Source organism: Argentina silus (assembly GCF_951799395.1).
Source record: "Argentina silus genome assembly, chromosome: X".
In the NCBI taxonomy this organism is placed as follows: domain Eukaryota; kingdom Metazoa; phylum Chordata; class Actinopteri; order Argentiniformes; family Argentinidae; genus Argentina; species Argentina silus.
The window spans coordinates 20,973,704-21,034,651 of NC_139653.1; the positions used below are offsets into that span (position 1 = coordinate 20,973,704).

At 41.7% G+C, this 60,948-nt stretch overlaps 4 protein-coding genes across 7 annotated transcripts; 1 reads left to right on the top strand and 3 right to left on the bottom strand.

The window, feature by feature from the left end:
- Positions 1 to 11,335: 11,335 nt before the first annotated feature.
- Positions 11,336 to 20,467, bottom strand: pkz (protein kinase containing Z-DNA binding domains). Its single transcript, XM_083695484.1, has 11 exons — positions 20,405 to 20,467; positions 16,793 to 17,262; positions 16,635 to 16,676; positions 16,311 to 16,430; positions 14,034 to 14,150; positions 13,742 to 13,888; positions 13,242 to 13,422; positions 12,789 to 12,926; positions 12,324 to 12,425; positions 11,977 to 12,042; positions 11,336 to 11,826 (listed from the first exon to the last, which is right to left on the bottom strand). The coding sequence occupies exons 2-11, from the start codon at positions 17,257 to 17,259 to the stop codon at positions 11,710 to 11,712; spliced, it is 1,497 nt and encodes a 498-aa protein (XP_083551610.1). The 5' UTR covers positions 17,260 to 17,262; positions 20,405 to 20,467; the 3' UTR covers positions 11,336 to 11,709.
- A 248-nt stretch (positions 20,468 to 20,715) lies between these two features.
- eif2ak2 (eukaryotic translation initiation factor 2-alpha kinase 2) lies at positions 20,716 to 26,681 on the bottom strand. 2 transcript variants are annotated; one of them, XM_083695949.1, is made up of 20 exons: positions 26,579 to 26,681; positions 25,893 to 26,021; positions 25,617 to 25,713; positions 25,330 to 25,493; positions 25,120 to 25,243; positions 24,947 to 25,014; positions 24,662 to 24,817; positions 24,434 to 24,566; positions 24,066 to 24,124; positions 23,873 to 23,969; positions 23,646 to 23,683; positions 23,522 to 23,564; positions 23,349 to 23,431; positions 23,085 to 23,204; positions 22,714 to 22,842; positions 22,215 to 22,413; positions 21,947 to 22,090; positions 21,617 to 21,718; positions 21,327 to 21,389; positions 20,716 to 21,225 (listed from the first exon to the last, which is right to left on the bottom strand). In XM_083695949.1, the coding sequence occupies exons 2-20, from the start codon at positions 25,997 to 25,999 to the stop codon at positions 21,109 to 21,111; spliced, it is 2,043 nt and encodes a 680-aa protein (XP_083552075.1). In that variant the 5' UTR covers positions 26,000 to 26,021; positions 26,579 to 26,681; the 3' UTR covers positions 20,716 to 21,108. The 2 variants fall into 2 exon arrangements, 1 of the variants encoding a protein (XP_083552075.1); XR_014554922.1 differs by lacking the exon at positions 20,716 to 21,225 and having other exon boundaries at positions 21,617 to 21,716.
- A 1,811-nt stretch (positions 26,682 to 28,492) lies between these two features.
- gpatch11 (G patch domain containing 11) lies at positions 28,493 to 31,562 on the bottom strand. 2 transcript variants are annotated; one of them, XM_083695520.1, is made up of 8 exons: positions 31,423 to 31,562; positions 30,251 to 30,477; positions 30,120 to 30,161; positions 29,883 to 30,003; positions 29,661 to 29,751; positions 29,382 to 29,534; positions 29,080 to 29,161; positions 28,493 to 28,973 (listed from the first exon to the last, which is right to left on the bottom strand). In XM_083695520.1, the coding sequence occupies exons 1-8, from the start codon at positions 31,470 to 31,472 to the stop codon at positions 28,915 to 28,917; spliced, it is 825 nt and encodes a 274-aa protein (XP_083551646.1). In that variant the 5' UTR covers positions 31,473 to 31,562; the 3' UTR covers positions 28,493 to 28,914. The 2 variants fall into 2 exon arrangements, with proteins under 2 accessions (XP_083551646.1, XP_083551647.1); XM_083695521.1 differs by having other exon boundaries at positions 30,251 to 30,472; positions 31,423 to 31,549.
- A 2,305-nt stretch (positions 31,563 to 33,867) lies between these two features.
- On the top strand, positions 33,868 to 59,336 carry heatr5b (HEAT repeat containing 5B). 2 transcript variants are annotated; one of them, XM_083694445.1, is made up of 36 exons: positions 33,868 to 33,932; positions 34,515 to 34,711; positions 34,900 to 35,111; positions 35,660 to 35,768; positions 35,977 to 36,126; positions 36,376 to 36,547; positions 36,729 to 36,886; positions 36,991 to 37,288; positions 39,226 to 39,381; positions 39,531 to 39,781; positions 39,984 to 40,095; positions 40,203 to 40,355; positions 40,454 to 40,553; positions 40,984 to 41,093; positions 44,106 to 44,269; positions 44,421 to 44,596; positions 44,766 to 44,871; positions 45,004 to 45,194; positions 45,522 to 45,681; positions 45,895 to 46,084; positions 46,365 to 46,534; positions 46,649 to 46,796; positions 46,902 to 47,081; positions 47,244 to 47,501; positions 48,046 to 48,227; positions 48,424 to 48,492; positions 49,282 to 49,461; positions 49,584 to 49,824; positions 50,055 to 50,300; positions 50,474 to 50,601; positions 52,443 to 52,587; positions 52,776 to 53,048; positions 53,515 to 53,739; positions 56,489 to 56,640; positions 56,752 to 56,965; positions 57,852 to 59,336. In XM_083694445.1, the coding sequence occupies exons 2-36, from the start codon at positions 34,586 to 34,588 to the stop codon at positions 58,154 to 58,156; spliced, it is 6,210 nt and encodes a 2,069-aa protein (XP_083550571.1). In that variant the 5' UTR covers positions 33,868 to 33,932; positions 34,515 to 34,585; the 3' UTR covers positions 58,157 to 59,336. The 2 variants fall into 2 exon arrangements, with proteins under 2 accessions (XP_083550571.1, XP_083550572.1); XM_083694446.1 differs by lacking the exons at positions 56,489 to 56,640; positions 56,752 to 56,965; positions 57,852 to 59,336 and having other exon boundaries at positions 52,776 to 52,897; positions 53,515 to 53,652.
- The last annotated feature ends 1,612 nt before the right edge of the window (positions 59,337 to 60,948 follow it).

Genomic DNA, 60,948 nt, shown 5'->3' on the forward strand with positions numbered 1-60,948 from the left:
TTCCCCCATCTATCACGCAGGAGAGCATTCTCAAGCACAAAGACCTCCACTGAGTCCAGAGAAGGGCCTACAGAGGAGTGAGATCTGTGAGGAGCATTCTGACATGATGTCAACCTCCCTAGAAAGGTCAAGTGTTGTCATGGCAACACAGAACCCTACTAGCATGCTATTGGCTATTGCTAGGGCCAGTAGAAGGGACTACACTGAAACAGAAGCTGTACAATTCAGTGAAGGTTAGGTTGAATGTTGAATATGGAAATATTCTATAAATTATGTCCATGAAATCTCACCTTCATTCATTAGCCCCCCTCTGATGTTCTGTAACCATTAACATCTGTGAAAGCTTAACATGTCGCATGACACATTCAGCACTCTGGATAGGGAGGATATCTTTAAAAATGTACTAATTAAAGATAAGATATCATTTCTAATGAAGGACTGTAGTGACAGGAGAAGAGGGCAATGGCCCCTTGATGATGGGGTCATTGAGGGGGGGTGCAATGATATAAGGTAATAATATCTCCCGGACAGAGACAGTTGAAGGGACCAAACACAAAGCTTCATTCATTATCTTTATCATAGTCTTGCGTAGCCATACCTCCAAATCACGTTGTTCTCACACCTCTTTTGGAGGTCTGGAGAGTTTTAGATTAGCCGAACTGTCTTGGATTGAACTGGAGGAAGCGATGGGAGAATGTGCTCGCAATTTTACTGGATGTTACATTCCAAGTACCTTCCCCCCACATGCCCATAGAATGGTTGCCTGTTGTTGTATTATGTGCGTCATCTTTTACGAAAGGGTAGGACTATTTTGTACAGTTGTTGCCTATGCTAGCTTGCAACATTGAAGAAAACCTGAAGGAACATTTTTTTTTTAGCTCGACCCAAGCAAGGTATTTCATTGGTCTGATGTGTCGCGAGGCGTCACTTATTTCCAACGGGATTCTACCACTTTGTAGCTACTTTCTCCAAAGGATTTCCCCAGGCTTTCTGAACTAGGAAAGCCTGGTCTCAACAAGGTTATCTTTATCATTACCATATATAAACAAGACTGTGTAACAGCTTTTGAATGCCCATCCAACCCCTAATCTAATTTTAAAAACAAGTTGCCTACATCCAAAGAGCACAAGTAGTGGGGTCAATCTCTATGCATATTTTTCAAGCTGAGCTCAACATTTCTGCAGTACTTCACTCATATTTCAAATGAACCATTTATTTGTAGACTGGCAATAATTTCTGATCTGGCAAAATATCGATTGATGGAGTCTTCTTATTGAGAACCATCCAATTACTTTCCACAGATGATATATATCCTGGAGCTACCATGTCCTATAGTTCTGGTTTTGATCTTACAACGGCTGTACTGAATCATGTCGGTGTTATCTATTTTTCAATAATAGGATTTTTATTTAATTTTCCAGTGGGGCAAAGTGTTGTGCATTCTCTCTCATTCCCCAGGTAGAGGTGAGATTTGATAATACTTTAGTGCTATTGTTGTTGTTATGGACTGAGAAGACAGACAGCGATAGGGCAACAGACTAAACCCTTGCTGAACCTTCCCTCCATCAACTCCTCCAGCCTACAGCCAGGTGCAACAGTGCCCCCTGGAGTATACTGAGAGCTCTTGTTTGATCATGACTGACATACCTGAGTCAAATGACCTGGTACTAATGGTGTTGGATGGTGTTGGGTATCAACTGTTTTTTATTGCAGGATACACCATATCTGTCTGATGGTGTGACTGAGCACTTCTGGGCAAAGAAAAATGAAGCCTTTCAGGACAAATGCATGTTCTCTGCATGTTCCCTTATGGCTTTGACACAGGCACAAAGAGCGAAAAGACTGTGAAAAAGAGGAGATAAGCCTTATGGACTAAATATGTTTTATGTGTGTCCGCTATGTCCCACTTGGCAGGAGTTGTCCTCTTTAAAAAAGGGATGAGGGAGGGAGTGACTCATTCACCAGAGCTGCCATACAATTAGTGGTGGAACATTGGTACGCTAAACACCCTAGTGCCACTCCAAACAGGGGCCAAGTTGGCCTAGACTTCTCAATGGAGGCCAAGTTGGCTGGTCCCTCCCGTGGTGACTGAGGCCAGTGATTGTCTTTGCTGCAGACAGATGGAGAGAGCATGGGCCAGGTGCTGAAAAGGGCAGTGACAGAGAGATGATATCGACTCTTATAATGCCTGTTAACTAATGACAATCAATCCACTGTACATAAACGGTTACTACTGGTAATTACTCATATAACTATTTTGTTTCCTTGAACATGTGAGAATTGTAGCACAGCTATGGGGAAATAACGTTGCAGTCCACATTGTGCTGCTGCAGGAAGAAAAACATTTAGGCTGTTTGGATGAGGGAGAAGCTGAGGAGCAGGTGATGGATGTGTCTTGTTTTGGTTCACGTCTGTTTCATCCAGTTTTCTACCTATGCTTTGCTGTTCTGTAGGGTGTGTTGACATACTCTTGCCCATGCCTCAATTCAGAAGTCTACTATAGAGAACAACTGAATTCTTATTAGTGGTAAGACAGCTCCTAGAACCTGAGAAAGTGTTTTACAACCTTGTGCATAATTAAATAAGAGTATTTCCTCTGATGAGAGAGCACCTTGAACAGGCAAACACTCTATGACAATGTCATACATTCAGTAATCTGCTACATCAGACAGAGGAAGCAATGATATAATATTATAGGTTGTAAACCTTTCATACTGTACCTCACTAAGGCTGTTGAGAGTGCACATGTAGCTGACACATATTGATATGCACATCGTCTTCTTTGGAATTGTTGTTCTGGGAAAGAGTCCTGGGGCCGCAGCCTCAGTTGTTCTCTGTAGTGATGTAGTGACTGTATAAAGAGAGGTGTGTTGAGGACAAACAGAGAGAGAGGGAGAGAGAGAGGGGGGTTGTGAGTTAAGCTGCAGGGTGTTTATTTCTGGGAAAGCAGTTTAGGAGCAGAACATACAGATGGCCTCATGGTGAGCAGGTTCCCCTATGATGCTTCACAGACATCACATACATCTAGAAATCCATTTCTGAGATGGCTCTCTGTCTGTTATACCACTCATTTGAGTCTGATGTGGAACATTGCAGATGAGTGCCCAGCATGGAGACTCTTACAGTAATCCCTAAAAGGATCTATGAAAGGACAGATGTACTGTGAATGAGTTGAGGTACCATGAGAACAGGGAGGGTTGAAATATGAATTTCTGCCCAAAGGATTCAGGAGAGAGTGTAGAGAAACATCCTTTGGCATTGGCTCCATAAATCATCTTCAGTGATAAGGAGCTGGTTTGTGCAATTCCTTGGGGTGGAAGATCACAGGTGTGACCACTGGTAACTGTGGACAGTCATTCTGTAGAAATCAAACCTGTGGTGCTGCTGGTTAATAGTTAACTATGTAAAGCATACAAATGCATACACTCCACAAACAGACATTTCACAAACATTCACTGACTTAGATTTTTTGAGGTGCCAGACATAATAGGCAGCCCTCCTTCCTTTGTCTCTCCAAGGCAACAATAGGGATCAATACATCTGTCTGCGACTGCACTCTCTTTATGAAGACTGGGTTGTGACTGGGTTATTTAATTTGAAGAAAAAACACAAGCAGAAAATAGGTTTAACAGCTATCCAAAACAAGGCAGGCAGGGCAGAGCTTTGACTGTTGTATTCAAATCCTGTCTGGCGTGAGGCTGATTACAGAGGGAGAGAAACAGGCGGAGAGTGCTTGCTTTGAGTGGCTGTGTTACTTTGAGTGAAGCCAAACTGGACACGTATCATCTGGACCACCAACCAAAGGGGTGGGAGCGTGGGTGAGTGGGAGGTGGAGGGGCAGAACAGATAAAACGAATCCTAAAAAGCTTCTGGCAGCTGAATAAAACAGCCCAAAGGATGTCTGTCATGGCGTGGTGTTCAAGCGCTGGCCTCTCTACCGGTTCTGGCTTTGTTCGTGTCCTGGTTTCACAGCTCTTTTATCTCCCTCCCTGCCTCTCCCTAAGGAGGCTGGGTAATTACTACAGAGATGGAGAGGAAACACAACTAATTCAAACAATCATAAACACAAATCAAACCTGTCTATTCAATCTGAGTCTGTCAGTTTACCTCAGTGTCATAAAGAATTTGCATATTCTTTTTTTCAAACTACCTCATCTAAACTCTCCAGAAGCATTTCCAAAAAGTCTGAACCTATTTTATTCTAGAGTGAGTTGACATATTCAGAGAATCTGTCATCACAATAAACCACCATCAGAGGTTGGTGAGCTGAGACCAAGGGAGAGATAATGTACAACATAAATGTAATCCATTATAGTAATTATGTCCCATTTGCAGCATCAGCAATGCTGATGGAGTGATATGATAATAATGGCTGTACTTTGCATTGCTTACTCATCAGGCTTTTGTCCTCTCAGCAAGCTCCAAAAGCCAGACCAGAAACATGCAGTATACTTGAAACTACAGTACAGCTTGAATAACAGAAAAGTTACTTCTATGGTGCATGAATCCTTCCTCACAACCTCAACAACTGGTCTCTTGTTTGAGGGCATGGCGTAAATAAGGTGTAATCCCCTCCGGCTGCATTTCAGCACAAATAAACATAAAAATAAATAAAAAATAAAAGTACAGTCTCAGGGATTTGTCCAGATCATTAAGCATGCTAAGATCAGTATAAGGGCCTGTATGCTTCTGTATTTCACTCTACAGTCAGAATCAGAATCACAATCAGAATTCTTTTATTTGGACAAGTATATTTGCATATACAGGAAATTGACTTAGTGGGGTTGGTACATAGGACATAAAAACAACAATATATAAACAAAATAGCAAAAAACATACAAAATAGAACAATAAATTATGTAGGCTGTGTGAGGCTAGAGGCTGTGAAATAGGCATGGGGCATGTACACTATAAATTAGAATAAATGTAAATAAATATAAATTACACTGTCAGTGCATTGAGTGTGTGTGTGTGTGTGTGTGTGTGCGCGCGTGTGTGTGTGTGTGTGTGTGTGTGTGCGCGTGTGTGTGTGTGTACATGTGTGTGTGTGTGTGTGTGTGTGTGTGTGTGTGTGTGTGTGTGTGTTTTGACAGGATAGGGTGGGGGGGGAGTGGAGGTCCCAGAGTCAGTGAGAGGCAGGGGGCTTGTTTGTGAGCCCCACTGTCATGGGGAAGAAAATGTTCAGGTGGTGTGAGGCTTTGGTCTTGATAGACTGGAACCTTTTGCCGGATGGAAGTCTTTGCAAGAGGTGATGACCAGGATGGGAAGGATCAGCGATGATCTTTCCTGCTCTCTTACTGGAGTGGAACAGGTCCAGGAGAGACGGCAGGTTGCAGCCGATGACCTTCTCAGCTGACCGAATGGGCTGAGGATGGACTCAATCTAGATGGACTCAATCGTGTAGAACTCGACCATCACATGTTGAATTTCTTCAGCTGCCGCAGGAAGAATATCCTCTGCTGGGCCTTCTTGATGGTGGAGGTGATGTTCTCCGCCCACCTCCAAGTTGTTCTGGCTGCACCAGGAAGCCAGGCTGTCAATTTCCTTTCTGTAGGCGGACTCTTCCCCATTGGAGATTAATCCAATGAGGGTTGTGTTGTCCACGAACTTCAGGAGTCTGACAGAAGGGTGGCTAGAGATACAGCTGTTGGTGTAGAGGGAGATGATTAGAGGAGAGAGCACACAGCCTTGTGGGGCTCCTGTGCTGATGGTCCGGGGCTCCAAGACAAGCTTGCCCAGCCGCACCTGCTGCTTCCTGTTAGGAAGTCAGTGATCCACCTGCAGGTGGGCTCAGGCACGCTCAGCTGGGTTAGCTTGTCCTGGAAAAGAGCTGGGGCGATGGTGTTGAATGCGGAGCTGAAGTCCACAAACAGGATCCTGGCGTAGGTGCCAGGGTAGTCTAGGTGCTGGAGGATGAAATGGAGTCCCATGTTGACTGCGTCGTCTATAGACCTGTTGGCTCTGTAGGCGAACTGCAGTGGGTCGAGGAGGGGGTTGGTGATGGCCTTGAGGTGGGTCAGCACAAGGCACTCAAAGTTCTTCCTTACAGATACGTCTTGTAAAGGATCATAAAGAAGGAGGTGGATCAGATGGTCATGTCCTTGAGCATCAGCTCAGTGTCAGTGTGAAGGCTGAGGTAAACTAGGGTGGCATTGAAGTGTCAGTGGGGACTTACTCTTAATCTACAGTCCCAGCCCCTAGCTGTGTTTTAGATGGATGAGAACTTACACTGTTCTGAGACCTGAGGAATAACATGGTCTTATCTTATTACTTTTCCACAATGCATAACATCTCTTTGTGTGAAACTCATTATGAGTTGACAACATTTGTATAATCCCTGAGAAAGTCCTTTTGCTCCTACTTCTCTTGCAGACCTACTCCATGAGAGCATTGCATGATTGCATCACATTACACATGTCTCTCATTTGGGCATGAATTCAGCACAACAGACATTGGCTGTCAGACATTGTTATTTTCAAAACAAAACAGATATAATAAACCAAAAGCAGAGGTGACTAGAGCCTCCCCTGACACACACACCTCCCGAATTTCTGTTGGTATGAACTGTTGAACTCCAGATGGGGATAGTCTATTTTTACTTATTATGGTTTACCTGCTGAAAACGCCATCATGCTCCTGTCCTCTGGGTCTGTGAGACTGGCTTGAGGAGATTTGTGGAGACAGTGCAGAGGGTTTGTGGATTTGAGGGGGCAGGAAGCTGACGGTTGTGATGGGTTTGACGGTGGAGACAGCGTAGGCAAGCTGTCAGCCGAATGAAGGTAATATCATCTGTTGTAAATTGCCAGCCCACACAAAGTGACAAAAGGCAATGTTACTCAGGGAGTTCTGATGGGCCTGGCAGCTGCCACAAATAGCGCACACTCCCCAAGAAACACATACACACTAGCACACATATGCACATTTACAAACCAGGCACAAATACTACACATTGATGTTTCATATTAGTTTTGTGTAAGTTTATTATCACATCATCTGGTTGTATGGCAGTACAATGACATTCTTACACAATAATACAGTAATACAATGGAAGCAGTGACTCTAAACACAACTACCGAAACAGTGCATAAATACACCTGCAAACACATACTCACAAGATTTACATAATGAAGGTATAAAGGGTTTTTTAGATAGCTTGAAATAGTAATGGTTTTGCAGGTAAATAGATAAGGGGAAGTGGATTGAATTGTGATATTATGTGGCACATAACTAAGGCAATTACTACTGGGTCTTGGCCAGGTGGGTATTATACAGTCCTCTTGTTGAATTTTCCATGACTGGTTACCCGTTTCATCACCCGTTTCATAATTTCTTCAAGACTTGGACTTAGCTACTATGAAAAATAAGCTTTTATGAGCCTTAAATCTGAATCTAACTGCACAGAGTATGTGTGCCATGAGCATGAGTGTGTACAAGTCTATGTGAGGCACAGTAGCAGAGCATCCAATCAGATTGTGCCGAAATGTAAGATCTGCTTACCCAACCCAAAGTCCCAGACAGAAGCCAATGTACTAATTACAGGCCTCCACAAAGAGCTGGCTCTGGTCTCAGCCCTCGCATCTGCTCAATAGATCTCATTAAATAAGTTCATAAACAGACTTGGACGCTCTTGAGTGTCCCTTTTATTTGTGTGAGATGGATGGAAGGATGGATGCAATCTAAAAGATTGGGTAAGAGATCCTACAAGAGAAACCACAGCAGAAAAGGACTTCTAGAGTGCAGGAGCAGCGAGAGAGAGACAAAGGTATCTTGCCTAGCCAGCAACACTAAACAACAGCAGCCAATTTGCGCTCTGCAAAGTCTTTTCCCAGGAAAGCAAAGGTGAGAGTGAATCACTCCTGTTTGTTGTGAGTGAGTGTGTGTGTGTGTGTGTGTGTGTGTGTGTGTGTGTGTGTGTGTGTGTGTGTGTGTGTGTGTGTGTGTGTGTGTGTGTGTGTGTGTGTGTGTATGTGTGGAAGGGGGGTGGGGTGAGATAGAGAGGTTATATTCTGTTCTCCTTTTGTTAATCTGAATCAGGTAGCTTAAGGGTGACGGTGTGGTTTAAAATGAGGAGAGAGCCCAAGTGAATTATGTCAGCCTAATTTGAGCCATGAGGACTGCGCAGTGATGTGGAGTAATACTGAGTAGATTGAATTGACCCCTCATGCTTACTCAGTATAAAAACACCTCAGTCAGAAACAGTGGTGTGCCTATTGGATCCAGGCTTTTCCACTTTTCCAGGAATTTTCTATTTTCAGAGCTCATTACAAATACGATCATTTTTGTCAGATCCCTCCCTGTGCTTCAATAAACATAATCTACTTTTCATCAAAGAGGGCATATTTATATGTTTTTTAGTAGCTTGTTCAAGTTATAACACTAGATGTGCAGCAAGTGTCAACAGGACCATACATAATGTACAGTATGTGTTGAGTTTGCGCATGGGTAAGCCATGTTCCTTGGATCTGTTTGGACCTGTGTGGAGCGTAATGTGAGACGGGTGGAGGGTGAAGAGTGGAATGACTGGGCAGTGGCAGGATGTTGTGGTGGACAGTTCAGAGGAGAAACAGAGGGAGGCCCCAGGGAGCCACAACAGAGAGGCATGTTTCAGTTTAGAAGAGCTTATTGCAAGGGGCATTCTGGTGGTTAAGATGGAGAAGGCATTTTCAGAAATATTAAAATCGGTGCCTGACTACTGTTTAAGAGCCTCATCTAAAGGCTAGAATTAATGATTATGGATATGGATACCTTCTTGCATAAAGAGAGAGAGGAGAGAGAGAGGAGAGAGAGAGTGAGATGAAATACAGTCGGGTTGTGAGTAAGGCCTTGGCCACACCAAACTATCAGAAAACAGATACAAACGTATTCATTTGAAAACTCTATCCTATTTTATTTGGAAATCGGCCGTGACCATAAAAACGGACAATTGTGTACATATCCTTGTAAACAAACAAAACATGAAATAGGTACGTAAAGGCTTGAGCTCTACTACAACACCAGATTTTAGAAAGTGCTTTGTTTGAAGCGATTTGACTTATTTTAAAGCTTAAATCTACACACTGCACATTTAATGTGAACCATAAACTATTATTCAAAATAATTGAATATCAATAGCAAAGTGTATAGATCCGCTGAATGATTCCTATGACTCAGAGTTCAAGCGTAGGAGGCTAAAACACACAGCCTACTGCTACAATGACCCTACCCCCAGTTATCATTTGTTCTGACCCTTGGGACTCTGGGAAGACTTTCTCCATTGCTCTGTTCCTGGCTGGTGACTCCATCTCACCACAGGCTACATAATCCAGGCTACTGACTGTAGCATTGCCCCAAAGCCCCAACTGCTGTCAAAGGAAGTGACCCCAATACATCCTTGCTCAAGTGGGACAGAGGAGGATGACTGAAAACACAGCAGGCTTTATCACAAATACCCCTCAGAATGACATAATGAAAGCACAAGATGAATGATTTTAGTCTTAGCTCACCTAATGTAAACTAATACATATGGACACTATGGGATACACACAGGGACACACATGCATGCACATGCACACAAACACAAACACACACGCACACAAACACACACACACACACACACACACACACACACACACACACACACACACACACACACACACACACACACACGCACACACACACCACAAATATTTGAAGTTGAGAAGTAGATAGCATACAGAATGAGGAGGCCCGGGAGATGAATTAGAGGCTAGTGGAGCAAGCACAAGGTTCAGTGTTCACTTGGGTTCATTGTTGTGGTAAAATGAAGTCAGAGAACTTGGGGTGTTATACCTCTTACTGTAGCTGGACCATGTATGATCAGACCACCCAACCTCCTGTACTCTGATGAGATCAGTTAAGAGTTTGTATGCCACGCACTCATATTCACAAGCTGTTTTGCTGAAAATGGACTGCCAGAGTTATTTGCTGGTTTTCACTGTTCTGAACCCTGTAGAGCCAGACAGGTTAAGTATATGGAGCCAGGAGATTGGCTTGGAGCACAATCCATGGCCACGTGAGTAGGCACTGCATGGCAGGACAAATTAAATTATGTTTTTTAATATATATGAAGACACAAGTAATGCCTCTATTCCCAGGTATTGAGCTGATCTCAAGGCCACTGCAGGTCCCTCTATAGTCTAGTGATTGTGGTGTTAAAGAGTTGGCAGCCACAGGGCTCTATCTGTGATCTGATTTCCTGGGTTGTGTGACTGTCTGTTGCAAGGCCAGGTGATTGTGTGGGATCCTATATTTGGCACTTGTTATTGTTGTTTTTCACAGAGATGGTAATCATTCGCCATGCGCCGGAGGCGTGATTAAATGTCACACAGTTCCCGTGGTTATCGCCCTCTTATTGTGAATATCCCTTTCCCTCTCACAAGATGAGTGGGCCTACAGTATTTCTCCATTTCCAATCTGAGCATTATGACAACCTCATCTGCAGACCAACAGCTCCCCCTAGCCATGAAACAACACAACCGTCCTACAGGGGTGAGTTTCCAGAAAGCGTCAAAGCATCGGCACTACTTAATTTCTCCCGACAACCCAGTAGCAGAGGCACGAAAGTAACAATTATAAAATCAGTGTTTGCATCTTCTATGGGTGAACAAACTAAATTTGTTTAGGTAAGAACTTGGTCTAGGAGAGGTGTGGGCTTGGATCGTCAAAGGAAATAAACTACTGAAGTACTACTTTAAGCTTTCGGGAAACTCACCGCTGTAATTCCACTGGTTACCATGTACAGCAACATATTGTTGCAGTATATAATAGTAAATTTTTTCTGACAGTAATAATATCCCTTGATAAAGCAATCAATGCCATATGAATATATGCTAAACAATGTGACATTATCTGCCATATGAAATTAGTTTGTAGAAAAATAATGTAGAAAACTGCCGTCTCGTAGTCTTCTAAAGTGTAGGTTACACAGTGGTTATAGGCTGAGAGTGCCCCCATGTGTTGGTATTTATCTTTTGTAGACCTCAATAATGTTAGTTTTTAAAGGCCCAGGTTTTAAATAACATTAGTAATTTTTACGTTTTTTAGCTGATAACATCCTGGTGCTGCACAATGTTTTTTTGTTTTTTGTTTTTGTTTTTACATTTTGTAAAAAAAATTGCTCCTAGCTATATCTGGCGTTACTTTCCCATATAGCTCCGTGAATGATTGACATCATCACTCGGCGCTTCCGTTCTTTGTATTGAGTATTTCTTTGAAGAAAAGCCAGGAAACATAACTGGATCTTATGAGTCTTTAAACACACACATGCACACGCACCTGCACCTGCACACGCACACACAGACACCAATAAAAACTGGAATGAAGTATGATGACATTTATTTACATATGACTCTAAAACATACAGTATCATTACACACCACATTTTCTGTGCGAATCAATTGTACTGTGCATAATTTGAATAATTAAAATACCGTCTTTCTACTTAAAAGCCTTGGGACTCCTCTCATCAGGAAACCACAAACATTTTCTGCAGGACATTCAATCTTGTTCATTCAGAAGTCATGGTTGACTTACACGTGATATTGCATACTAAGAAGCATTACAGTATATACACTGAAAAGATCTCCTTGCTGGTTTACCATTGCATAACATTTGCTTTAGACATGCTCACAATAAAGTGCTCTACCCTGAAAAAGGTACAAAGTGTTCACATAACATACTATCAGCAGTGTTTTACACAGATTTCTGTTGCAATCCAGTTGATTTCCTCTTTGATAGGACTTCTGCAATCTCTTTGGCGTCTGGTCTTTTTGCAGGTGTCTCTGACAACATTGTACTGATGAGTTTATGCTACAACAGAAAACAACCATGTGACACAATAAAGACACTGCATACAGTGTATGCTATATACTGTACTCACTCTTGATTCATATGCAACTTAACAATGTTGAATAGAAACTGGACAGAAAAATTAATGAGACAGCTGTCACAATTCCTCACCTCTATGAAATACATGCACTTGCCAAAGGCTTCAGGAAAGATCTGTGCCCGCAGGTCCTTGAACACCTTTGGTATTAGATACAACATTTCAATGTATGCTACTTCTTGTGGACTGCTTAGATGCAGAAGTCACACAATGAAAGTATGCTTAAGATGATGGAAACTTTGCTTTTCAGGACCAGGACCAGTTTGTGTGCATGTGCATGCATGTGTGTCCCTGTGTGTATCCCATAGTGTCCATGTGTATATGGGACACACAGATATATAGATGTAAGAAATAAAGCTTGGCTTGAAGCCCTAATTTGATGCAGATGTTGGATGTAAAAGATGTTGGATGGTGTGCTCACCTTATACTTCTCCATGACAGTGGACATTTTCCACAGAAGTTCAAAACAAATCAATCCAAGTGAAAAAATGTCTGTTTTCTCATCATAACTTCTCATTGTCTCCTATAAAAAGAAATAAATCTATGGTGGTTTTGTACATTCTATGGTTTTGAACCTGAGAGGTTGAGAGAGGCTGCCTTATGACCTTACTAGAATATTGACTTAGAAATATCAGTTTGTTCAAATATAAGAGCATTGTGATAAAGAGGACATATCTACTTTAAAACTATACATTTTGACTTGATTGACTTTTTGCATGTTATAAGCATTCACATCCAATTCCACAAGTCAAACACCAAATGACTATCCCATAATGTCAACCAATGAGTTATAACTGTTTAGAATTTATAAAATAGCTATTAGATCAATGCACTACTTCTAAATCCTTAATATTACCCTTGACTTTATGGCAAATAAATCAATTACCTGCTCAGGGCTCATGTATGATGGTGTCCCTCTTTTAACAGTTCTGTCCATAGATCCTCCACTCAGACTAGTGATTGTAGTTACAAGTCCAAAATCTCCAATCTTAACGCTACCACTTCTAAATAATATATTTTCTGGCTAAAAAAATAAAAAGGTTATATTTCAATAAACTGGTAAATATAGACTGGTGTCATACCGTCATGCTTGTAAGTTATAGTAAATACCAACGCCTGGTTATGGATTGGTTAAAACATGAGACCTGGTTTGAATATGATCCCTAAACATATCAAAGCATATGAACCATTTTAGTAGAATACATAACAAACGTATGAAGGAGAAGTTAATTGTGGGATAACCAATCATCAACCAACTTGAAAACAGATAAGACTTCTTACAATAAAAACATATGATCACAATATCTTTACGATAACAAATAGTTCCAACAATACATACCTTCAGGTCTCTGTGAATAAACCCTTTAGAGTGGATGTGTTCCACTCCATTCACTATTTGCTGAAATATCTTAAGTGGCTCCTCCTTGGAGGTTCCAGCATTCTTGTCAATCCAGTCCTTCAGTGTCCCTCCATCACAGAACTCCATTTTAATGAAGAGACAAGGCGATAAGCCCCTGTCACTGACAAAACACAAACAAATACAAGAAATGCTCTCAGAAATAATTGTCCGGAAAGTGCTCATGATAATTACCATTGCCAGTAGTAATTTGGATACAAAATTATTGATTACATTATGATGAAAGCTTTCTTAATCATGTAATCTCCTTTTGAATTTGCAATTAGCATATTTTATGAGATGATACAGTCACTTTTCTCTGGAATATGTAGAATTTTACATTTTACAGTATTGTGTATATGACAGGCCTTGATTTGAACCACCTTATTTGTCCCTGTGCTTGCTCTACTGCGGATATGACTAATGAAAATGACATGCTTTACCTTAAGCTGATACTTGTCTCTGAATGGGTTGCTTGGTCTTGGCTGACAGTTTCTGATCGGTCAAATTGCTTTGCTTTACTTCTAGCTCCATTAGGTGGCGTGTATGAGTTGACCGAGTGTTCTGAGGTTTCAGATTCCACTGTTGACCTATTTATTGAATAAAAGAACATGCAGAATTGGCAGTTTTCACCCAAAATGACTTGAGTTTTCATCTTATTTAAAATGAAAATATTGTTACAGTACAAAGAGACCTCAATTGAACAAAATACATAAGGTTAAGAGCTTATCTTACGCTGTGCTGCAAGATTCAAGATCGACCCACTGAGTGTCTTCAATCCAAACCGTATAGTAACGGACAATGTTAGGATGGCTTAACTCAGCCAGCGCTTTCACCTCTTTATCTGCCTTTCTGCAAGTGAAACAACATCAGCACACCAACACAGAAAGAACATCTGATTGTTGCTGGATGGTAATAGTATCAGACATTCTCCAGTGAAATTAAAGATAGAGCCAAACCCTGGTACACTCCTGAGCTCTCTGAATTAATCAAGGAAAGAAACCAAGCCAGATCTACTGATTTAGCTACTGATTGGCTATCCTTCAGATAGCTCAGAAATAGATGTACTGCCATGATAAATCAAGTTACCATTTAAACATTATCTCTGATTCTAATTCTAACATAATTACGTATAAAACGTGACACCTTTAACCAACATATAATCTCTGCAGGCTACCTATTTGAAATAAACAATGGTTTAAATATCCATGATCAGACTGATCACCTGGCTACAGTAGGTATCCTGTTCAGACTGAGAGTCTGGTAGCTGCCCCCCTGGCTAACAATGTCCCTATATTCTCCAATCCGTTGTGTTTCTACCAAGGTTTGATGAGTTTGATGAGTTGTGTAAGATTTCTGTTATGTCTATTTCGGCTGACATGCTTGATGCGTATATCCTGCAGTTCTCTGCTCTATTAATAGTTCAACCTCTGGCTCATATGTTTAACATGACAATTCTCTCTGGTACCATTCCCAAAGTGTGGAAGGCAGCCAATGTACTCCCTCTTCACAAAAAAGCCTCGATATATGGCAGTAATTATTCAAATTGCTGGGATCACAGAGATTTTAATAATTACTGCCCTATATCGAGGCTTTCTTGTTTAGATAAAATATTGGAGTTGCAATTATAAATTGCATTTTAAATGCGCACCAGTCAAGTTTTAGGACTGGACATAGCACCATCAATGCTGCTCCACTAGTTATAAATGACATTGTGATCTCTCTGGATAAGAAACAGCATTGTGCAGCCCTATTGACCTCTCTAAGCTTTTCAATACTGATCACTCCCTTCCTATTACAGATGTTATCTGCCATTGGTATTGACCAATGTATTTCAGTTGATGGAGTTCAGTCTAGTTTTCTAAATATTAATAAAGGTATTCCGCAAGGTTCGATTCTAGGTCCACTGTTTATGCTGATGATACTGTTCTCTACTCCTATGCTCGCTCAGCTGAGCAGGCCATTCTTAACCTTGTGCTGAATGAGAACAAAACAACGTTTTTTTGTACCATGCAAGAAGCCCACATTAAAAACGTCCCTCACAAGTACATGGGCATTTGGATTGATGATAAACAGTCCTTTAAAACACATGTTGAATGTTGTTTTTGTATAGAAATAAGTCCTGCTTCACCTTCGAGAACAGGAAGAAGATTGTCCAGGCTCCTCCCTATCCAAGACTGTAGTGACGCAATTTACATGCAGCCTCAGTTCTTAAACCACTAGAGTCAGTTTATCACTCTGCGGTTCATTTCTAGGGATAGTTTCGCATTGTCTTTTGTATCAGTGTGTGGGTTGGGATTCTTTGACTTTGAGAAGGGCTTATCATTGAATTGTATTTGTATAGGAAGCAGTTCTTTTAAAACTCCCATTTTACCTCACATCATTGCTTTTATGGCAACCTAGTGGTGATCAGACATGCTCTCAAAGCTTTCTACTTTTTAATGTCCCACGGGCATCCACAGAATTGGGAAAAACTGCTTTTAGCTTCTGTGCTTATCAGACATGGAATGGTCTTCAGGGTAGACTGAGGTTGGAGCACTTGGTTCCTTACACTTGTTTTAATTCCTTGCCTAGGGATCAGCTCAAGAGACATGCTCTTGTTTTGATTCATTAATGTGTGTATTTTTAAGGTGTTGTTTTGTAATCATACTGTATTTGTATTGTAAACAGGGCACACCTGCAAAAGAGTCCTCTTATGTGCCTGGATAAATAAAGGTTCAATAAGAAATATGGTGTTATCTTTGGAGCATATAACACTTTTGCCTTGTTAACCTCAAGTTTAAGGGGTTTAAGTTTAACCTAGGGCTTAAAACCTATGAAGGTCAAGGTCAAGTGTGAGAGCTAGCTCTGAATACTGGAACCATAACCTTTTGTATTGTAGTTGTTATGCTTTTGTAACACCTATACAAATGTGTCACATCAGTGACAAGGTGACAGTTGCCTACCATATTCATAATAAGCTTAAGAAATAACATTTAAGATCAATCAAAGGTATAGCAAGTATTCTTTTACCCGGTATTCTTCACAATCTTCACTGCATAGTATTTGCCATCCAGTTTGAGTTTTGCTTTGGTAACGCATCCAAAGCCACCTGCACCTAGCACACTGCTTGATTCAAAGTCTTTGGCGAATCTGAAATAATGAAAGGCTAATTCAGATGTTGGGTCTAAAAATCGTGATAAGAAAGTGGGTTAGTGGTAAACATATGACTATTAATTCAAATGCTTTATTCTCCCTGTCTCAGTGGTTAACATTTAATTCAACAGTATCCTGTAGTAAATGTATAGCTAATTACGCTATGATGACAGTCTGATGGAAATCCAGAGCAGTCTATACCTGGAGTTGGCAGTCAGTCTGATGGAAAGATGTTGATCATCACTGCCAAAGAAAAATATTACCAAAAAAAAAAGCTTTGAAATAATAGTCTGAAATAATCACTTGTTTGCTCATAATTCCCAAATCACAATGCCTCCCATGTATCAATATAACTTTACCTTTTGTATGTAATAAACTCTTCACATTTTGCTTCATCACTCATAATCCATAACTTCCCTGAGTTTTCCACTTTTCCCATATTTTTCATGTCATATAGATGCTTCTTGACCACCTTTTGTGATTGGCACAGTTCTTTGCCAATTTGAGAGACTCTCATCCCTTTGCTATCTGTTCTCAGCACCTTTCTAAATTCCTCCTCTGGGATGCATGGTTGAGCAGACTCTGAACCACTAATCTTGGCTCCTTGTGGTTTCTCAAGAGACCAAAGGGGTGGTTGTCCCGGTATTGTATAGACACGCCCAGCCTCCTTTAATCTGTACAAGATACCATTCACATCCTTGGCAGTTACCAGTCCAATTCCCTTAGAAATTTGGAGGGCATTAGCTCCCTCCTTCTTCGCCTTTAGGAAGTCACATATTTTTTCTGCAACGTCCATCTTATTTTCCTGCTGGTTATTACAAGACATTACCTATGGAGGAGTAAGGATGAAAACATAGATTAAAGATCAAGATCAAGATCAAAAGACTAGACACAGATGAGTTTTGTTAACTGTTGACAAACCGATGAGGAACATGTATAACAGACTGAAATGCCAACTATAAGTGGGACTAATAGATCTGCCTTACCATCATAACATCAAGCGCGTAAAAAGTTACGCTGCTACGGTGACACGATAATCACACCGGCTGCGCGTGCCGAACGTTTAGATGCCCACATCAGACGTGATTAAGACACGCAGGAGAAAAGACAAAACCAACTCTGTAGGCGGGTCATGTGATAACTTTGCGCCGTTTCCTCCCTCCTGGTATTTTTCAAAACTGCTGTTTTAATACTAATTTACTGTCGGTATGCAAGCTGAACAATTTAGCATAATATCATTTCAGCATAATTATCTACCAAAGGAAAGCCAATATGTGAATACAACATTTTCCTTTTCCCTGGTTTGCGTGCACAGCCACCACATGACAGCTAGTTAGAAAGGTTATTTTCTCCTGGGGGAACTGTACTGCAATATGTAATTTACCTGAAATTCCCACGGCCGTGGCAATCTCCCTCCATGCTCTCCTTTCTAACCGGATTCTTATAATATAGAGAAGCCTGATTGTACAGGAAAATATGTTTTTTCTACCTCTATGATTAAAGATCCTCGGCTAACCACGTTGGTTTATTGTTTACAGGAAGTATGGCTATGTTCCAAAATGCGTTCTTGCGCTCTACCAAGAGTGTGTACCAAGTACGGATATGCGCACGTTCCAAACTCAGGTCTGTTAAATGTCAAGAACATACTGAGTTCTCCTGGCGTACTTGGGAGGTCTGAATAACGTAGCACTTTCCGTTCCCGGTGATCATTTTGATTTCCATAAGCGGTAGAAGAGAGATTTTTTTCTTCATATAAACTATGGCGTGTGTACAAATTCAAGTGATAAACATTTTTAATTAGGTCGTTGAATGTAATTGTTCGAAATCATTTGTATGAACAATTTCAGAAATTAAGTGTTATGTTACGCTATGTTTTTAAGAAAAATAAATATCGACTAAATTAAGCTAGCTAGCTATATAGCAAACGGTTAAAGTACGAGCCAACAGTATCAGTACGTGGAGTTAACAGACCGTTAACGTTGGATGTAGCTAGCTACGTTTAACTATCATGGAACTACAGAAGCTACATTAGCTAGCTAGTTGTTCCAGGAAGACGGGACATCATCAACATCACTGCTATCCTCACCACCAAGCAGCAGTTGAAAAGTTGCTTTCTTGCCAGGGTCCCGACAACATTACCAGTCGAGCGATCTAACTGAACCTAGCTACTATCAGCGGCATTGGAGGACGTGTATTATGTCATCATTGGAATTTTGTATGTATTTATTATTTTGATACAACATACATGACTTGCAGAAGAGCATCAAGGAGACCAGCACTGGTGAGCCTAACCATTAACCGTCACACCTGAACGAACGGGTTACCTTAATGGGCTTCCCCGTCCGGGGCTAGTGTGGGAAGGGGCTTCTCCACAGGAAACCACGATGGCAAATGTTTCTCTCCAGTGGATGGCTATACTATAGCGAACTAGATTTCTTGCTTATTTTCTAGCTATATCATGTATAATTACATTTTTGTTCATTTAACAGTAGGTGGACTTACGGTGTATAAAGCCTAGACATTACATCGCACGACATTGGCGCACGCCAAGTCTTTCTTGGCATTTAGTTGGTATAATGCAGTGGTTCTCAAACCTTTTCTGTCAGGCCCCCCTTTGGAGGAAATATTTTTTGGGGTTCCCCCCTCGCCCCAACAAAAGAGTCATGAAATGGGTCTCATGAAATTTATTTAAATCTTGAGACTATTTTTCAAAAACAAAGAAAAATACAATACAATCACCTGGTATGATGCCATCTGGGCCTTGCTGTTCACCGATAGCTTTTACCATGCTATTTTCCTGCTTACGGTATTCTTCAAGTTTTCTTTTGAAGAAGTCGAGTGGCTTCTTGACGTGACTGGGGTGTAATGTCTCTGTGTCTTTTTAATTTGTTTGGTTTCATACTGTCGGCTGCGAGAGCTTTCAGACATAAGACACACAGGGGTCTCTCCTCACCTCCCACCACAGTCGATGTGAAGCCAAGAGCAAGATAAGCTTCTTCATATTTTCTTGCCTTGGTTTTTTGAATAACGGTGCCCTCACACCTGTTTGCGTCATTATCAGTTATTTTTCTTTTCACCCCTGTCAAATACTTCTCAATTTTTCCACTCAGAAAGCGCCACACAGTTTGCCGGCTAGTTTGACAGCTCTTTAAAGAGCCCGCCTCGCAACAGTAACTAAGGGAGGCGGAAATAAAAATGGCGTCCGGTTCCACAAAACAATAGTTCCGCATTCCGCCCCCGTCATGCCTCGGCGCCCCGAGATAAGATACGGTGTATAAAGCCTAGACATTACATCGCACGTCGTTGGCGCACGCCAAGTCTTTTCTTGGCATTTAGTTGGTATAATGGAATGATGTATAATGATTAATAACACCATGAAATATGAAGGGAAAAACGAGTATAGTTTTATGTCACACGAGTTTTGCTAAATATGTGAAGGCACCAAGCCAATACAAGGATGTAACAAGCGTTTGAAATATACTGTGCTCTTTTCTATCACACGATATGCTTCCCCACTACATTTCAATGCAATAACAGAAAAAATGGCAAGTTAAATATAAATGTATTTGGAACAGCACTCACACGTTTTCCATCCACAAAACTGTCATTGGCCCCCTAATTTATGGAATGACCCAAATGATCACCTGCGGCTGTATACTACCATGTAACATATAGCATTGAACAACAGTTTGGCAACACACTTGCCAATGTCGCATTCAATTTATGTCTGTACACCCCAAACGCATGTTGTATGCACCTCGAAACGTTTGATATCTGTTATTGGCACAATTTAATATATTGTAGAACTTTTGTTCAATGACAACCTCTGAGAGGATCTTCTACTTCAACTTCTGTAATTGCATTCATCTCGGTTGAATAGCTAAAATTGTAGACTTGTGAAACATGTAATCGTCATTTTTCCTGTCAGTTTCCTAAAATAATAGCAGTAATGGAAGAAGCCATCAACTTACCGTAGATGTGATGATGTGTGAGATACAATGACTTAGCGTTTCATTTCAATATTTCTCAGTTTCCTTTTCGATTCATCCGAACTCTAACCCGACACACCCACATTGAGTGTGTCGGTTGACACGTGACATGATACTGACAAGAAATCATTAACGTAAAGCCATGGATACATACAGTACATTTCAAGACATGTTGATTAAGATCAAATAGAAAGTTTGAAATATAGTCCATCCACGCACGCATAGAAACATGACAGTAGGGATGGTTGGCATTTGAACGGCCACTCAAAAGAACGGACACATACCCATTTATCGATCATGAAGTATATTTTACTGTTAGCAGCAAAATAAGTTGTATGACAAGCATTGCTATAAAATATACCTATAGTAATAATCTAGGTAGAGAACAGACAATACAAGGGCAACACATTTAAGATTTACAGTAATTTCATTGCAATAAGATCAATGTGCGATGCAAGAACATAATACAAAAGTGAATTAGAGCATGATTCACATACATAAACCCCAAACATCTGATTTGAAACACATAATGACAGTGAAAAAGAAATCTAAGGAAACCCCATCCTAGAAAATCTCTTTACAGTATCAACAATCTGGAATCATTGTATCTCATGACTGTGACCATCATCACACAGTATGCCCTACATTTGACAATAATATGCTTGTCGGTTTGTGAACAGTGTTATTTACAGTCCTGTCAACAAGTCTTGATCCATATGCAGTGTATCCAGCTCTGTCCTCAGCTCCTTTGCCTCCGGTCGGTCCCCTGGCTCCACACACAGCATCAACTCAATGAGCTTGTGCTGAAACACAACAACACAAGATGGTTAGGGGTTCCTCCAGTAGTACATAAAAGTGCTTTGTTTTATTATCTGAGGAAACACTGTAAGCTAAATAGCTGTACCTCTAGGACAAACTGCTCACTAAACCGCTGGGGAAACTTCTGATCTCTTAAGTCTTTCCACACCTGTACATGGAATACATATATAGAGCTTTATTTTATTTGACATACAAACATCAATGCACAGCAAAGTGTCAATGTTGATGAGGTGACAATCATTATGAAATAAAATGATGACTACTTATTCACTATTTACTGATTCAGATTACTTGTATTTCATAAAATTAATATCTGAGAGGTTCATATGAGGTGTAAGGGTACATTGAATCAAAAACTGCTTTTGTAAGACTCACCTCTGCTCTTTCCATGCCGGTTGAAAGACTCCAAAGGAGTTCAAAGTAGATCAAACCCAAAGCAAATATATCCACCTTTCTGTCATATGAGCTCTGGTTCCTCTGATAAGACACAATACATGTAGAAACATAAATTCTGTAGATTAAAGTGACATAATGGAACAGAAACAAATAGATTCACCAATTTGATTAATTGTCGTCTGCTGGGTTGGAATTGAAAAAAAATACACAATCCCAACCAGGCAGCAAAATTAGAGAATGGTGCTAAATTAGGTGCTAATAATAATACTGTGAAAAGAAAGAGATTGGTGTTTGTTATGACAACGTTACCTGTTCAGGAGCCATGTAAGAATTGGTTCCTGTGCGTTTGGTTCTCTCAAGGCGACTTTCGTCACTGTCATTATCCTCTGCAGTCACCAGCCCAAAGTCCCCAATCTTCACCTCTCCGTCACTCCCAAACATAATGTTAACAGGCTAATGAAAACAACACATTTTCTTAAAAACACTTTAAATAAAAAAAGCACAGATAAGAACTTAAACAAACTTTGAGGGTAAATTCAATCACTGTGACAGTACAATTTGAAAGCAATTGGCTCACCTTTAGGTCTCTGTGGAGGAGTTTCTTTGAGTGGATGTACTCCACTCCATGAACTATTTGCTTGGTAATGTGCAGGCTCCCCTGCCTTCTTTTGGGATCCCGATGGGCATTCCTCTCATCTATCCACACTTTCAGTGTTCTCTTGTCACACAGCTCCATCTGAATGTAGAGGAACTGGGCAGACGAATCACTGCTCGACCTAACAGCATATTGGTCAGTCAGTTTACAACAAAAAGTTTTGATGGGTCAAATTATTTTAAGTGGGGGCAATAATCAAACTAAATTGTGGTTATAATAAATATAAATTGTGAAAATAAATTGTGGTTATAGCATGTACATTTTCATTGCATTATATAGCACAAACACACCCCACAAGTTTGTTGATAAATCATGTATTTTTAGAGCATTACGTTCTTGTTAGTTGTCTTCTTTTGGGTGTTGCTACCTGCCTCTATTTTGAGAATATATGAGTGACAAAATGAGTAACAGTGAGAATTACTGTGAGGCGCTGTAACTGTCTGAGGTAGAATCACATTTGTACGCTGTGTCCTCAATCCAAGATGTGTAGTAACGCACAATGTTAGGGTGCTGAAGGTCTGCCAAAGCACCAACCTCTCGTCGAGCTTTTCTGATAAAAAAAGAAGAAAAGAAAACAATAATCAAACAAAAACATTATTTAATTGTCTGATCTACTGTTTGATACATGCAGCATCATCTTTGCAGTACCATGAGTAAAGTCAAGTCAGGTTTTTATTTAAAGTTAATTTTTGCAGCCCTTTAAAACACTTCACAGTACATGGTAAATTATTACTTCATTACACAACTTGCATAACGTGTAGCTCTATAGTCAATAAAACATAAGTTACTCACTCTTTACTCCGCACTATCTTCACAGCAAAATACTTTTGCTCAAGTTTTCGTATTGCCTTGTAAACATGGCCAAAGCCTCCTTTGCCAATAGGCATTATTGAGTAAAATTCTGATGAAAATCTAAGGAAAAACAAAGTCATATCCACCAACATTGCCAAACTTTACTACAAGCAATGATCTTTCCTTTGATATTGTATCAGCATTGACAATTGATCTAAATGACATCATCCTTGTTGTCATTGTTAAATGAAAGTGATAACATACCTTGAAACTACAGATGGATTGGATACCCCTTTACTCGAAAACCCTCCTAAATTCTTGTTTTTTAAATCAGGAATGAAACCATCCTTAAAAAAAACAAAAGAAAATGGAATGAAATTCAAGGATATTCTCGTCCAAATACTTCTCAGAGATGAATAAAGCATTATTACCATTACCTCTTTGTTGTTGTTAGGTGCCATTTGGAAATTAGCTGCAAGTCTTAAGACAGAAATGTATAGATATTAACATAATTTGTATGTTTAATGTAAAATGTCAATTGCAAGAACCTTGAGTACTTACTTCCTTTTAGGCTTCACATCCCCAGGACTGTACTCGGGCTTATAGAAACAACAAAACGTACAACTGCCGTTTTGGTCCATGTATGTATTTTGGAAGAATATCTCATATCATTTAAACGTTTTCATGTTAAAAAACATGTAATCAATCTGCTACTAATTCAGAGTTCATGTAACACAACTGCTGTTACAAAGATTATAATAAGATTACAAAGATATTATAATAATTACCTTAGGGAAGCACACATTAGATGAATCAGTGAATATAACAGAGTCACTTGTACTTGCGACATTGTTACTTTGTGACACTGTTGCATCATGTGACACGCTGAGAGAGAGTTAAGAGACAGGAAGGAAATCAGTTCAGAACTTTCAAAGTTTTCACCCTGACTCTGTACTATTCCTGTGCTGCATCATGCCCTACCATGAACTTGAGGGTAGGGAGAAGGCACCATCTTCAGAAACCGTTGACCTGCAAGACACCTGCAAACCACATTATATGCTTAGAGTTTAGGTGGAAAATAAACATGATTTTTCTTGTACAATGAATGTGTGAATTAATGTACTAAAACTATGTATACAGTACATTGTGAAACTGAAACAATATTTTTAACTGGACTTCAAAATGAACATGCTTTGTGCCGCAAAAAATAAGTTGTACTTTTAAGTTATTCCGGAAACCTTTTATAAGCATGTATGAATGTTTATAATGATAGAAGTCTTATAAGGAATTATGGACATATCATATCATATGCTTGCTAGAAAAGACTGGGGGGAGATAATAGTTAATACCTGACTGTTCCAGTCTGACTGTTCTTGAAGAGCAGACCAGGCCAGCTGGGCTGCAATCTGCTTGGCCTCCTTCATCGTCTTACCCTGACCTCCTGGGTATTCTCTATTGCCAATAATTACTTTATACAGAAATCTGTGGACATAATTACCATGTTGTTGCTAAGTTACATTACAATATGGATCCCCTCTCATTGCTTCTCATCACATACTGTGTAATAACACACTTACTGAGGGTTGTGTGATGGTCCACACTTTTCCACTAATTTGAAGTCATGGAACAGTCTGGTTTTTTGACAGTAATGGTTGAGGATGCCTATAAAGTTTGTCTCTGCAAAGCTGTGTTCTTCTGGTATAGAGTTTGTGTTCAACTGTTCAACTTTCTCACTAAAAGGGAAAAAATATGAAATCACTATTGACTACTGTAAATTCAGACAGCTACTAACTTGGTAATGATTGCACTGCAGATTTCATGATGAAATAAACAACTATCAATTATATATTATTTTGACATACCAGAGGGCTGTGACATTTTGATTCAATTCCTCCTTAGCTGCAGCAACATTGCAGATTTCATCTACAGGCTTGAGAATTACATGATAAAATGACTTGTTTTTGACATGTTCATCTGTTGTATATTGTGTGTGTACCATCATGGATGTAATGAAATATGATGTAGTATCCCTTACCTCTGTAGTTTGACCACTATTAAGCTGTAGATAGACAAGCTTTGCAGCTTCCTCCTTTGCCTCCTTTTTCGTTTTCCCGAAGGCCACTGGGTATGTTATATCACTAACCACATACCTACAGCATCTAACAGAGAATGCAAAAAGAGTTGTTTATGGTAGCCTTTTGTAACTTTACAACAGCAATTAAGTGAGTATCATTTGGAGGCTCACTGGGTAGCATTGTTTGGTCCCATTTGTGTAGACACAGAAGCCTTTATAGACACCATGTTCCTATGACCATATTCATTGAGCCAACACACAAAGTTGGGTTGAGTGAGTCTTGGCTGACCCAGCGATGATGGAGGACGGCTGACAGGTTCACTTGTCAAAATTGTCTGTTGAAACATTATCCAGGTGATCAAATCATATGTATTTGTCCACTACTCTACAATACACTTCACACACTCTGATGTAAGAAAACAATACCCATCAAAGAAAGAAGGATCAGTCTTGATTACCAAAGCGTTTTTTGCAGCATTTTGTTTGGCTTCCTTTTTGTTCCTGCCAATCCCATTGGGGTATGCCTGACCATCCACCACAGCTCTGAGGGTGAAGCTGGAAATAAAATGGTAAACACAGAAGACTTGACAGATCACATGTGGGTCTTAATTCCTAAACAGAATACAGTCCATACACAACGTTATGTTCACGTAATGTTATGTTCAAGTACCGCGCACACACACACACACACACACACACTATCGCCTCAGTTATATCTTACGTTTATATCTTACGTTTTAATATGATCCGGACCATCTGTACAAACTTCCTCGAACTTAACATCTGAACGTGAACTTTGTGCATACTCGTATAGTTGGGCAATGTAATTGACAGACTCCATTAGAAATAAATAATGAGAAAATCTGTGGATTAAATCAGGGAATTAAAATGTTATTGCATCGATAGGTTTTTACACTATTGTACGCATGCATATTTAGGGTGTGTTATGGAAATCCTTCAGTGAACAACAATAAACGATGTTTGGTCTCAGTTGAGAGTTTTAATGCATATAGAAAGTATTATACAACGTTGGTCAGCTGGATCAGCATTCCTTCACCAACAGTGTGGATTCAGATACTGATGCTGTGAATGAGGAGAAGACCATCCTTAACTCCAATGCTCATACGTCATAGGTCTAGGGGTAAACATATCTTGCACCTATTTGCTAATAAAGAAGCTGGGAAAGAAGCGTAGGCGTTGTGAGCCACTATCTCTAACCTAGGAGTGTTCCAAGGTCACATAACATCTTTGATGCAAGGAAAAGGAGCAGTCGGTTTTGGTTCTTCCTCAGTCACATAATTAAAAATAACAAAGTACATTGGGTCACAGAAAGGTCAATACATTTCAGTATAAAACTAAAACAAAACAGTACAAATATATTTTTTGCCATTACAGGTGAGGGAGCAGCTTGAATACTTACGATTTGGTCAAGTCATAACCGAAGTACCTACTTTCGTTTTCCGTTACCACATGTTAATAGGTTTCAATTTCCCCAACTAGATTGTGACAGTGTTGCCAACTCCTCAGTAAGGAAAGTAGCTATTGGCTGTCCTAAAAGTCGCTAAATGACGTCATCGCCTAATTTGCATAATATCTAATTTGCATGTAATTGTAATGGACGCTGTTTTTTTAATGGACGCAATTTTTTTACTCATTAATGGCAGCTTGCTTTGGGTAGAACTGTTATAAGGCTTTGCCTTTTGAATATGTTTTTGAGTTTTCATGTGTTTTTTTATATCACAAAGTTTGGCGTAGAAATCAGCCTTACAATACATGCAGTATGCCCGTGTATCATCTTCAATAAACGGCTTCAACCAGCCTTTGAATTCAGGGTTTGATCCCCACTCCTTTCTGTATTTTTGAGCCCACTGCTCGTTGAGGACAGTAACTGCAGAGCGATACGTGCTTTCACGTCACAGTCTCCAAAACAGCAGAAAAGTCTCCAAAACAGCAGAAAAGTCTCCAATAACACCAGAAAAAGTCGCTAGAATTGTCGCTAGTCGCTTTTGACAAAAAAAGTCGCTAAGAGGATTTGGAAAGTCGCCAGATTTAGCGAGAAAGTCGCCAAATTGGCAACACTGGATTGTGATACATCATCGCTGACGGAATAAACAAGCGTCCCTCCTCCTCCCTTTCTTAAAGGGAAAATCTGGGTTTCAAACAACAACAGAGCAGTCACGCCACCACTTTTTTGATAAACAGCTCAGGGAAGGAGCTGGAGAAATGTAAACAGTCTCAAATTCATTGACGAGAGCTATGGATCCTAGGACTGACCAGAGATCAAAATTAAAGTTTTAAAGGGATGTTCAGCCTATTTTCATGTTTATGTTTCTGTACACTTCAGAATACATTCTGCTTCTGCCATCAGCAGTTACATTATCAATTAAGATGAGTTCGTTATACATGTCATAACATTAACACCGCATCCACCATGTTGCACAGATGAGGGGGTATGCTGTAAATCTTGGGCAGATCCTTTTTTCTCCAAACTTTCCACTTGCAATCACTCTGGTACATGATAAGATGCATCTTATCTATCCACAATACTTTTTTCCAGACCTCTGCAGACGTTTTAGCAAACTGTAAGTGATCACCCTTTTTATTAGTGAGCATTCTTCAGTCCTCCACTGTAGAAGTCTGCCTTGGCCTACCAGCCTGTTTGAAATTGCCTAGGTCACCAGTGCTTTTTTGTGCTTTCTTTTTAATTATGTTCCAAACTGTTGATTTTGGCAAGCCTAAGGTTCAGGCTATGTTTGTGATTTAGATCTTTAGATCTTTCATCCTAATTCCTTGACTTTAATTGACACTGCTTTGGTCCTCATGTTGACAGACAACAATAGCAGACTCCAAAGGCAAATGCAAAGCCTAGAATCAATACTCGAAATTGACAGCTCTTTTGCCTGCACAAATGATGTGATGGGAACACATCTGACTAAACAGAAACACCTGGCAAGCCAATTGTCCCATTAATTTGGAGTACCCTGAAATAGGGATACATAAAAATAGGGATACTATGCATAAAAGTGTTTTATTTTCTGAATGGTGAAACCAATACGTACACAAATACCATCAAATACAAGATAAGAATCTCTACTTTAACCTCACAGTATTTGTTTGATTTCAAATCCAAACCTTTGGAGTGTATAGCCAAAAGAAGAAAAAATGCTACATATTAAAAATGTTACATAATCGGGGCACTGTATTACCAATCTACAGGAGTGGCATGGATGTATGGGGCCTATGATGATTATTGACATGTATACACTCCTGCCTAGAAGTAATGTAATTACCATTCTGCCAGGCTAGATAAGAGAATGTGGTCATAGTAAGGGCACAAGGTTTCAGAATTTTATTTCAGATAAACAACAATTGTGTGGATGTGGATCATAATATTCAGTTGTGTAAAAAAAACTTAATAGATCTCTGACATGTTTATATCATCCATACAAAAACAATGTCCAGATCTGAAAAATAACATTTGAATTAATTGCTTTTCAATTATGGAAGAGGCAGTATTTCTTCAACATAAACATGTATAAAATATTGGTAATAAAGAGAAAATCTTTTATCTTGTCAAAATGATAAATAATACAAGCATGAAACAAAATACTGTGCATAAACCGTTATGGACATATGTTTTCCGTTCTAATTATTACATTACTAATTATAAATGTTTCCATGTTTTCATCATGTCAGCTTGCATGATGGCAATTCCATTGATGATGGCAGTCTTCTCTAATGATTATTCTGCAATGCTCAGTCATCATGGTCGGCTGCTGTATCCCCTGGGCAATTTGAACACAAATCCTCCTCATCTGTAAGACACAAAGGCAATGTATTCAAAGAGTAATAGAGACAATCGCAGCAGGAACAAGTAGTCCATTGAGCAGCATCAATGTTAAAAATGGTTACAATTCTTACCATTGTAAGTGGTTCCACACCATATGCAGTAAAAATGGACGCCTCTTAAATATGATGTCAGAATTTGCAGCTTGTCCAATGACTAGAGATAAAAACAAAACAAGGTAAATTAATCTGTATTATATACATGTTACAATTCTAACTATAAACTCAAGTATCATGTATTAATCTGAATATCAAAGAAATTCTGAATGACACCTGCTTGGCATCACAAATTAAGATGAATCTGTGATTACTGTAGATTCTACTGGTTCATACAGATCTAACTTGTCTTCTCCAACATCTAAATTAAATGTACTAACAGTTAATTTGACTGCCGCCGACGCCTCCTCCTGCTCCTCCTGCTCCTCCTCCTCCTCCTCCTCATCATCATCATTCTCCTCTTTGTTAATATCCTCCTCCTCATCAGCATCCGCTTTAGGCCAATACCAGTCTTCCCTGGGAACAGTGACACCCTATAGTTGAAAAGAGATTTAGTATTGGAAGATATAAAACGTGTATTCTAACGTGTCTTTCCGTTTACATTGGATGATAGATTAAATTACTTCCGTTTTAAGGTCACAGCATGTCTATTCTCTAACCTTCTGACTGTCAAGCTGCTCACAGGCTCGCTCACTCCTCCTAAGGTCTCCATCAGTCTTCCGCTCCTCCCTCTCTGTCCTCACCCTGCCCCTAAAATGAATAACACATAAAATCAAACACAAATAAACGCACAGCATGTATATACAGTGAACGACTACAAATGGGCAAGAAAAAAAAAGTACCTCGCTTTGGGAGATCTATTGTTATATTGCACACTTTACCTAAAATTCTCTAGTAACTGTTTCTCATTCTGTTGTTTGGCCCGAACTTTCAGACGATAATGTTCAAGTTCCTCGTCTGCTTTCCTTTTCTTGACTTCTTCCATTCCAATGCCCCCTCGATCTGAATAATACATACAATATCAGACTGTTAACAACCATGGGAATAACCATTAGAGATAAGGTAATAATAGCATGTTTCTTCAAAGAGATACTTATACAACACACCATCATACCCACCTGTTTTGATATTTAGTGGAATAGGTTCAACTCTTCCTGCACCTGTATAAGGTAATGAAGATGAAAATAAATACCTGTGAAAAATAAAAGACCAGCACATCATATCAACTCCATCACTTGAGAGGACTCACCCGCCTTCCCAAGGCCTTGTCCAGCTTTGTAACCCATTTTCTGTAAAAGTGCAAATCCCTTGTTCTCATTGCTGATGGAGTTATGCAGAACTGCTTCTCGGCTCTCTTGCTCTTGCTCCTTGTAGGTCTTCTGGCGATTCTTAAGGTTCTTCTCCTTGTGTAGTACCTCCTTTCTCATGGCTTCTTTCACCCGCTTCACCATCAATATACCAGGCTTCACGTCTGGTCTGCCAGAGACATGAACAAAGAGTTGCACAATGGTTTATGGAAAACAACAACACAACTGCAATAACCTTAATATAAATCTCACAATTACTGTACTATTTATTATGTGACAAGATTTTTAGGAGGAGGTAGATACAAATGTGGAGTCCTAATGTCATGTTGTTATCACACTGTAGATAAACAGCTACCTAAATGTGGCAGAGGCTGTAAACAATACTCCACTAGTATTAGCCCTGTGTTATTCAAGTATGGTCCATGGGGTGTGCACCAGCACATGATCTGGTCGCACTAAATGTTATTCACGCAATTGAAAAGAGTAGGCTAATTATCTTAGAAATGAACTTGCCATTGCATTCAGAAAGAACTTGCTGTGTGCTAAACATTCCTCTTGTCATTACAATGGTCTTACTATTTACAAATGCATACAGCAACGCAGTACATCGCCTATTCTTTGATAATAAAAAAAAAAAAAAAAAAAAAAAACATTGTTTGGTCATGACATCGCAATCGCATGCGGGAGAAGGCACTTCTAGGCAAAACAATGTTTTGTAAACGCAAGGTCTGCAAGGTCTAGTAAACAGTTGAATGTATAATTTTACGCGTAGCATCATCGTAGGCTATAAGGACGGTTGTTATTGGAACGAAATGATAACGAGAGGGCTGAATAAATGTCAAATAAATATGCGTTATAAAAACATTATGTAGGCTAATGAGAACTCTCAGATAGTTTTGGCTGCTCGCACGCGGTGCGACCAACAAATTATTTTGCTCGCACAGCCAAGTTAAATGGTCGTACTCTAGAGCCCTGCCAGCCAGCTTGGACCAAGTAGCAAAGCGAAATGTGTGACCGGTACTCTGAGGAGGGATAAACGGCATGCGTCATTCATCAGTCAAAAATATGCTGCTGCTCTGCATCTACTACTAGATGAGGTGACTGAAAAGCTCACATTTGACCAAGAAAGGCGTCAGACATATAGTCCTCTTCATCGTCAGACATTCTGCACGCGTACAGCTAAACAGACGACAAATTGCTGCTACAACGGCTGTCAAAGCAGTACGATGGACCCCTTAGTTCTAATGTTTTGGTCCGTTTGCTATCATTTCTCGGTAGTCACCTCTTTCGATCGCGTTAGTTCCTGGCATGAACTGAATAATGTTTCTAAAAGAAAGGTAGTGCTTAGCAAAAAAAAAATGTTTTAATCAAATGCAAATGTTTGATAATGTTAAAAAAAAAAAAAGACTTATCATTAATTTCATATCCCATCAGAGTGATTTCAGTGGGTCTACTCGATTAGTACGTCAGCCGGACGGACCTGGATCACTCAGATTTATTCAAAACAAAAAAGTGTGTTAACTGTAAAATTGTATGATTCATTATTTACTGAAGATTAGGCACTGTGTCTGCTGGTTAAAATATAGTTTTATCTCTGAGTGTTTGTAATAATTGTCATATTTATTATGCCTGAAAGATTGTAATAATTGTTTTGTGTTCATAATAATACCAAATAGTATCTGTGAAATCGAGTGCAAAGACCCCACCCACCCAGGCCAGAAAAAACAGCGTACACATAACGAGTGGACCTGTGTCTCCCCACATACACTCCCCAAATATTTGGATAAAGCGGGACCAGAGTGGTATATACTGGAATAGGGACTCACGCCGGAAGCTTGAAAATCCCGGAAATCTTAAGCCACGCCCCTCTACTGGGGTACGGAAGTCGAGATTCCCCATTGACATTTGTGTTCTCTGAACGATAATAAGCGGGAGGTTATGACAGTAAAACTTCCGGTTTCGGAAAGTGAATAGAAAGTGATATTTTATCATACTTTCATGAAATAAGGAAATATTATGTAACACAAACTATGTAGAATTTTTAAAAATAATTTCTAAAATGTTTTGTTAATTATAATGTACATATGTGCATTGCATCGTGCAATTACCTGTCATTTTATATAGGGCACATATAAGGACTGTACACAAATAATATTCCAAGGTTAAATTTGATTTTTAATAAAACTCTACTCAGCAACACTTCTAGAATATGAACCAATTGAGTTTAAACCATGAGCTGTGTCATACAAATTATTGATGCTTTTTTACTGCTGCCAAGTAGTATTTCTTTTTTAGGTACTGTCTAAGCTCCTGAAATCTTTTCCCATCAATTGGTTTTATTTAGAACAATCAACACATTATGCATACTAGTTGGAAATGTCAACATTTCCATTTAAAAAAGGTCTAGTTAAATGGGAAACAAAAGCAAAGATCTACAAGTCAAGCTATAATGTCTAATTTTTTTAAGAAATACGTCGTATTACATTGCAGATAATAATCATAACATGCTCATCCATTTAAAAATTGATTTAAGAAATTTGATAGTTAAATTGAAGATCTGCAAGGAAAGCTAAAGGTCACTTCATAGTAGTACTCATAAAGTTTTGCTGAGAATAGAAATTAACAAAGAAGTGTAGGTGGTCTAGTTAAAGTCCATGTAAAACCACTTTTGGCTCATGACCAAAGGTCTGCTCCAGCAACAAGTAGGTTCACTTGTTTTCAGCAGTCGATCAGACCAGTCATCATTTTTGTGTTAATGAGCATAATCAATCACCACACCGAAAAGATTGAACTGTTGGGCCACAGTAAAAAGCCATCAACACTTTGTATGACACCGCTAAATAAGTTGAATGTGGGTGCTTTTATTTAGAATACATTTTCCATACACCCGATCGTTCACAAACACAGATGCCACAACATAACGCCGATATATAGATCTGTGTTCTCTGAGCTCGAATAAGCTCCATAGAGCAACATTAAGACTTCCGGTTTCGCTTTTCTCCATTTTCGCGGCTTCAAAATAAATCGCGAGTTAAAACATGAATGGAAAGTGATAGGATCACAATATTTTCTATTATTTTTGCTCAAATAAGCACAAATTACCCAACAGAATACATTACTATTTTATCTGCACTTATCTGCACTTTGTAGGACTGTGTATAGCCAACACCATTTGCTAAGACATCGGCTTTAGATTAATACTCACCTTATATGCATTCTAAAAGTGTTCCTGAGTCGTACCAGAGATTAATTGAAATCTTTGAAAAATAGTTCTGTTCAGCCCATTATTCTGGGGCAATACCATTTCATCAAGGTAATTAGGATATAAGAACAATTACAAACCCTTCTGGGGCAATAGTATACCAAATATTATATCGTTATGATTGATATATATATTTGTTAGGATAATCAGTATATTGTTTGTGGTTTCTTGATCCCTATTTAAGATGTTTAAAAGCTAAATATAGTTTAACTTGGGCGCTCTTATTTTGAAGAAACCTACATTTACATACTTTTACATTGACCGGAAGTAGGCAGGCGGAGTTCCAGTTTTGGAGCTCAGAGAACACAGATCAGTGTAGTCGTGTAAATGAAACGTCATTCATCCAAGCGACGAACAGACAGGTAGGACGGGTCAATATTTTATTATTTGTTAACCATATTAGCTTATTACATAGGTTGGTAGTTGTGATTAAATGTTGGAGGTAGCTATGATTCTATGTAAGACGTGTGATCGTGTATTTTAGACGTTATACAATACTGCTGCAAGCTAACGTTAGCTATGCTGTTCCAATCTTCTCTATATCATTTAGCTACTAGCCGCCTAGCTAGCGATTGGAAGAGTATATGGGGGTACAAAACGGGTTATGAGTATGATACAACTACTACAGGCCAATGTGATGGGTACTCGGCATTAAATCTGGCGATGAAAACTGTAATTAGTTAGGGCACATAGTATGGTATGTCATTTGATTCATCTGCTGTGCTGCGGAAGTGTCTGGGGAACAAAATGATTCTGCTGCTATAGTAACATGAAGAATATGTGGCCTATCAACTTCAATCATGGCACCGACTCGTAGAGGTTTTTCTATAGTTCAGCGTTGCTGTTGCTTAGCTAGCTACCTCTAGCTACTTAGTGGTCGCATAGATTTCATATAAATGCATGGGTGAGAATAAACTGAATCCGCGTACCTTCTATGTTGTTAGCTGTTAAACCGGTGAAGCTGTGTTAGAGGAACCCAGATTCAAGAGCTGTTGGCTGCTGGTTGACTCTTCCCATGGAGCTAGCTCATAGTCTGCTGCTCAATGAGGAAGCCCTGGCCCAGATCACTGAGGCCAAGAGGCCTGTCTTCATCTTTGAATGGCTCCGCTTCCTGGACAAGGTTCTTGTGGCAGCAAATAAGGTGATCTCAGTTGCAACTATTGATACACACACACACACACACACACACACACACACACACACACACACTGTAAATACACATTTATTGTTATCTTAGTCTATCCTAAATTTCTATATTTAACAATCTTCTTCAGGTTGATAAAGAGTTTTGGTTATGGGTTGGTGACTTGTTATTTATATGTGTGACAGATTGATGTAAAGGAGAAGCAGAAGAAGCTGGTGGAGCAGCTGACAGGATTGATCAGCAGTGCCCCTGGCCCCCCCACAAGAAAGCTGCTAGCTAAAAACCTTGCCACCCTTTACAGCATTGGTGACACCTTCACTGTCTTTCAGACTCTTGACAAGTGCAATGACATCATCAAAAGCAAGGATGATACACCTGCTTACCTACCAACAAAACTGTGAGCTCTAAATCAAAATATATGTATACGTAATACGACATTCATTGAACTTGGAAATCAAATTCACATGCACATATTTAGGATGCACTGTTTTAAAATGAACCACTATATCCTCTTTTTTGTGCAGAATAACATTTTGTAATTTAAAAGACGGATTAAGAGGTTTGCGTGAGCGGATTAGGCCTATGTGTTTTTTTGATGGTGCTAATGTGCAGCTGTATCTCTTGTCCCTGGTAGATAAAATCGCATCTGTGCATGCAGAATGCATCTGGCACATAAAGTAAACCTTAAGGTCTATAAGTGTCCACAAATATTTCAAATGATGGACTATATAGTTGGAAATATTTCATTATGCTAGATGGATTTGACCATTACTGCTCAAATAATCTGTAACCTACATGTTAGAGAGAATTAGTAGAAGAGAATAACAAAACATTTAAGAACAGAGTGATCCATGTTTATGTACTGGCATACTGTAAATGTAATGTTTGTTCCCTGAAAAAACTTTAGTTTTAGCTGCTCTCACACCCATAGCTCTTTGGTTGCAGTGCTGCAGTTGCATGTGTTGGGGCTTTTTATGAGAAGATGGGCAGGATGCTGGGAAGCTCCTTCCCAGACACCATTAACAATCTCCTGAAGGCATTAAAGAGTGCAGAGGTATGGACCTTGTGTCTAGCATTTCACAATGTTATACTCCTACCAAGGACTGCAGTGGTATCCAAGATGAATGCATAGCCATTGTTGTCAAAACATCAACTTTTGACTCCTTGCACTTTTTAAATGGTAGTGGTAGAGGCAATAGTATTTATTTATGTAGACTTCTGAACTTGTGGACAACACCTTATTCCCCCTGTTGTCGTTCTAGTCTCAGGGCCGCGGGGAGATCCTCCTCAGCCTGCAGAAGGTGCTGAGTGGTCTGGGTGGGGCTGCAGCCTCCTGCCACAGGGACATCTACAAGAATGCTCGTTCCTTACTTACAGACAGGTCCATGGCAGTGCGCTGTGCAGTGGCAAAGGTTAGTGACTATGTGTAAAGGATTGCATAAGATATCTGATGCAAGCAGGGATTAGTGAGTCCACAGAAAATTATTATAAAAGATACTGTGATGAATGCAAAATGTAGTCTATTGTGAGGAAACGACAATCAACTCTGTAAGAGTATACTGTTTGTTTTACAATGATGTTACAATCTCATACTGTATAGTTGTATTTTAATAGCATCACTAATAAGGCACTGTTTTGTCTGTGTCCCTCTCCCTGACCAGTGCCTGCTGGAGCTGCAGAATGAGGCTGTATTCATGTGGACAACAGAGCTGGAGAATGTGGCCACACTGTGCTTCAAGGCCTTGGAGGGCTCCAACTATGGTGTGCGCGTAGCTGTGTCCAAACTGCTGGGGACGGTCATGGCCACAGCCCTGATGCCCAAACAAGCAGCAGGTTAGGGGCACTGTCAGATTGTGTTTCGCTTGTTAGATTGTTTGTCTATATGAGCACTATCCACTCTGCTTGACTGTTTCATTTCAAGGCTAACACACTCACTCTGTCATTGGCTGTCATTGTACGGTCTGTGGGAATCTCAAGGCCCCTGTCTTAATCCTGCCTATGTGCTGTGCTTCAGTGATGCGTCAGAATGTGAAGAGAGCCACCCTAGAGGAGGTGCTGGAACTGATGGCCACAGGCTTCCTACGTGGGGGGTCCGGCTTCCTGAAGAGTGGGGGCGAGATGCTGAAGGGGGGTGGCTCTGTCAGCAGGGAGGTGCGGGTGGGCGTTACCCAGGTGAGGGACCAAGATTGGAATGTTTGCCACATCATAATGCTCTCAATGGTCACACCAGTGATAATGTAGTAACCCTGTTGATGCCCCTCTCTTGTGTCCCTCAGGCATACGTTGTGTTTGTGACCACGCTGGGTGGTCAGTGGCTGGAACGGAACTTTGCCACGTTCCTGTCTCATGTGTTGGACCTGGTCTCCCACCCGCGGGCGACGCAGACGCATGTGGAGGCAGTGTACTCACGGCGCTGTGTCTCCTTCATGCTACGTGCCACTCTGGGGGGGCTGTTGGGGGAGAAGGCCCAAATAGCTGCCGGCAAGGAGATCTGCCAGGCCATCAGCAAGCAGATGAGGGCTGTGGGTAAGGAGCTAGATGGGGGGGAAATATCACGGTTCAGAGCATTACAGAGTAAGTACTCACCCCTTATTTTTCTCATTATTTGTATTTTTTATTTTTTTTTCATTTTGGAGTGGTTTGCTTGTGTGGATTTTGCTTTGCTTGCGCAATCATCACTAACCCTCCAAGCATGCTCAACCATTTGGTCACCTTTTGATCATCAGCTTTGGTTTTTAATGGAAGGCACAGTATTAAGCAAACTGCTCTTCAGATATTACATTTGTTCAAATATGTATAGATGCTGTGCAGTACAGTAACCATTGCATGTGTCCTATACTCTTAAGAACTCTAACCATTTACCAGATACTTACCAGATACTTACCAGATACTTACCAGATACTTCTCTGCCCTATAAAGGCTGAAATGCTTGCTTAGTTACCTTAACTCACATTCAGCAGAAGCAAGCCATTTTTTGTACCTCTGGGCGGTTCTAAGAATGCTAAAGGCGTCATTTTGTTCATATCAAACCAAATTCTTCCTTTAATTAATTTAATTTGCATCCTCGCCTCTGAACCGTAATTGATTTTCCCATTCCATTATACCTCATCAATGTTTTGTAACTTTCATCAGTACATTTTCTTTGTAAAATAACTTTAAGATTCTTACTCTGTAATTTGCTTTGAAACCTCTGAAGTGTTAATGGAGAACTATGTGGGTCCAAGCTACTTTTCTGCTCTGTTTCTGTTTAAACGAAGCTTTGAAATCATTGCTTCCTGTTGAGCTCTGAGGATTTTAATTTACCAATGACAACTATAATACCCTCCATATACCCTCGATAGTTTCCCCTTGTAGCCAATTCAGTTCTAGTGAGTCTCTCAGGTCATCAGAGAAAGTCATTTTGTAGCGTTGTCAAAATGTAATCCGATGAGCCTCTTTTGCACTCTAGAAAGAGTTTGCTCACTCGACACTTTCATATTGATCCAATAATGTTATAGATGACGTCCTGTTGCTGTTTTACAGCCATTGATTGATGCGGGCTGTGGACATATTATAGTTTTTTTTGGGAATAAACCCTCAGAGCTCTGGGTGTAAGGCTGAGAGCAGTGTTTCTGTCACTTTTCCATGCAGCTCTGTCACTGACTGGGGGGTAGGTCCAGGGCCCTACTTATGGGTTACTGACCACTGCTGTGTGTATGGACAACAGCAGATTTGACAGGGGTAACCAATCATAGTTCTGGGTCAATGAAAAGTTTCATGTAGCCATCTTATCTGTTATATTGCATTAGTAGTTTAAAATGCAAAGAAACTAGACTATGTTACCCTGCAGGACCAATATTGCTCCCCCCTGGAAAAGGGGTTTACAATGATTTAATATATACTGTGACTTCTTACTCGATGATTTGGTGCTGGAGTAGCCTACATTACATATACATTTAACCCCAATGTGCTGTTGTTTGAATGTTGATATAAAATATTGGTAATACATGATAAATACTGTATATTTTCAGTATCAACTAGTAAGTAGTCATATTGATGTGTAGCAATACGTGTTTGGCTGAGTCAGTTATTTGTCTTCTTAGTCGTACCAGTACCCATGAAAGAAAAATCAGCAGGCAACTTCAAAAGTCCACAGTTGCTCGATACTTTTACCAATTTCAATTAGATTGATTGGATTTGCTGCAAGTTTTATTGAAAAGTATGGATTTCAACACTCAATTACAACTCTGTAACAGCACAGGACAAACATAGATACACAGTAACTGTTTAGGATTGAAAGTGGTAAAAGTATCGAGTGGTTGTGGACTGATTTTTATTCTGCGGGTAATGGTATGACTGAGAAGACAAATAATTCACACCTTTTTTTCCTCAGTCATTCACGTATGGCCAGTTGAATCTTATCAGCATTATAGATAACATGCCAGAGATTTAATCTTTAAAACTTTGACATTGGATACTAAAAGAAAATCCCTCCATCCCTCTCTCAACTCAACCCCCACATGTGATCACAGAGGCTGTAGTGAATGACACCAGTGGAGAGAATAAGGCTGGAGCAGCAGATGTCTCAGCCAGTCAGCATGTGATGGTGTGTGCCCTCAAAGAGCTGGGCAGCCTGGTCCAGAGCCTGAGTGCCACAGCCTCACCACTCATCCAGGAGCCCTCCATTGGTATGAATCTCTCTCTCTCACACACACACACACACACACACACACACACACACACACACACACACACACACACCTCCCCACACCCTTTTGAAATACAGATCATATGATAACTTCAGTGTGTGAATGTTACTCTGTGCCCTAATCTGTAGGCCTCCTGGAGACAGTGACATCAGTGCTGCTGCACCCCAGCATGGCTGCCCGTCTGGCAGCTGCCTGGTGCCTGCGCTGTGTTGCCGTGGCACTTCCGTATCAGCTGACCCCGCTTCTGGAGCGCTGTGCAGAGCGCATCAATAACCTTAAGAGCTCTCCTGAGGCTGTGAGCGGGTACAGTTTTGCCATGGCTGCCCTACTGGGAGGGGTACACCAGTGCCCTCTGGGCATCCCCCACTCCAAGGGCAAGGTCTGTACCCTCTAAGTTGACACTGTTATGAGAGGTTGGCTCCTCATTTCCTTTAGCTTAGTAACAACAACATTACAGTAGGACTTAGCTAAACCTGGGACCACAAACAACAGATCTCAGATTATTTTCTTTACAAGTGAGTTATTTACGCCTTTCTCAGTTAGATTACCTAGTTGACATATCTCTGGTTCCTCTACCGTAGCTGGTGGTGAGCATAGCTGAGGACCTCCTCCGTACGGCAGCCCAGAATAGCCGTCTCTCCCTGCAGCGCACACAGGCTGGCTGGCTGCTGCTGGGGGCTCTTATGACTCTGGGTGAGCCACCCACAGGCCTTTCATTCACCCTGTACTACATTTGTCAGTACTTTCCTATAGAATACTCTGCTCTAAAATGACTGGACTGTCATGTTGTGTTTGGCCAGGCCCCTCCCTGGTGAGGTACCACCTACCTAAGATGCTGCTGCTGTGGAGGAATGTTTTCCCACGCTCCCAGAAGGAGCTGGAGGCAGAGAAGGCCCGCGGGGACTCCTTCACATGGCAGGTCACTTTGGAGGGCCGTGCTGGGGCGCTCTGTGGTAAAGACACATGCACACACGCGCACTCACACTCACTCACAAGATACTACTTTTTGATGATGACACCTGATCACATGATTATCTCTCCTTTCTCCCAGCTATGCGTAGCTTTGTTGCACACTGTCCTGAGCTGCTTACGGAGGATGTGATCCGTAGACTGATGACCCCTATCGAGTGTGCCATGACTATGATGTCACAGTGAGTATGAGTTGCAAATGATGAAGATAATGTTACTGGTAATGAATAACTAATATCTAGGGGTGTGCCTATGTTGTTATATCTATACTTATGTCTGTTAATTAGGACTTGATACTCCTAATCTGATGACACTCGTGATTGGACAACCAGGAGTATGATTTAAATAAATAAAATGATGGAGTGGTGGTTTAGAATGCCATTAGTCAAAAAAATATTGGGTGATGATCTGTAAAAATGCCATAAATCTGTAACAAGTACTAGTTTTGGCACACCCCTATCACTTTCCCACTAAAAGAGCCACTGCTATTGGTAATAGTGGTAATGCTAACTATGATAAAAGTACTACATTTTGTGAAGTACAGTAACAGGCAAGGATGGTTAACATGTTGTTACTATGTTGTTAACATGCTACTATGTTGTTTGTCTCCAGTGTCCCTTCGGTCATTAAGGTTCATGGTGCTCATCTGAAGGCTAGTGCAGCCATGGTGAGGCTGAGACTGTATGACATCCTGGCCCTCTTGCCCCCCAAGACATATGAAGGTAAGGTCCTGTTTTCCCCACGCAGGTCAACGGTCATTAAACTGACATGTAATTACACCCCAAGCTGTTGTTCTGTTATCCTGCTGCTTTGCATGTGGGAATGTGCAATAATGACCAGTGTATACTGTAGATTGACACATTATGGGTGGTGCAATGTGAATTGGAATGTGCAACACTGACCAGTAGACTAGATGGAATAGATGTATTTGATGGCTGGTTATGGATGTCATGTGTTTTGTGGATTGTGACATCAGCCCACAGTTGCTGACAAATTTGCTCACCTTCCCCCGCTATGGACCTATAGTAATTTGCTGCCCAGACATTTGAAAAGAGAGTTTGTTCTGTCTGTATAAATTACTGAACCCTCATCACTCATCACAGCAGAGACTTTCGTCATGGGTCTGTGATCTGTCTAATGTTGCCTTGTAATGCTGCAGTTGTATAGAGCAGTGTTTTTCAACCTTTTTTGAGCCACGGCACATTTTTTACATTGGAAGAATCTTGCGGCACACCACCAACCAAAAATGTTACAAAATGACACTCTGTAGCCTGATACAGTATATATAATTACAATATTATATAAATTTCCTCTCCTGTTGTTTTTTCTGGCAGTGCCTTGCAAAATAGGAAGTCTCTAATGGCATCTCCATCCACAAAACGCACATTGGCCAAGAGCTGAGAATGTCCACTAATATCCGTAGACTCATCAAGTTGCAACGCAAATTTCCTACTGATGCGTATCTTTCCCAAAACATGACTTTCGATGTCTGTAGACATGTCATCAATACGCCTGGCAATTGTGTTATCTGAGAGCGGGACTTTAGCTATGTCTTTAACCGCGTCAGGGCCGAGCATCTCGTTGACAACGGCTTTGCAGGCAGGTCGTATTAATGTCTCTGCCACAGAGTGGGACTTTTTTGATTTAGCTACGAGTTCAGCAACTAGGTAACTAGCATTGAGGGCTTTCTCATTTACCTTTGTGGTTTTTCTCATAAAAGTTGCCTGTTTCTCTGTGTTTTCACGCAGGCGAACAAAATAGTCCATCGGCTTGTTTTGAAGCGACGGGTGTTTCGTTTGGAGATGGCGTTTAAGCTTGCTTGGCACCATGGCGCTGTTGGAAGATAGCTTTCGCTGTATTGCCTCGAGCTCACCGTCTTTGCTTTCTTTTTACCACCACTCATACTAGGGCCTTCACCTGGGTCAGAATCTTGTCCAGGGCCCAGTTCGGAGTTTACATTTTTCCTTTTTAAAAACTTCTCCATCACTGTCACCACGACCTGTCGCATGCGTCACTAATTCTCTTGTCTCTAAGAAGGAACGAGGCAATTAGCTACCTGCTGCCACCCGGACGAATATTACATTACTCTGCCAGTCACTATATTACAGCACAGACACTCGACAATGGCATTTTATTTGCAGATAATAATTAATAAATGTTAATTTAAAAAAAAAAAAGTGAAATTGGATAATTTCTCACGGCACACCCAACGATCTCTCACGGCACACTAGTGTGCCGCGGCACAGCGGTTGGGAAACGCTGGTATAGAGAACATAAGTATTATGGTAAACCTTCTCCACCTTCGTAAAGGCCTGCCTCCCTACAATCAGTCCACTCATCATCACTTTAGCTGCTCTAAAGCTTGCTGCTGTCACCCCCATACTTAATAAACCTGGATTGGACCCGGACAGCCCCAACAACTATAGACCCATCTCAAACCTCCCTTTCTATCCAAAATATTGGAACGAGTTGTCGCCTCCCAGATGAAAATCTATCTGGACTCCAATAACCTCTATGAGCCATTTCATTCTGGCTTCAGATCCAAACACAGTACTGAAACAGCACTCCTAAAAGTCACTTATTATCTACTGCTCTCCGCTGATGCCTGATCCCTCAGCATCCTCATCCTCCTTGACCTCAATGCTGCTTTTTCATCGACCACTCCGTCCTCACCACTCGCCTTGAGTCTTGCCTCGTCATTACCGCTATTGCTCTGAATTGGTTCACCTCCTACCTCTCTGACAGAAGTCACTATAACTTCACCAACAACTGCAAGTCCAACACAGCCACTGTCACCCAAGGAGTGCCTCAAGGTACGTTGCTTGGCCAGACTATCCCTCACCATTGTCTCCAGTTGCATTGCTATGCTAACGACACTCAGCTGTACCTCACCACCAAAACTATCACTCCAGCCACTCCACCCTTGCTAACTGTCTTGCTGACATCAAGTCCTGGATGCAATGCAACTTTCTCAAACTGAACTGCAACAAATCAGAAATCATACTTGTTGGCCCTCTCCCACTCTACCCAAGACTTCACCTCAACATTGATGGCATCACTGTCTCCACATCAAGCCAGGTCCGTAACCTCAGCGTCATCCTGGACTCCACCCTCTCATTTGAACCACATGTCAAACACATGGCTAAAACTGCCTTCTTCCACCTCAGGAATGTTGCCCATCTCTGACCCTCCCTGTCGTTCAGTGATGCAGAGATCATCATCCATGTGTTTGTTACCTCCAGGCTGGACTACTGCAAGTATTCTATTTGGGGCCACCAATAGAGTCCTCAACAGACTCCAACACGTTCACAACTCAGCTGCCCGCCTGCTCACTAGAACCCACTCCAGAGACCACATGACTCCAGTCCTCCAAAACCTTCACTGGCTCCCAGTCCAATTAAAGATTCTTCTCCTTCAAACGATCCCTCAAAACCCATCTTTTAAAACTTGCTTTTAATCCTTAACTATTTTTATTGTTGTTTTTACTGACTGTGCTTTTGTTTTACTTTTTATGTATCTATCTATACATTCTCTCCATGGAATGTAGTGTCGTTAGGTACTGAGAAAAGAGCTGTGCAATGTGTCATTGTGTTTTATGTCCCTTTTGTCTTTTTGTAGCATGTGAGGCAAAACTAATTTCTGTGCAAGAAGAGAATAAAGTACAATTATCTAATATAATCCAATCTATCCGTGGATGGTGTCTAAGTGCTATTCTCTTGCCTTCTCCCCGTTAGGCAGCTTCAATGCCCTCCTCAGGGAGCTGGTAGCTGAGTTCACTTTGACTGACAATTCGGCCAACACCACCACCTCCCTACTGCGCTCCCTCTGTCACTATGACGATAGTGTGCTCATGGGCTCCTGGCTACAAGAGACTGACCACAAGTCCATAGAGGATCAGGTAACTATTTTACCCATCAATACACAGAGAGTATTACTGTCTTGAAAATATTAAAACTAATTTGAATATGATTTTCAAATCTAAATGACCATCTCCCATTGTTGCTGACAATGCTGCTTTTGATGTCGTTGTTGTCATGGTTCCTGTGCAGCTACAGCCCAACAGCGCATCAGGCAGTGGAGCTCTGGAGCATGACCCCTCCTCCATCTACTTGCGTGTCCCTGTTGGTGAGGCCATTCCTGGACCCCTCCCTCTGGGCGTGTCCGTCATTGATGCTTCTGTGGCCCTCTTCGGTGTGGTGTTTCCCCATGTCTCCTTTAAACACAGGTGTGAAGTCTACTTATGTCAGTCTAAATATGGTCTATTAAGTTGAACCTTAGCTGTTGTAGTGTTGGAGTATACTTTGAATAGAGAATTTGAATGTTTTGAATGGAGTGGGGAAAGGAGCAATTCTTAACCTGAATGAATAATCACACTTTTTGTGTGTGTGAATTAGGCTGCAGATGCTGGACCACTTTGCAGAGTGTATAAAGCAGGCCAAGGGGGTCCGTCAACAGGCTGTCCAGCTGAACATCTTCACAGCAGTACTGAGTGCACTCAAGGTGAGACCCAAACTTTTGTGATACTGCATAGTAAAAACACAAAGCAATATCAGTAGAGGAGTTAGATTAATTTGATCAACATGAGACTATTGTATTTCGATTAACATAGCCTGACTTGTCTGTTTTGTGTAGGGTCTGGCGGAAAACAAGAGCACCCTGGGTCCTGAGGAGGTGCGTAAGTCTGCCTTGGCCCTAGTGATGGGTGCTCTTGACAACCCTAACCCCATCCTGCGCTGTGCTGCTGGGGAGGCCCTGGGGAGGATGGCACAGGTGGTGGGAGAGGCCACCTTCATCGCCAGGATGGCACAGTACAGCTTTGACAAGTACGAGGACTGAGGAACCTGGGTCATTTCTTCTCTCTTGCTTTATGTCTCCCAGTATTATCCTCTCCAAGTGTCTCTCCCTACCTCCAACTGTGTTTTCTTGTCATCTGGACACCATTTTTTCAGTCACAATATGATTGTTCATATTTTCACACTCTTCTCACTATCTCTCACATGGTCTGTCAAAGTTCCACTATTGTTCTGGCCTTCTGTTTGTTATGAACCTGTCAGAGGCGCTGATAATCAGCATGTGAGTGTAATAAGTAATTCTGAGTGTTTTTTCTCGCCTGAGTCTGATTATTAAAGCAGCTCTCCCATCTTCTACAGGCTGAAGTCTGCCCGTGATGTGGTGTCCAGGACAGGTCACTCTCTGGCCTTGGGCTGTCTGCACCGCTACGTAGGAGGCATCGGCTCAGGCCAGCACCTGAAGACCAGCGTCAGCATCCTATTGGCCCTTGCCCAGGATGGAACCTCCCACGAGGTCCAGGTGAGTCAATCAGACAGGCTAACAGAGGCTCTCTGAGTCTGTCTGCCTGTTTTGGTCTTATCCTCAAGGACAGATACCTTTTATCAGTCACTCACCATCAGCTCCATTTTTTTTGTTTTTTTCAAAGTGTTGTTTACTTAGTTGTTGTAGTCACAGACATATTAGGCTCTTGTGCGTTTGAGTTTGTGTTGAGTTTCTCCCCTCTATTGTCAGACTTGGGCCCTGCACTCTCTGGCCCTGATAGTAGACTCCAGTGGGCCCATGTACAGGGGCTATGTGGAGCCCACCCTGTCCCTGGTGCTCACCCTGCTCCTCACCGTGCCCCCGTCCCATACTGAAGTACACCAATGTCTGGGCCGCTGCCTAGGAGCACTCATCACCACCGTGGGACCAGAGCTACAGGGTAACTGTGACACTACCACACAATCATCATCTCCCCACAGCACTACTGGTACAATGACCTTAATACTACAATATACAAGTGGTTGAACCACATGTTTTTGGCTGTCTCTATAACCATTGATCTGCGTCACCGTGCATGTCCACACAGTCCCCAGCAGGTGGCAGTCAGTGTAATGGTCCATTTTCCAATGTTGTTGAGATATGCACTTCTAGGTCAAGAATGTAAACAATAGTGAAATCTCTTTTCTCTGACTACTAATCTTCATGGGTCTGTTTACCAGGGAACGGAGCCACTATCTCAACCATCCGCTCGTCATGCCTGGTGGGCTGTGCCATCATGCAGGACCACTCAGACTCTCTAGTGCAGGCAGCAGCCATCTCCTGTCTGCAACAGCTGCACATGTTTGCCCCACGCCATGTCAACCTGTCCAGCCTGGTGCCCTGCCTCTGTGTAAGAAACCTGATGTTAAACATTACATTCAATGGGGGACATACTACATATGATGTGTTTGTATATAATTATAACTTTGTCTGCATTTATGTCTCTGTGTTTCTGTTTCCTCAGGTGCACCTGTGTAGCTCTCACCTGTTGCTGCGGCGGGCTGCTGTGGCCTGTCTAAGACAGCTGGCCCAGAGGGAGGCAGCCGAGGTGTGTGAGTATGCCATGAGCCTGGCCAGGAAGGCTGGAGACCGCAAGGACAACACCACCATCAGTGAGTACAAACCCTGGACCGTAGACTGGAACAGGCTACCTAGAGGTATCAGATCATGATGTGATGCCTGACTGTGACAGTGCTGCTTTTTTCACCTTTCTTCAGATCTGAACATCACAGAGACCGGTCTGGAGGGGGTTCTGTTTGGCATGCTGGATCGGGAGACGGACAGGAAGCTGTGCTCTGATATCCATGACACACTGGGCCACATGCTGTCTTCACTGGCTGTGGAGAAGCTCTCCCATTGGCTGAAGCTCTGCAAGGACGTGCTGGCTGCTACTACAGGTGACCATCTATGCACCTTCATTAAGTAATTTATAGGCCTTGACTGCAATGCTCACTACTCTACCAACAATTGTAAGGTGACTCCGGATCATGTCTGTTTACCTTGTGTTGTGGATGAATCGTTGAAACCAAAAGGCAGTGTATTCTCTTTCTCCATTACAGAGGTGGGAGGGGCTGTTACAGCGTTAAATGTTGGGAAAGATGATGAAGACTCAGAGAAGAAGGACGAGATGGATGATGACATCATGTTTACCGCCCTGGGGGAGGATGACAAGGCTAAACCTTCAGTGGCACCGCGCTGGGTGACACGGGTGTTTGCTGCTGACTGCCTTTGCCGTATCATCCTCCTGTGTGAGAACGCAGACAAGACCCACTTTGACCTGGCATCTGCCCGCACTGCAAAGGCCAAGAACCCTAAAGGTACCCAGGGTTAGGGTTAGGGTATAAACTACCTGGGCATTAGCACAGTTTAGACACATGAGGAGGAATTGATTTGATGTTGGAAACATTTGTTAGTAGACCACCTTATTTCCTCATTCTCTTACTGTGAGTTAGTGGTACATTTAACCTCTGCTGTGGGAGCAGCGAGTGTTTTTGAGTGTGCTGATTTTATGTAATAGGAGTAAGCGGAGGAGTGAGGATTATTCACCCTGACGAGACAGAAGAGGCTAGTGTTTATGTAAACTTCTCTTAAAAAAGAAACATTCAACAGGCCGCAGAGTCAGAGCGTTGAGTCAGGAATCAGCCCAGTCAATCCAAAATTAGTAACGAGCTCTGCATTCAGTCACTTGAAATGCATACGTCAACTGGAACTTAATTAAAACTACACCTCTTGCTTGATTTTATTTATTCTGAATTTACAGGAAGTGTCTCCTCAAACTTTGAACAACCTCCCACCAACTCTCTTTTGTTCTTGCATGTCTTTCTATATTTTTCTCATCGTCCTTTCTCTCCCTCCCTCTAGGTGACCTGTTGGTGCTGCACTTGTCTGACCTGATCCGCATGGCCTTTATGGCTGCCACTGACCACAGTAACCAGCTGCGCATGGCTGGCCTGCAGGCCCTGGAGGACATCATAAAGAAGTTTGCCTCCGTGCCAGAGCCTGAGTTCCCAGGCCATGTGATTCTGGAACAGTACCAGGCCAATGTGAGTCTGTCAAACACACCACCACTCAATTAAGATATGTTTTCAAATGTGCTCCTGAATGCAACACAATTTGCATTTTGTACATCTTTGAGTCGACATCTGCAGAGACATTTAATTTAAAATTTTCAAGAGAACAAAATGTGCTTTCAGTATTATTCTTCCAGTTAGTAACAAATAATATTTCATCCTTATGCAGGTTGGGGCTGCCCTTAGACCAGCATTCTCACCAGATACACCATCTGACATCACGGCCAAGGCATGCCAGGTAAGGCTTACCATAAACATGAATATTCTACACACCCATGCTGACCAGATCCCAATATGATTTCTCTGTTCTTAGTATTGAAGTTGAATAACACTGTTCTATGTGTATCATATCAAAGCTCTATGCAGTGAGGCTATGCAGCAGTACCAGCTAATCTCCACCGCATAGTTGTGAGTCATCTCCCTGTGTAGCTGAAGTGTCAAGGTTTTGACAGTTAGTGCTCTTTGACTTATGTGGAGGATGAGTGGCAGTGGGAGGCAGTAAATATACCTGTCAATATTATAAAGCACTCCTTACTCTGAGGGCTTTCTCTCTCACTCGCTCACACTCCCTTTCTGGTCAGTTTTTTATGGTTGCTTTTTTCAGTCCAGTCAGGAAAAATAACTTAATCTGTGATTATTTCCATACGTCTGCCTTGGTAAAAGTGACAGGTTTTCTGTCACATCCTTAAATGAAAGCTGTCCCTGTTTTTTGCCTTTATAGATTGAGACTTACTGTATGTATGCCCTGCAACGAATCCACCTCAAGAGGAGGTCATTTTTCAAGCCATTATAGTCCTTGTGCCTGGTGCTAAGATAGCAGTCCATTTACCATGGTACTCTTTGACCTCTCCCCGTTTCCAAGATAGTGTTTGTGGAGATGAAATAACCTTGAGCTAGAAAAATGCCCTTCTGTTTCCTTTTTCTTATTGAGGAGAGAGGCCTTAATGCTGCTTTGAGGTCTTGCTCATATCATGAAGTGCTAGGGCTGTACAGCCACCCTGACCTGTGGCTGCCTCTTTGCGTGTAGGTCTGCAGTACATGGATTGGCAGTGGTGTGGTTAGTGACCTCAATGACCTGCGTCGTGTGCACAACCTGCTAGTGTCTTCTCTGGACAAGCTGCAGGCAGGGAAGGGCTCGTCTAGCCAGCTATACAGTGAGAGTGCCACCACCATGGAGAAGCTGGCGGTGCTCAAGGCCTGGGCTGAGGTGAGATTGGAGACACCACCAAATCAGCCCCCTGTTCAAAATGTTGTTTTACATTTCTAAGACTTGGTAAAGACTACACTGAGAACAGAGCTGACATGGGACTCTGTCTCTCTCTCCCTCAGGTGTATGTTGTGGCCATGAAGATAAAGAAAGAGGCTGAGTCCAAACCAGCCCAACCTGTGTGGAGTGGAGAGGAGGATGAGGATGAGGAGGAGGTGGGAGCAGACATTCTCCCACCTGACAGTCTGATCACCCTGGTGCAGCCGGAACTGCCCTCCCTCAGCCGACTGTGGCTGGCAGTCCTTCAAGACTATGCCCTGCTCACACTTCCTGCTGAGTTCTCTAGTCAGCTTCCCCCTGATGGTACAACACATAACACTAAACCCTAACATTTCTACTAATTAGTATGTAGATACTATACTATACTGTAGAGTATCTCTACAATATCTACTTGCTTTCATTTATACAATAATTAAGTGGGCATTGGAAAATACAGCAGAGTGAATCAAACCATGTTCTATTACCTATTTGACACCGTTTCTCTCAGTCTCAAAATAACAACTGTTTTCTTTCTGTTGATTCTGCGTGTTCAGGTGGGGCCTTTTACACCCCAGAGACCATAGACACAGCACGTCTCCATTACCGTGTCTCCTGGGCTCCTGTCCTGCACGCTGTGGCTCTGTGGCTCAGCAGCACAGGGTTCGGGGCCAGTGAGGGGTCAGAAGAGTCCCCTCCTGTCCCCCCACGGGTTCCTGGAGCCACTGTCTACCCCCATGGAACCCCCGGGCCCACCAAGAACGTGGAGGAGCTGGTGAAGGACAGAATGCATCTGATGTTGGGTAAACACACACAGATACAGTAAATGACCAACATGTCCTTAATTACAGTTAACCTGAAAGATAATTGACAATACATTCTTATACCCTCTTTTTAATTAGATTTTATTCTTTTCTGAATGAAACCTACTTGGAGAGGAGCTTTTCTGAATGGGTTGTGTGTCTGTGTTTCCTAGGTGTCAGTATTGAGTTCCTGTGCTTCCCCCGACCAGAGGAGCCCATTGAACATGTGATGTCTTGCCTGCAGGCCCTGTGCACACTGCTGGACTCACCCTGTGCCAGGACACACATTGCAGAGGACCAGGTAAGGAGATAGGAAGAAGAGAGAAAGAGAGTGGAAGTTTGAGAAGGTCAGGTGTGAGAGAGTGGATGATTGTGATGCAGACAGTGCAGGAGAGAGGGTGGGAGCAGCCTTCAGTGAGGACGCAGTAGCATGAGTAATGTGTGTAACAGAGATTATGGTCTCTGTCTCTAACTCTCTGTAAGATCCCCCCAGTACTCCTCTCATCACTCTCAGTCACATTCATTGCTAGGCTGCTCGTTGGCAGCCGGCCATAAAGTGATGATCATTCACAGAGATACAGGAAAGAATGTTCCCAGACGGGCCTTAACACTAGGAGACCCAGGCCCTCATTACTTACTGAAGAGGTCTGGTGACCTCCAACTGACCTTAGTGTAACAGTGTTATCATTGAATTAGATCAATACCACACACAAAAAATAATGAACTGCTTGTGTTTAGTCAGGACTTATAATGGCATTTAATGAAATATAATTATACATATTTTTAAGAAGGCCTATACACCAGTCATTTGCTAAATTTTAAAAAAGTGAAAGTAGACACAATGTCTTCTTTCAGTGACGATGTGCTTTATGCAAATGTGTCAGTGAAGTCCACAGACACAGAGCATGAGAGCTGCCTGGTGTTAGCTCTTATGCTCCACCAGGCAAACCAGATTCAAAACAAATATTGATGTTGTCTCCGGGCTTATAACAAGCATCAAGTTACTCACAAAAGTGTTCCAAATGTCTTTAATCAGGGCGAATTTATTCGTCTCCCTGTGCTTGGATATCGTGCCCTTATCAATCAGACACACATACCTGTAGGCTACTGTAGCCTACATACCCACACAGGTGGAGACAATAGGGTGGTTATTATAGACTGAGAGCAACACACTCAATAAAACAAATGTAATAAGCCTATGTTTCAAAATACAGGTGTGATGAAGGGTACGCATCTGGTCTTCGCAGGTGTGTGCTGTGCAGGCTTCTATTCACATGTAATTGCTTTGATCATGCAGATAATGCTATAGTCTTTATGTTGCTGATATTGCCATTATGGTTGAAATGGGTAAGCCAGTCATAACTGTAAGGTCAGTTTCTATTCACCATGCTGAGGGTAAAAGCTATGGTGAGGGAGCAGGTGTTAATCTCACCTCAGGACGTGACGTGGAGATGTTGGCTTACAAAAAAAGCTGTGGTAGTCATAAACATGCTTCCAGATGTTTTTCTATGTGATTTTGAATTGGAACAATGCTATTTTGTTAAAAACAGACATTTAGTCAGGTGCAAATGCATCAATAAAGTCCACAGACACATCTGTTAGCTCTTATGCTCCACCATGCAAACCAGATTCAAAACAAATATTGATGTTGTCTCCGGGCTTATAACAAACATCAAGTTACTCACAAAAGTGTTCCAAATGGCTGTTATCAGGGTGAATTTTCTGTCTCCCTGCGTATGGATATTGTGCCCTTATCAATCAGACACACATACCTGTAGGCTACTGTAGCCTACATACCCACACAGGTGGAGGCAATAGGGTGGTTATTATGGCTTGAGTAAAACAAATGTAAAACGGCAGTTATTTTATTATAGTGTGTTATCGCGCCAGTGGACGTCTGTTTGGGACGACTAGTGTCCTCTGAGACTGGTCCAGGAAATGGCATCATCATATTCACGGAGCACAGCCCAGTGGCCCGCCTTTGGCCTGAAGGGCTAACTACATCATGAACCCCCTCCTCTATTAGGAAAACTGTGTCTTCCAGAAGAGTGAAAACAGCAGTGTCTCTGAGAGTGGTTGTACTGAACTATGACAGTCTGTGTGTTTTAAGGGCTTTATCAGTGGTTTCTCTGTGTGTTGTAGTTGTTGGGTGTGGAATTGCTGAACGTGCTGCACAGGCTGCTGCTGACACGGGACCCTCCAGTAGTGCAGCTCCAGGTGACCGCTGTGGTGCAAGAGACCATCAGAGCTGCCCAGGACCATCTGCAGCAACAAAAAGGCAGCCATGGTCAGAATACAATATATCTCACACTGTCACTATTAGGATATATCGAACAATGAATCATTGTATACCTTAATTCTGTTATTGTGGTTTGCCTCAAACATTAATGGGCTCATAGGTACTGCATCAAAGTAAATTATTGTTTCAGTATTCTCACCCTTTTAATCATGGCCAACTCAACTGATCTCCCCAAGGTAAAGAGGATGGTGGAGAGAAGGACTCCTCCTCTACCATAGGAGAGGGAGGGGACACAGGGGAGCTCCTGCCTGGGAAGTCCCTGGTGTTTGCAGCCCTGGAGCTGCTGGTGTTCATCCTGGTGCGTCACCTGCCCCAGTTGAACACACGGGTCAACGAGTCACCCAGCCACATGCCCCTGAGGCCCCAGCGCCTGCCTGAGGAGAGCACCCGCCTGGTGGCTCATACTGTCTCTATCCTGGCCGAGCTGCCCTCACTCTGCTCCCCAGCAGGTGGGCCACACAGATAGACAGTCACATAGACACACAGACAGACACACAGACACTCAAACACACCACACAATAACAGAACATAGTCTCCTTGACATTTTATGATTACTCAAGCCATTAACCTGTCATGTTGTGGTGTTTTGTACATGCCAATGAGAGTGAGTCATAACCTTTATCTCCCACTAAAAAGTCTGCCTCTGAAGTAGGTTTGGCTCAGTATCCCCTTTCTACTTGGATCTCTTACCCGTTGTATCTGTCTGTCTGGATTCTGTGGTTATTTCAGTGCCGGCAGGGATACTGATGCATTATGAAAAGCTGTTTTCATCATGACAGATTAAGAACAGGGATGAATATGATTAATAAGGAGAGGTGGTGCTGTTTGGTATTTGGGGGCTTGCTAAGGAGGAAGGAATATGGAAGGATAAAATGTTCTCATTATTTGTGTTGTTCCCTCTTTGTGACTTCACAGGCAGCATGACCATCCTCCCCACAGTGCTGTTCCTGATCACAGGCGTGCTGAGGGAGACTGCTGTGAAGACTGCTGATAACTCCATACCTCTCCCAGTGTCAGCCGCCCTGCAGGGCATCAAGACCATCATCACCTCCCCACTGGCACGAGTGGAGAAGACACACACACAGTGGACAGGGCTGGTGAGAAGCAGCCTGGCGTCTGTTTTAGAGTACTCCCAGCCAGGTCAGTACACACTGTTACAAACTCGTCTAACCAGCCACCTGTGGTGTGAAAAAAATACAAACGAAATGTCACCTTTCCTTTTTCTTTATTTTTCTTTATTTTTTAATTTTTCTTTTTATACCCTAAACTTTGACACACTCCAGCCCTCAGTTACCTAAGGTCCTAACGTCTACCACTAGTCCATGACACGTATGATATCGAAACCTGCGCTCCACCACACGGCTATACTGCCTATCCTGTCAGTCCCCCCCCACTCATGACAAGGCCGTGACATCATCCCTGTTTGGCAAGTGGCGAACAACCAAACAGTATGTCCGCAAAGCCAACTTATCACTCTGAACATTTCCAAGAAAAGGAGCTGATTCCAATCTGTGTACACACCACATTATCGATGTACACTCACCGGAACACACCTGTTCAACTGCTCGTTAATGCAAATATCTACTCAGTCAATCACATGGCAGCAACTCAATGCATTTAGGCATGTAGACATGGTCAAGACGACCTGCTGAAGTTCAAACCGAGCATCAGAATGGGGAAGAAAGGTGATTTAAGTGACTTTGAACGTGGCATGGTTGTTGGTGCCAGACAGTCTGAGTATTTCAGAAACTGCTGATCTACTGGGATTTTCACGCACAACCATCTCTAGGGTTTACAAAGAAGGGTCAGAAAAAGAGAAAATATCCATTGAGCAGCAGTTCTCTGGGCGAAAATGCCTTGTTGATGTCAGAGGAGAATGGCCAGACTGGTTCGAGATGATAGAAAGGCAACAGTAACTCAAATAACCACTCGTTACAACCAAGGTATGCAGAAGACCATCTCTGAACGCACAACACGTCGAACGTTGAAGCAGATGGGCTACAGCAGCAGAAGACCACACCAGGTGTCACTCCTGTCAGCTAAGAACAGGAAACTGAGGCTACAATTTGCACAGGCTCACCAAAATTGGACAATAGAAGATTGGAAAAACGTTGCCTGGTGAGTCTTGATTTCTGCTGCGACATTCAGATGGTAGGGTCAGAATTTGGTGTAAACAACATGAAAGCATGGATCCATCCTGCCTTGTATCAACGGTTCAGGCTAGTAGTGGTGGTGTAATGGTGTGGGGGATATTTTCTTGGCACACTTTGGGCCCCTTAGTACCAATTGAGCATCATTTAAACGCCACAACCTACCTGAGTATTGTTGCTGACCATGTCCATCTCTTTATGACCACAGTGTACCCATCTTCTGATGGCTACTTCCAGCAGGATAACGCACCATGTCACAAAGCTCAAATCATCTCAAACTGGTTTCTTGAACATGACAATGAGTTCACTGTACTCCAATGGCCTCCACAGTCACCAGATCTCAATCCAATAGAGCTCCTTTGAGATGTGGTGGAACAGGAGATTCGCATCATGGATGTGCAGCTGAAAAATCTGCAGCAACTGCATGATGCTATCATGTCAATATGGACCAAAATCTCTGAGGAATGTTTCCAGCACCTTGTTGAATCTATGCCACAAAGAATTAAGGCAGTTCTGAAGGCAAAAGGGGGTCCAACCCGGTACTAGCAAGGTGTACCTAATAAAGTGGCCGGTGAGTGTATGTGACCACATTATCCAATTCCGACATTACAGTATTCATTAATGTGTAGCAGGGATCTAATTGGTACAACCCTCCATCCGGGGACAGCACACGAGTCCATCCTGGTCACTGCATCTACCTTCTGATAAACACATAACCGCAGTGCCTCATCAGGGTCTGGAATCAAGACACTTGGAGAACTCATACTCACTATAACTAGGCTCAACAGCCCCAAACTCCATCACAGCCCAGTGGTCTGCCTTCAGCCTGGAGGGCTTAACTACATCATGAACCCCCTCCTGTATGACTGACCCACTGCCATCTCCTTTGTCACTTGACTCACTTTGACCATCTGAAGAGATCAACCACACCGGCTGGGAATATCCCTGGATATCCCTTCTCCATAGCTTCAGTCCAGGTACTGGCCTCACCCTTAGAGTCCCGCAAACATGCTCCCCAGCCAGGTCATTACCGAACAACACTGTACCAGCAGGGTACTGTACCAGCAGGGTCCAGAATTTTTCCAGCCATAGCAAATGCCTAGCTATGTTCTCAAAACATGCAAAGAAAACACCTGTCCCCACCTTCAATGAATTGTGTTTTTGTTTTTTTGCAAGGTATTTCATTGGTTTTGTGTGTCACAAGGTGTCATTTCAAACAGGTTTCCACACCTTTTATAGCTACAAAGGATTTCACCAGGCTTTCCAAACTAGGGAAGCCTGGTCTCAACGAGGTTAGATGTAATGTGTCCAATTTAAGATAAGAAAATAAACCTGGCTTTCCCACCAACACACGGGGTCCGTCGCAGTGTTTACCAACCCCCTTGACCTGGCACAGCCAACTGACGTCTAAGCCTTTTGTCATCGCCACACCCGCCCCGGGGACATGACCTCAATTACCCACTTCCCCAGGCTTGGAGTGTGAAATGTGTTAATGTACTATCTAACCTGTGCTTTACCTGTGCTCTAGCTATTCCTAATAACACACATACACACACACACACACACACACACACACACACACACACAATGACGCACACAATGACACTGTTCACAGACACACACCTCTGTAAACATTTTCATTGGTCTGTTTTCATGCACCATGAGAACAGGCTTCTTTATTAGGAGATTTTTTGAGGGAGCAATTATCAATGGGATTGTCTGTGGTGTGTCTTCTGCAGATGAGTCCAGGCCCAACATGGATGAGGTCAGCATGCTTACAGCCATCACACTATTTCTGCTGTCTGCCAGTGCTGAGGTAGTGGGAGTCACGGTCCTTCAAAAGGGCTGCATGGACCGCTTCCGAAACGCCCTCAACTCCAGTGACCCTTGGGTACGAGATACACAAATTGTCCACAGGCCAGCAGGCAAGGAGCTGTAAACCCGCTCTCTTGACCAACACAAACTGTCCATAATAAGGTGTATTTCTGTTTCTTTGCTGCAGGTCCAGGCCCGATGTTACCAGCTGCTGCTGTCAGTGTTTCAGCACTCTAGTCGGGCCCTGTCCACTCCTTACATCCATGCTCTGGCCCCTCTCATGGTGGAAAAGCTGAAGGCTGTGGAGCGCAGCCGCCCAGGCAGTGCCGCCGAGCTGCAGGCTGTCCAGGAGGGCATCAGGGTGCTAGAGAACCTAGTGGGCATGGGCGAGGAGCAGAACCGTAAGTGCACTTTGGCCTGTTGATCAGCTAAGATCATTACAAAAACATGGCTCCACTTTGCAAATAGGTCTAGGGCTGGGCCTTCTAACCCATTATTATCTATGATAAACTACTAATCTAGGCTACTTTTGCTCTCAGCTACTGCTTTCTCAACATATACATCATTGAGGATTGGTATAGCTGGTGGTCTACAAGTTTATTCTCTCTTTAACTGTTACAGGTTATCAATCAACAGAGAGGCAGACAGTAGTGTGGACTAGATCCCCCTAGCCCCCCAAACTATTCTCAATTGCATGATCATTTCAGAGTTTTATATTTTTGTTCCTCTATAAATAAAGATTAGGGTTATACTGAGACATCAAAGTTTGGATTGGAAAATATTTCTGTTGATGGTCCAGTAGACAACCTCAAAATGACTTTCTAACCACGTCCTTGTTCTTTCTTCTTGGTTGTTGTTGTATCCTTTTGGAGTCAAGTTTGATGTTGATGATCTACCCATAATCTGGCCAATTGATCTGTAAAAGCCTTTCTGGTAAACACTGCTGTTTTTCCTGCCTCGTATATCTGGGCTGGGCACTTTGGGCTGGAATTATGAGTTCTAGGCCTTTTTTAGGCTCCTTGTGTGCAGTGCAGCTGACCTCAACCTGACCAAATACTCCCAGTGTGTTCTCATGCTTGCGAATACTGGTGGCTTTCTGTACTGTTCTGTATCCTCGTCCACAGCTCAGACTAAGCTATGTGTGTCTGAGTCTTTTGCCCCGCTCCAGGATTCTGATTTGTGATTTTTGTGTGGTGATTTTCATGTTTCATGTTAATCTGCCGTGTGTTCATTTAGGTAATTCATGTTTGGTCTATCTTTCTTCCTCTCTTCCCCCTTCTTAATTAGGGGTGCAGCTGCTGGCTCTACTTGTCCCTACTCTGATCTCCTACCTGCTGGATGAGAATGCCTTTGCCTTTGCGCCCCCAGCCTCTAAAGGGCTACATGAGTTTGCCCTGCAGAACCTAATGCGTATTGGGCCCCTGTACCCAGCTGCCTTCAAGACTGTGATTGGAGCAGCACCTGAGCTTAAGACCCGCCTTGAGTCAGCTATACGGGCCAATCAGGCTAGCAACAAGGCTAAAGCAGCAGCAAAAGCCCAGCCCACTGTACAAGCTGCACCCACCATTAAACTAAAAACAAGTTTCTTCTAAAAGCTACAGAAATGTGCATTTTCTCATCTCGATTCAATATTGTTTGTTGTTTTTCACCTGATATGGCAATTATGTCTATCAAATGTTGTTATTTATTCTGGAACTCACCATTTGTTCTCAGTGGATATGAGGCTCTACAGAGTTTTCTTAAGAAAACAATTATGTAAATATCATTAAAGAGTCTTTTAATGTTGACTTTCAAGATTCCCTGTAGAGTACTGTTGATGTCATTTGAATGTATTATTTTAGAGCTTGAGACAATTAATATGTAAAGGGACATACTTCAGATGAATTTTACAGTTTGTTTCTCAATGTTTGTTCCTGATTGGTCCCCTCATCATTCCATTCTGTAGTTTTTAATGTGCACCCTCATTACAACAGTTTATATGACCATGCGTTAATGTAAACATGGCAGCCTACTGTAAACATGTTCTGTGCCAGAATTTGATCATGCGTGTTGAGCCTATCAAGAAGCTTTTATCATATTTATTGACGTTTTTTGGGATAAAATTTGGGTGGGTGTTTAAAATGATACTCAACTTTGACACAAAACACAATTGGAACCATTTAATGTAAACTTTCCAGACCCTTTAATAGTTTGTTTATTGCATGAGAAAACCTAGTTAATACAGTGAATTGTTTAGATAATGGAATTTTTGCTTCTCCTGGTTTGAAATGATTTACTGCTACTAGGTAGTCTTAGTTAGATATATAGTTACTGTTGGTCCACGCCACCACAGTGTGGAGTTGATGAGTTGACTTTTGAAAGGAAGACATGTAAGAAATTATAGCATTCACATGGTTACCTATTATTCTATTGTTTTCACCAGGTTAGAGTTATTCACATTCTATATAACAAGAACCTGACATCAAATCATCTTAGCAAAATCAGGTCTGAGGAAATACAACAAACAAATGTTACAGTTAGTTTTTCACCTATTGATGTGTACTTTTTGTCACTTTTTCACTCATCTGTTTTGCCCCGTGTGTTTCTGAGTTTGGAGAATGTATTTTTCATGCTCATCTGTACAGAGATGTTGAATCAAATGAGAGATCAGAGCTAATCTGTTCAGAGATAGTCATGATTTTGACCATTTACCTGAGTCATATGTAATGGATAATGTCACTGTCATGTTGAAGATAATATCATGTCAATAAAGGAACATAGAAACCTCTGTTAGCTCAGTCCATGGGGTTGTTTTTGAAAGTCCCCTCTGAGCGTTGTTCCTCAAGGTTTATTCCTAATAATGCCGGGGTATACATAGGCCTACAACAGCCGAGACGCGACGGTTTTAGCGGCTGTGTCCACCGGACGTGTTTTTCAATACGCCAGCGCCTTTTGCGTTTTGCGCGCTCCTCCAGCAAAGCTGAGCGCCTCGCTGTTTTTGGCGGAGCGCTCTGGACGCCCTATTATTGAATTTTGTTGGAACTTTTGGAAAAGAGCGCCGCGCATCAATGTCACTTTTACTCTACCTCCGACCTGAATATCACTGACGTCACCATAATTAAAACAACATAAAACATGAATGAAAATGTCACTCAAGCAGTAGACCCGCAAGTGGCTGCGATAGATCAGAAGACAATAGAAGAAATACCAAAAAAGAACACATCGGCGTTTCGGTGCGCTTTCTCTCTCCTTCAAACACGTTAATAATAAGTATAGCATCTCTGCACGTGTTTTTGGTGCTCTGCGAAAAGCCAAACAATCAGAAGTTTCCTGTAGGCATCCATGTTTTTCCGACTGACGGCTTAAACGCACTGAAGTCGGAGATTTCCTACTTGGAATGTCTGAGTTCCCAGTTGTCTGTCTCGCAACATTATGAAACTGGGCAGTCTCGTCTATTCTCGGCTGTTTTAGGACCATGATTACCCGGTTTAAGGAGTTTTTCCATTACATTTGATTAATAATGGATTGATTGGGCTTGTTTGACTTAAAAATGTAACCCGACTAGAATGCAGGCGAGGCGAGAACAGGCGGGTGTAGTGTATCTGCAGTCTTAAGTTGGACATTGAATATGGGGTGCCGTTTGTAAAGTTGATTTATCCTTTTTTACAGGCCTGTTTTCCCCAGATTTAGATAAATCTGACTAGATCTGGCCAAAATAAATATGTCCTCTTTTATTTATTTATTTATTTTAAATCTGAGGCTCAAGTTAAAGGTCCTGGCAAGTCAATTGTTAAATCTTAAAACTGTGTCTCAAAATACATCTTTACAAAAACATAAATATTTAAATGATATCAAAATATTAATTCCTAAATAAATATTTAGCAAAGAAATAAACAATGTTAAATGTCTTCGGAAAGTATTCAGACCCCTTCACTTTTTCCACATTTTGTTGTGTTATAGACTCAATTTAAAATGGATTAAATTAAAAGATTTTGCCATCAATCCACACACAATACCCCAGAATGACAAAGTGAAAACAGGTTTTTGAAATTTCAGTAAATACCTCATGTACATAAGTATTCAGACCCTTTGCTATGACACTCTTAAAATTAGCTGAAAAGCAAAATATGTCATCAACAAATCACTCAATAAGTTAAATTGAGTTCATCTTAATGCAATGATAATAGTTCATGTAATTTTGGAATTTATATCTTTGTTTTTATAGGGTCTCTGATTTGCATAGGAATCCATTACACACTGTGTAGATTAGTATGTCACTACCAACTCAGCAAATTTCATAATTTTCTCTTGATCCTGACAAACTCCCCAGTCCCTGCCAGTGACAAACATACCCATAACTTGATGCAGCTACCACTATTCTTCACACGAGAGATGCATTGCATGT

What these genes read in the sequence shown, in the direction of transcription:
- heatr5b (XM_083694445.1), top strand. Translation starts at nt 34,586, where the DNA reads ATGGAGCTAGCTCATAGTCTGCTGCTCAATGAGGAAGCCCTGGCCCAG. An exon ending in ACAAGTCCATAGAGGATCAG is followed by an intron (nt 44,270 to 44,420) that starts GTAACTATTTTA and finishes GTTCCTGTGCAG; the next exon opens with CTACAGCCCAACAGCGCATC. An exon ending in TGCTCAAGGCCTGGGCTGAG is followed by an intron (nt 49,462 to 49,583) that starts GTGAGATTGGAG and finishes TCTCTCCCTCAG; the next exon opens with GTGTATGTTGTGGCCATGAA.
- eif2ak2 (XM_083695949.1), bottom strand. Translation starts at nt 25,999, where the DNA reads ATGGAGTCTGTCAATTACATTGCCCAACTATACGAGTATGCACAAAGT. An exon ending in CAAAATGTCACAGCCCTCTG is followed by an intron (nt 24,818 to 24,946) that starts GTATGTCAAAAT and finishes TTTCCCTTTTAG; the next exon opens with TGAGAAAGTTGAACAGTTGA. An exon ending in CACCTAACAACAACAAAGAG is followed by an intron (nt 23,432 to 23,521) that starts GTAATGGTAATA and finishes GTTTTTTTTAAG; the next exon opens with GATGGTTTCATTCCTGATTT.
- gpatch11 (XM_083695520.1), bottom strand. Translation starts at nt 31,472, where the DNA reads ATGTCTGACGATGAAGAGGACTATATGTCTGACGCCTTTCTTGGTCAA. An exon ending in GACGCCTTTCTTGGTCAAAT is followed by an intron (nt 30,478 to 31,422) that starts GTGAGCTTTTCA and finishes TGTCTCTGGCAG; the next exon opens with ACCAGACGTGAAGCCTGGTA. An exon ending in TCCACTAAATATCAAAACAG is followed by an intron (nt 30,004 to 30,119) that starts GTGGGTATGATG and finishes TGTATTATTCAG; the next exon opens with ATCGAGGGGGCATTGGAATG.
- pkz (XM_083695484.1), bottom strand. Translation starts at nt 17,259, where the DNA reads ATGTCTTGTAATAACCAGCAGGAAAATAAGATGGACGTTGCAGAAAAA. An exon ending in GAGTTTATTACATACAAAAG is followed by an intron (nt 16,677 to 16,792) that starts GTAAAGTTATAT and finishes TTTCTTTGGCAG; the next exon opens with TGATGATCAACATCTTTCCA. An exon ending in AAGATTGTGAAGAATACCGG is followed by an intron (nt 14,151 to 16,310) that starts GTAAAAGAATAC and finishes TTTCACTTGCAG; the next exon opens with AAAGGCAGATAAAGAGGTGA.